The sequence below is a fragment of the Bidens hawaiensis genome, unplaced genomic scaffold (assembly GCF_021521415.1).
Source record: "Bidens hawaiensis isolate Kalapana, Puna unplaced genomic scaffold, B.hawaiensis_p1.1 tig00042480_1, whole genome shotgun sequence".
Taxonomy (NCBI): domain Eukaryota; kingdom Viridiplantae; phylum Streptophyta; class Magnoliopsida; order Asterales; family Asteraceae; genus Bidens; species Bidens hawaiensis.
Genome location: NW_027497534.1, coordinates 10,717 through 66,690, shown reverse-complemented (window position 1 = coordinate 66,690; position 55,974 = coordinate 10,717). Strand labels below are relative to the sequence as shown.

Below are 55,974 nucleotides of genomic sequence, written 5' to 3'. Positions count from 1 at the left end.
ATTTTACACTTTTACCCACTCCATCATTATTCTGCCTTTTTTATTGTCCTATTTTTTATTTTTTTGAACGAGCATTTTGTTGTCCTATTACAAATTATTTAACAATTAAGGTTTTTAATTTGAATATATAAAAATTAAATATTTTTTTATAAATTAACAGTTTTTTTTTCTAAAACTTATTGAATGACAACACATTTTATGTTAAAGAGAATATATTTATAGTGTAAACCTGGTTTTTACAAGTTTTGTTCGATTTTTACTAGTTTGTTAAAGTTTGCTCAACATATGGACTCATTTATATTTGTTTCATTTCACAATCTAAATACAAAGAATGTTATATAAAACTTTGAAACTGGCTGAACCATTCAAACTGAGCTAGTTTGGCCGGTTTGGTCGGGTTATGAACATTACGATTCGTTTAACATTTTGAAGAATTGGGTTTACGGTTTGAATCCGACTAGCTACGTAACAATTCGACAATAACTTAGTGAAAAAAACCTTTTTCTAGATTATATGGTTCTAATAAAAAATAAAATAGAAAGAATGTTTTTTTTTTTCAAGTATATAAAATTAACACGTATAAGTTATTAGCATTAGTTATGTGTGCTCTTAAGTTTTTCTTTCGTCTTTTTCGCATACATACATAGACACATATATAAAAGGTCAAATGTGTGATCTGTTTTTTTTGTAAGTTACAATTCCACTGACCTTTTAAAGTTATTAAAAACATTAGCAATAATACAATTTTGTAAAAGAAAAATAAGAAAAGGCCCAAACTGGATTTTTTTTATATATCATTTATCGCCTAGAAGAGATATTTGAGTTTGCTTATTGAAGTAATTATTTTTGTTTATTAAAAGTTATTATTTATTTATTGTGCTATTCTTAAACGAAACTATTATATTTATATATATAAGAGTGTTTGAGGGGGTTTTTTAATCGTTTCAAATAATCAACTTACAGTAATTTAATTTTTAAAAAGTAAAATAAAAGTTTTAGTAAACAATGATCAAACGGGTGGCGTATCCAAGTGTTAGCTACTATACTCCTCTTAAATGGAGTATATGAAAGAAAACTATTCATTGATCTGTCTTATATTGGTTACTTGTAGTATTATATTTAGTTACTATCACATAAAACATTTTTGAAACAAATCCTATAAAGAATCTATCTCATCTAAAAGAGTCAAGAAGGTGTATTTGAGTTTGCTGCTATTTTTTTTTTACTTTTCAGGATTCGAACTTAGAATTTTTGGGTGTTATACATTGTCTCTGTCACTGGACCATAAACTCTAGAACGTATTTGAGTTGCCTACTAAACGTAATTATTTGTAGTGTGTTTTTTCTTAATAATTAAATATTAGTTAGATGTTTTTAGTAGGATTAGGTTTGCTATCCAAAAGGGGGGTTGCGGCGCAGCTTGTTGCCCGTTACCTGCCACTTCATTGTAAATCCTTTGGTTGTTTTTTTAAATATAATTTAAAAAAAACTCAAAAAAAATATATATATATATAGTGGTAGGTTCAAAATGGAACTATAAAAAAGTATAGAACTGGGGAACCTTGTCTTTTACACATGTAAAAAAAATAATTAAAAAAATTCATTTTTACATGTATAAAACACATTTTTACATAATCTTTTTAAAGTTTTTACATATAAACACATGTAAAAGCTGTTTTCATATATTTTTTTAAACGACTAAAAAAAGGTAAATTTTTTTTTACAAAATTAATTTTTTATTGGAATGTCTTCCACATGTACTTATAAGTAAAAGCTTCAAAAAAGTTTATGCTAAAACTAATTTTTACATGTGAAATCGAGTTTTATATTATTTTTTTACATGTAAAAGACATGATTTCTTGATTCTCCACTTTTTTGAAGTTCCTATTGAACCCTCCCCTATATATATATATATACACACTAGATTTTATTCCCCGTAATACGGGGGTTGTTTTACATTATTTGTTTTTAATATTTATATATGTATATTTGGATTTTAATTTTATTTATTGTAAGAAAGTTAATAATTATACTTGAGGTTTGATGATGAAATGGTTTCACAAATAAATGATATGTTATAATCCGGTTTAAAAGCTATCTGGGTTTGGTGATATCCATTACCCATTTATTTTCTTTATTATAAATTTATTTCTTATTCGTTTTTAATATTTATATATGTATATTTGGATTTTAGTTATATTTATTGTAAGAAAGTTAATAATTAATATACTTGATGTTTGATGATGAAATGGTTTCACAAATAAATGAATTTGATGGCTTGAGAGAATGGTTGTTTTACATTTTTCGTTTTTTAATATTTATATTTTGGATTTTAATTTTCTTTATTGTAAGAAAGTTAATAATATACTTAAGGTTTGATGATGAAAGGGTTTCATAAATAAATGATATGTTATAACCCGTTTAAAAGCTATCTGGATTTAGTGACCCATGACCCGCTTATGTTTTTTATTATAAAATTGTTTATTAATTATAAATAATATATTTTTCTTTTTAAATTGGATATTAAAGTTTAGCATATCCCTATTTTATAGGATTTTCATATCAAATAATTGGTAAGATTAATTTTTAATTTAATGAGATGTTATAACCCGTTTAAGAGCTATCTGGTTTTGGTAAGACCCATACCAATGTATTTGGGTTAAATCAATGAGAGGCCTCAATTTAAAAATCAAGCAAACCTGGTGGCTTCCATAAAAGGAAGAAGCGATCACATCGCGACACGTAGGATTTTAGGGTCTTCGTTTATATATATTATAGATATGGTTATGTTTATTATATTTAGGCATTATGTCGTTACATAATTACTATATGCAATAATAGGCTGGTTTCGTTCGCTAGTCTATTGTAGCTTGACGAATAAAGCTTGGACCGAGCTAGCTTGTAATAACTCGATCTAAATAACTTCAACTAGGAGTGTAAACGAGTCAAGTGAAGCTCTAACTCTACTTCTAAAGCTCGTGCACGCTTTATAAATAGTTCTTCAAACTTGAAATCGGTTCATTTGAAATTCGTTAGTTATTTTATTTATATATTTATTGTTATAACTTTTATGTATAGCATAATATACTTTATTTATTTAGTTTTACCAAAATTATAGATAACTAGAGTGTTCCCGACGCGCTTTGCGCGGGGAGCTCGACAACGGACCCGCATATTAAAACGCGAATATGCAAACACATCGTAACGAATATCAATTCGGCACAACAAAATAAAAGTTTATCTAACTATCAAAAGGATTTGGTTGGTATTGGTTCGACTCATTGCGACATTGATGTGATCCCGACACTCGATATGTGGTTACAATACAAAAAATATATTTTGTTGCGAAAAAAACTCCATTTTCATCAGAACTTACATAACTTGTTGCGAATACAACTTCGTTTTAACGGCATGACATATAAAAATAGGAGCATGCCGTAACGGCATACTAAAGTTTTTAAAATATCGTATGCTAAAGATTACCAAAGAATCAATAACTTAAATGTATAAGTAATAACAAACAACTATATGGGAAGGAAAATACATGCTAAGGTACATACTAAAACCATGAAAACTTTGGGATGCTAAAGTGAGAAGTAAAAAAAGTTTAGCAAAAAGAAATACCATGAATCAAAACTAAAACAATTTAAAACATGGGAGACTAAATTGAAACAATCTAAAATTCAAGAATTAAGATGCAATATTACACTATATTTTAAAGAAAACACTGTAGCAGTGTTTCTTCTTTCACATATAGTATACTGTTAGTAATTATGTGAATAGATATTTAATACATCAAGTGAAAGTTATAAAAATAATGATATTTTTAAGCTCACGAGTCAAGTTAAGCTCGATATTTGTAGCATGAGCTCGAACTTTGTTATATGAAGAAAACTCAAATATAAGTTCAAACTAGTGTTTCGGCTCGTTAACGCTCATAGTTTCAATTCAGACTTGAGCTCATTTACGCTTAGCTTGATTTAACTTTTTAGCAAGCTGGTCTCGAGTAAATCACGAACAACTCCTGTCATTGACAACCTATTAATTTAGAGGTGATTAAGATTTTTCATAAACTAGTTATGTGATTCTTTGTAAATGGTTTTTAATAATCTAACTTAAAGTTATTTATTTAATAAAAACGAACAGAAAGTAAGTAAAGAAAACCAACCAGAAACACTAGTAGCTAGCTAGGTAGCTTGTAAAGTTGAAGACTTGAGACACAAATTTAGGGGTATAAAAGAAAAGAGAAAAGATAAAGATATGCAACAAGTGAGAAGATCAAGATAGAGATGGGAAAAGGAAGGTTAGAGTTGAAGAGAATTGAGAACAAGATAAACAGGCAGGTGACCTTTGCAAAGAGAAGAAATGGTCTTCTCAAGAAAGCTTATGAACTTTCTGTACTTTGTGATGCTGAGGTTGCTCTCATCATCTTCTCAACTCGTGGCAAACTCTATGAGTTCTCTAGCACATCTAGGTATGTATCATCAAATCCTACTTTCTTTGTTTCCTGCAAATGTTTCTATCTTTTCATCCAATTTCCCACATGGGTATTACAAAAAAAAAGTTTATATATTGTTGGACACAATTTCATTTTTTTCATAAAAGATTATGTTTTTTTGTTTGTGTATAAAACAAGATATATCTTGGTTTTTAATTAGTTCAAAGTTCTCTTTGATGCATTTTCATGTTTTTGATTTGGAAAATTGAAAGCATGTTGCAAACACTTGAGATGTATCATCAAACCCTAGCTTCATTCTTGCAAATCTTTCTTTTTGCATAAATAATTCATCTTTAAATCCAACTACCCACATGGGTATTGCAAAAAGTTTATGTTTTTGGTAGAATGTCAACTATTTTTGTAAATGATTATGCTTTTTTTTATAAAACAAGATGTATCCTGGTTCTTAAGTTCAAGATTGTTGCATTTTCATTTTTTTTTATTTGGAAATTGAAAGCATGTTGAGAATACTTGAGATGTATCATCAACCTCTAGTTTCTTTCTTGCAATTTTGCATAAATTATTCATCTTTACATCCAATTTCTCACTTGGGTATTACAAAAAGGTTTTTTTTTTCTGAATTTTTTCATAAAAGATTATGATTTTATAAGAAATGATAAACAATATCCTTGCAAAGATATTTTCTTGAAGAAAGTCATGTGTTTGATGCATAGCTTGTTGCCCGCTTGTCTTCTGTTTCGATGTAATCCAATACATTTTTGTACCTTTATTTCACATAATTAACTTCTCTCTTGAAAATATTTCTTTTTGCACAAATAGTTCATCTTTAAACCCAATTTACCACATGGGTACTGCAAAAACTTCATTATATTTTGATATTATTTCAAAATTTTTATATCAAAGATTATGTTTGTATAAACAAGGTGAGCATTATGCTTCAATAGAAACAAAAAGAAACTGTTTTCTTAAAAAATTCCAAAAAAGTTCAAGATTCTAATGCATTTTCATGTTTTTTTTTTTTGGAAATTGAAAGCATGCTGAAGACACTTGAGAGGTATGAGAAGTGTAGTTTTGGGCCACCAGAACAAAGAAAGCCAGCCAAGGAGGATCTTCAGGTACTAAAACATCCTAAAGAAATCATTAAAATTTCAAATTTTTAATGATTGGTTCAATTTTTTTATTCATTAGTCTAATTTATGTCAATAGTTTTCATGAAATGATGGTTTGATAAGATTGTGTTTTGATATAAAACTGAAATGAAGCATGAGACTAGGAAAAGAGTGATGAACTTGCTTAACTTTTAATGTACAAAAGTCAAAATTGTTATTCTGGTTGACCTACAAAAAGTTTACAAATTGATGTTTTTCACTTGATTAGGAACAAAGCAGTTATCAGGAATACATGAGGCTTAAGGAACGCTATGATGCTTTGAAACAACTTGAAAGGCAAGAAAATATTATCTGCAAATTAAAAATCTATTTTAATAATATATTTGGAACTCGGTTTTGACCGCTGTAAATTGCAGGAATTACTATGGTGAGGAAATCGACTCGTTGACGACCACCGAGCTTGAGTCGCTTGAAAGGCAGCTTCATTGCTCATTGAAACAGATTAGGACAATAAGGGTACATTTTCAGGCTTGTAACTAGTTCTCCAACGATACAAATTTGACTCTTGATAGTCATCATGCTTGACTTTTCATGAAATCGACAAAATTAGTGTATTTGTATGGCATTCATCGATAAGACCGAGGCTTATTCAAAATACCATAAAATTATAAAAATGTTACCTTTTTGGATTGTTTGTAGTTGGCTGCGATCTTGTGGAGACAAAGTCAACAACTATGAACAATCTGACTCTTGAAAGTCAACACCTTTGACTTTTTATACAGTCAGCAGAAACCATGTCTGGATCACATTCTTGGATACAACATGTTTCTTTATCTAACAAGTAGCATAAAGATGCAACCTTTTTTGTGTTGTTTGTAACCGGCTATTATCTTGTTCACGCAGACTCAATCGCTAATCGACAAGCTTTATGAACAACAAAAGATGGTATGAACTCTATTTTGGAATTTGAATTTTGAACTTTTGATTTAATTTTATTTGTATTTGAAATGATTTTGATTTTTATCTCTAGGAACACCAACTTTACGAGTCCAACAAGACACTTCGACTCCGGGTATGCATCCTTTTTATCTTTAAAGCATTTAAAGCATTTGGGATGGGTTTGACCGATCGCATAAACTATTCTCGCGTTTATTATGAGTTTTATAAAACAATTTACATTTTAGCCATATGACATTTAATAATTATGATTTAACACTGCATAAGTAAATATGCAACTTTTTTCTGATGACTTTGGACTCATTTGGCCTATCTTATCCACTTAAACTTAGCTTGTTTGACCCGTGATAGATAAAAACATAACTGAAGTCAAAGTCAAAGTCAAATTTTTCGCACTGGTATCCGAATAATTATAATGTTGAAATATGTTGTGCTCACAGTTAGATGAAGAAAGCCAAGCGGAGGCACTCCAGTGGGACGCGCACGCACATGCACATGCACATGCACACGCGGGTGGTATGGTTTATGGGCATCATCATCACCAAGTGGCTCAAACTGCACATGGAGCATTTTATCATCCGAGTGACTGTGAAACTGCATTGCAAATCGGGTAAGAAAACACCACTTATAGATTGATCTTGCAAAGATGATAAATTGATAACTTCATTATTCTTAAATTATGAATCGTCTAAAAAGATTCAACAATTATAATTTTAGGTACCAGACTGATCATATCTCGGCCGTGACCTCAACGAGCATGAACCATCATCAAATGCAAGGTTGGCCAGCATGAAACAAGATTCTATCTTTACTTGTTAAATTGAACTTAATATTGTGCTCTTGAGGAACATTGGTCTAGCTAATTATATTGTGTTTATGTTTGTTGTGACTTTAATTAATCTCCACTTGACCGATATAATCCAAGATATTCGGTAAGCGTAACCATTTTGGTTTTGGTTAAAACTATATTCGATGATATGGACCTAAACAATTAAATTTGAGTTAGTCTAGGTCTCTAGAAAACAAAGTATAATGGGCGAAAGTGTCTACTTTAGTTTTCTAAAACTATATTTTGTTAACAAAGGGTGTAAATGAGGCTAGTTGAACATTGGTTTGTCTAAACTAGAGTTCCGTTTCGACTCGTTTTGAGCTGTATGCTTAAAGCTCAAACTCGACTCTGAAGTAGTTTCAAGCTTGAGCTTGGCTCATTACTTTTTTTTTTATCATAATTGTGTATATAATAATACCGGATATGTTATTTTCTATTAATCATAGGCATATTAAACTCGGGATACATCTCGAACGAACTCTTATTTAGTTATTAGAATCGAATTCAGGTTCAAACTCGTTTAAGCTCAAATAGATTCAAGCCTTAAACGAGTTGTAGCTCGCTGGCTGCTCGACTCGTTCATGGAGTAATTGAAAGAAAATTCAAATAAGATAACCACATTTAATAATAATTCCTAGGACACGTCCAGACACATATTAAGTTGAAATGCAAATAGTAAATAGTAAATACAATAACGGACTGACATGAGTTTTAATAATTACTAGCCAACGTACACATGAACGTTGACGGCGATGAGAAAAAGCGTAAGGATGCCGAAAAAGATCACGGCGTGAGCGATCACGGCGGGGCAGCTGGTTCGCATGCTGCCGAACTCCACCACCTTGTTATGTCCCGGCAACTGGAAGAGTAGTCCGGGTGTAAACAGCACAAACAACACTACCGCCACCAGAACCGGTCCCCAATCTGCCATCTCGACCGGTGATCTTGAGTTTAACGATGATGAAAGAAGAGAACCGTTTTGGTTTAGTAGGATCTTCAGGTGCTGTAAATATTGTAGAGTATTATTATGTGTGGGTGACAGCTTAAAGATGGTGTTTCACGAGGAAATTAACGTTGGGAGTTGGGTGGTGCGAATTTTGTGATGCTTTCACGTGACCACGGTGGTGGTGTGTGACACTTGACCCAAAAACAAGGATGGTGAACCCGAACCCAATACGAAAACTTCAAACATGTGATGTTTTGGACAGTGGCGGATCCAGGAATTTTTTTCGGGTGGTGCACTACTTACTTATAGACGCTTCAATTTCAAAGAGTCTGACATAAAAAATTCCGGGTCGGTTTGAGGTTCGGGTCGGTTCGATGGTTCGGGCAAAGTTCATTACACAATAAAAATACAATAAATAACAATTAACAAGAACAAGTAATTAGCATTTAACAAATGAATGTGAACATCCCTTCAAAGTGGGAAGATTCGAGATTTCGAGCTTTGTAGAAGGCTGAAGGCAGAGCCGCAGAGCTCTCTGGAGTGTGGATGGCCGGAAAAAGAGAGCGCCGGCGGGCAGCAACGGTGGGCGGTGGTCGGACTGTCGGAGAACAGGTCAGCGGCTGTGTGTGCGCGCGTGACTCTTGAGAGGGCGGCTGTGGATATGTGGTAACTGGTAAAAAGTTAAAACCCTAATATGATATAACATATAAGGTAATAACGCTTAGTTAAAAAAAAATAAAAAAACCAACAGTTCCAAAAAAACGCAGCAAGTCCGGATCGAACTCGCGACCTCACCTGTACAAAAACAAATCTTTACCAGCCGACCAGCGAGCATACTTGAGGTTAGAGTGGTTCCTTCCTAATTTATAAGATGGTTCCTATAATATTTTCTATATAAAAGCACACTATTATTTCGAAACTCTGGTGGTTCCGGGGAACCACCCCCTTTCTATATAAATCCGCCCCTGGTTTTGGACCGGTAGTGAAACGTGTATTTGGCAAGGACGGACCTAGATCATTATTAGGGGTAGCGTTTCGTCGATAGTTTAAAAGAATTTATTTTTGGGTCGATTTTCGTATTTCGTTACCCCTATTTATCTAAAGTCCAACCAATTTAAAAGTTCAACTCAATTAAAGCCCAACCAAACTTTAAAACCTAACAACCCTTTTCAAAAGTTATACTCATTGTTTGGAAATTGGAGTGGCAGGAAATCAAACAACATCGCACCAGACATTATCACTCAACATCATTTTGAGTCTGAAGTTTTTAATACGGTTCTGGATATGCAAATTCAAGAACTTGAAAATATATTCAATAAGGTCTCAACTAGTTTGTTGGAAAAGATGGCTGGTTTAAATTCTTGTGATTCATTTTTTAGGTTTGGCATATCTAAGATAGTGACAATTTATGAGATGTATCTAAATGATAATGAAGAAAGGTTGGTGTATTTCGAGTGATCTTACGGCCATTTATCACACTTTAAAGGAAGATGATATATTTGCAAAATTGGGTGGAATGTGTGGCCTTGCTCGTGTAATGGTGAAAACCGAAAAGCACACTACTTTTTCTTTGGTTTATCAAATATTGAAGCTAGGCTGGTTTTACCGGTTGCAACCGCAATCGTTGAAAGATATTTTTCTAAATGGAAGCTTATCAAAACGGATTTGCGCAATCGAATAGGTGATGAGTATTTGAACAATGGTTTAATTTGTGTGGTCAAAAAGAAACGATTGATAAAGTAAAAGAAGAGGATGTACTAATTCGATTTCAAGCTTTAAAAAACCAAACAGGGGAAATCTGCACCCATGTGTTTAAATTTATTTATTATCGTGTTTCTATTTTTGTTCCGTTTACATTGTATGAATTGCGATAAAAAAAATTTTAAACGTTACCCCTGAGATTAATGTCTAGATCCGTCACTGGACTATTTTGGAACTGGTTTTTCACGTGTATAATATTAGGTGACGTTTGATAAAAAAACCTTCGATATAATTTCATCTCAAAAACAACCAAAACCTTATATATAATGTAACTAGTTTTTGGCCCCTGTGTTACGGGGTTTATTTAGGTTTTTGTTTTTAATCATTTTGCTATTTTATTTTTTGTAATGACTTGTTTTATTTCGTTTTGATTTAGTACAATTAGTTTGTAATGTTCACTATATTTTAATGTTTGAACTATTTCAATTGTGATGCATAGTTTTTTTAGATTTTTAACAAACTAACATAAACGAACACGAACACATCCATTTTTAAATGAACAAATATGAACACAAATATTTGTCTTATGAAATGTATGTATCATTTTTGTCTTTAAGCACATGTTTTATCATTCGTTTATTAGCATAAACGATTTTGGTGTCACTTCATGAGTTGGAAGAGGTGGCGATCATTCCTGAGGTCTTCCCCAAGGTTAAAACGTGGAATAAGCCCCCTTCATGCATTGCACGATAGCTCCTTGACCATCAACCCCTTAAAACTTGGAATAAGCTTGTGACCATCAATCCATTTTACAACCTTTTTCAAAATAAAAAAATTATAAGATAAAAAACTAAATATCAATGCACATGTGCGCATGCTTTTTGGCAATAGATTTGATATGTGTTTTTACACATTATCTCTGCGATAACTCGAATGCAAGTGCTAAACCTCAATTTGTTAAACGGCAGGCAGTAAATCGGTATTAGAAAATCATTAGAGATGTTTGAAGATTATTGAAATAATATACTATTTAATCACAATTGACATACCTGTTCCATGCTGGTAGTGTGAGCATTGTGCAAGCCAATTTGATCTTATTTACAAGCCCGCCAAGTGATTTAAAACAACTATTTTCCTAACCTCTAGTGATTCCACTGGTGTTGTCAAGCCACTCAAACTGCATCAATTGACCTAAACTTTAGTAACATTTTAATTACGCACTAATTCAAAAAAAGTCTATAACGTTTGAAATTTTAACATACTTCGATTGTTTCATTAAGACCTAAAGAGCAGTGGTGTTAGTTGGAAAATCATATATTTAGAGCACCATTTCCCATGGGCGTTTCATCTTTGATCCTTGATGCATCACTTCATAATTCCCCATTATTTATTAAGGCTTAAATCAACAATTAATGAGCAATTAACAAAAAGCATTAATTCATTTTGTTCGGTTAATGTTTAACTAATGCATATCTATTGATGTCCTTCACAACTTTGCTTATGCCAGACTACGTCTTGACGAGAACCGGGAAAAGAATAATGCCACCTGCACAATTACTCAAAACTCAATTTTAAATTTTAACTAAAAACCGACTCGAAATAACAAACATCTTTTTAAGTTATATAATTGACATAATGCTAAATATATATAAATCCCTTGTATATTTAATATAATAGTTTATTAGTTTTCGTTCGGTTTTTATTAGAATTTGTATACTACTAAAATATTTGAATAATGTAGGTTCCGGGACTTGTTCATGGTTAAAAAGGGCGAAAAAAGAGCTAAAACAAGCCAAACCGATGAACCGGAGCATCAGAATTGAACCGGACCGTATCAGAATTGAATCGGACCGCATCAGGAAACGAACTGGACCGGTCAGCCCCCCTCATCCGGAGCGCCTCGCGACCGGGAGGCCAAATCCCGTCGCGCGGCGCACCGGGCATCCCGTTTCGCGTATTTTCTTCTTTTTTTTTTATCAGTTTTGGGCCTAGGAAACCTATTTAAACACCCATAAACTTAATCCTGAGCATACCCTGCGAACCAGAGCCGAATTTGGAGTTTCCTGGAGCTTAGGATTGCAATATTTGGTGGGTTTGAAGTCTAGGAATCAGCCGGCGAAGTGCTTATCATCCAAGAACGAAGACTCCGGGTTTTATCGCCTTTAATCTTTCGTTCTTATTTATTTTCGCCATTATTTCCTTTATTATCGTTTTGTTTGCTTCTATGATGTTAGGCTAAACTTTATAGACTGCCTAGGCTTATGATGAACCTTTGTTGATGTTTGATTTTGACTTGGGATTTATTTATCGTTATGGTGTTTATGAACTAGTTAAAAGGTTTAATTATATTTAATTGATGCATATGTGTGCTTGAGGTTGTTTAATTAAGTTTTATTATTCCATAGTTGTCTTGATTATTGTTTGTCATTATGATAGGTTTCTATTAGGTCATCTACTTTGTGTTTTTGACTATTTTATGATTGATTTCGCGATAAGATCATAGGAATAATATTAGTTAATCAAATAAACCTAAGTGTGCTGCTAACCTAAATAGCTGTGAGGTGCTAGGTTATTGATAGGTCTTTGTTGATCAGGATTGCTAGATTTAGTTCTTCGTAAGGAGTCCGTCTAGGTTTGATTGATTAACTTTGTCTATCGAGTCAACTAAATATATTAGACTGCCTTTGATTTCCGCGCTGTAAGGTAGGATTTCGTATAAAGGAACTAGTTTGTAATTAATTCGGTGACCGTAAGGAAACTTGATTCTTAATACTGGTGTGCGTTAAAACTTATTAGAAATCCATAGGTGTCTCTTGAGAAGGGTCAGGGGTCCTGTTCGGGTTTTCTCTTAGGTGTCTATTTTACGATCCCAGTTCCATAACTAAATATTTTCCCGGTTAATTGATAACTGAAACTTAGTGGATTCTAGCCTAGGTGGTTACTTGTCATCATTTGAATTAAGTCTAGGGTTAAGTCTTTAGTTTTATTAATTAGTTTAATTTTAGTTTTTAGTAAACCCCCCTTTTAAATAAATAATAAGTAAATAGTCGTGTCTGTAGTTGAGTCTAATTTAGCTAGTTTAAGTAATTAAAAGAGTCTCGTGGGTTCGATATCCGGACTTACGTTGCTGCATTAGAGTCGACCGGTTCACTTGCCGGTTAGTAATTTAGTTAAGTTTAAAAGTCTATAATTTATTACTTAGTGTCTAGATTAGCATGTTTTTATATAACTACTTTTAGCATATTAATAATATATTAACACTACTATATGAAATACAATTAATCTAACACAATGTTGTCTAATAACCAGCTTAACTCATTTAACCTAATTAGTTAATTATTCAGGTTGAAAAGAAGTGAAATTTGGTGAAAACTTAATCCATATACCCTTGCTTAATATCAAACTCATTTTGACCTGTTAACTTAATCCGTCTTGCGTGTTCCAACTATGTTAAGCATGAACCATACACTCATTAACCACGGATCGTGCCAGAAATCAGTTTTCTAATTTCAAACTTCCACATTCACTTCAAAATTCAAGATTTATAATTTGTTGTTTATTTAACAATGTATTAAATAATTTCAGATTTAGATCAAGTGTGTGTTCAGTTGTCATGTAAATTGTGATTTGTCAAGTTTTAAACCGTATTTTACTTTTAGTGTGAAAAATAATAGTATCTAGTACCATCATCCCTAAATCATAACCATTTGTCCACTACTCAACAGCGAAATTTTGTGTCATAAGGCTGAGGGGTGTGGGGGGCTTTAATGGGGACTTTAATGGGGGCTCCAACCAATAATATTATGACGTGTGGCAGAGAGAGAAACTGGATAAGGGGGGTGTTGGAGCCCCCGTTGGAGTCTTTGGCCTTGGTGTGGAGGGGCTCCAGCAGGGGCTCCAGCGATTTTTTTTTTATTTTTTTATAAATATATTGTAAGGCTCCGAACCCGGTGACCCTACTTTAGCGTCGGATTTACTCATAAACACAGTTCTTCAAATCAGAGTTTATTAAAACTTTTCGCGGAATATAAAACATCAATCATTTGTTACAAAACATTAAATCTTTTCTTTGATACCATAACACAAAACTTTATATTTAAAACATCTTTAGTTCTTTCTTCAGATGCCAGCCGTTCAATCCATGCCGTATGTCATCCTCATGCTAACTCTATAACCAGCTCACCTGCGTGCATACTAAAAGTCAGCTACGCTGAGTGAGTTCTAGTTAATCGAACGCCATACAATACATACACATACATACATATCCGTAGATACATATCCATACTTCACTAGTTCCCTTTTGTTCTACATACATACTTGCTACCATACATACATACATATCTACAATCACTAACCTCAGTCTACCGAGAGTACGTTCATAGTTCACCGTCTATACCTGTACTCAAGGTCGTGAACACGTACAAGGTTCGCAGTCCTTACCTATGTTCACCATTTATGGTACGTACAAGGATCGCGGTCCTTCCCTATACCATAGTACATCCACAACACGTACAAGGTTCGCAGTCCTTCCCTATGTTGCAACCTAATTCATAGCACGTACGAGGTTCGCAGTCCTCCCCTATGCTACAAAATCAGCACGTATAAGGTTCACAGTCCTTTCCTATGCTGAAATACATCCACAACACGTACAAGGTTCGCAGTCCTTCCCTATGTTGCAACCTAATTCATAGCACGTACGAGGTTCGCAGTCCTCCCCTATGCTACAAATACAGCACGTATAAGGTTCACAGTCCTTTCCTATGCTGACGCCTATCTACATTACGTATAAGGTTCGCAGTCCTTATCTACGTTTACATATATCATCTACTTCACGTATAAGGCTCGCAGTCCTTAACTACGCCATCACCAGCCGAGTCTATGTCCGACAGAAGCTAGAGGGATTTGCCATCCTAACTTACTATGTCGAACGTAGAACTCACATGCCATTCGTGTACCTATATACACATACTTACATTATAACATAAGAACACTCTAGGCATTCTTTACCTCATTCATTTAACAACCATACCCCTTGTCGTTACGTGCAACATCCGAAGATCGTTCACGCCCCGACAAGTATTCATTTGAAATATTCATACCTCTTCGATATATAATATTCGTACCTTTATTTTTAACCTGACAGTACGCGCAATATCCGAAGATCGTTCGCGTACCGACAAACAATCATTCATATCTATCACACATATCACATATGACATACACTTATCACTTAGGATAAATGTATTAACAACACATCGAGTATGCACACAGCCCCGAAAACATAACAAGGAATGGGGCTAGAAACTCACCTGAACACGGTTACGTTCACCGTTAATCGTAATCCCTTTCTTCAGCTGTGCACGGCTGACTGTATAACAAGTACACGTATCAAACAACTATCACTACTCATATCATCTTTCCAGTCTTAACTACTACCCACAACGAACGGGGGTCCGGGGGCAGCGCCCCTGGCAGCGGGGTCTAGGGGCGGCAGCCCCTAGCAGGGTCCAAGGGGCAGAGCCCCTGGCTGGGGTCGAGCTGCCAGGTCAGCTTGGAAAAATTTTATTTACATTAACTGTCTTAACATATTTTCCATTAGGTTTTTAATTTATTTTCTAAACGAACTTGGCTTTAGGCGAAGTTAAACCTCAGGCGAACTTGGCTTTAGGCGAAGTTAAACCTCAGGCGAACTTGGCTTTAGGCGAAGTTAAACCTCAGGCGAACTTGGCTTTAGGCGAAGTTAAACCTCAGGCGAACTTGGCTTTAGGCGAAGTTAAACCTCAGGCGAACTTCGCTTTAGGCGAAGTTAAACCTCAGGCGAACTTATCATCAGGCGAACTTAGCTTGCAGGCGAAGTTCATCAGGCGAACTTAGCTTGCAGGCGAAGTTCATCGCTTGAAGGCGAAGTTGCCCAGATGAAGGCGAAGTTGTCGTCTGCAGGTTCTGTTCGCTCTTAGATCCTTCGTTTCTTAACCAAATAACTCGATTTAGGTACCCATGGAATCGTCTGACCAGCGCCTACAAACCCCAACTATCAAATCGACCTAACATCGATGTTTAGAGGGTGCGATTTAGGCACAAAGGTACGGGTTCTTTTTCATCAATCGATTAACCCATCAAATCATAACCATTTTCAGTAAGATTAGCTTTGTTGAATTCGTTTTTACCATACAAACTCAGATCTATCATTTCTCAAATCAAATCGAACCTATACGAACGATTTCTAACTATAAACGTACCTTGAACGAGTCGAACTACGAACCCGGTTAAGCCTTGATGTTGTTTTGGTCCGTCACGGCGTTCCAGCACCAACAAGCTCGGGTTTTCGCCTTCGGATCTTGGTTCGGGTCGTGTGTGTTTTGGGCGTGTGTATGGAATATGTGAGAAATGGTGGTTAAGGGTATTTATATTAGGGATCATGGGCTTAAGCCCATGGACTCTCCTTCCTTTCGTTCATAACCCAAGTCCATAACCCATATCCATTACCCAACACTAGCCCGACCCATACCAACTCCTACTCTATTTATATCCCGATAACCCGAGTAAACTTTCCCTCTATTATTAAGTAATATAATTAATATTATCTTGAAATTTCGGGATGTTACATATATTCAAAGAACGTATTATTAAAAAAACTCATAAATTATTAAAAAAAACACACATTAATAAAAAAACACATTAATATCTAAAAATAAAATAAAAATTAAAGTACTAAAAAAAACATTCTTCTTATTCTTCGGCTTGGTCTTCTTCGATCAACCTCTTTCGGATACGTTCCTTTTGCTTTTCCATTAGCATTTGATCGACCGAATTTAGGTTACTGAAGTCTCTAGTAAGAAAGTCCAAATCTCTCATTCGACTTTTTTCCTTTTTGTCATAAGAGACCACCTCCATGGTTTTGTTGAATTTATTGAGGGATTCAACAAGATTGGCGATGTTTACGGCTTCCCCCTCAGCCGGTTTTTTCCCCTTGGCGTCCCTTCCCAATGGCCACCTCCTCGGCGGTGAAGACGTTTCCTCCTCCGCAATGTTTAGGTCGAATCCAACGCGGCAATCCGACCCGGTTGAAGTGCTATACGCTCCAGACGAACTAGTTTTAGTCCGTTTCGGCCTTACTTCCGCATCAAAGTCCGGCGCCACCAGCTCAACCCACTTGGAACACCTTTTCAACCTCTCCCACAACTTTAAATCATCCCACGTCTTCACCATCCCATACCTCCGCAAACACTCCTGCTTCCACTCTTCGACCGTGAAATTGTAAACCGCCAAATCATCACTGCCACTTGGTCTCATACGACCGCTGTTCCTGTTGAAAAGATTAGTAAACAAGCTGACAAATTTTCTGATTTTGGACCACCGACCCGAAATCATATCGACGTTCTGCTCTATACTCCCAACGAGCATGTAGAACGTCTCCCTAACCTTTGTCCAAAAAATCTTGCTCTTTTGGTAGTCGGCTGCAAAATGACTAAATAAATTAGATTTCCATTTAACTTTTTTATTAAAAATCATTTTTAAAAACGTTAAAACAATTACCGCAACGCCGATCCTCAGAAATGACTATCCAAGCCCGACACAAGGCTTCCTTCTCATCCGATGACCACGGAGTGACTTTCCGTTTCGTCCTCGGAGTCGAAGCCGGTCCCGACCCGTCCGTTGCAACTTGTTTTTTTCCGGTGGACGCGTCTTTTTGGTCCCGTAGCTTCACCGTGTGATTCTTGTGTCTCCGGAACAACAAAGTTAGGAGACGGTTGTGTGTTGGATGGTTGAAAGCCGGATGATTCTTGCGGCTCCGAATAAAACATCGGTTGGTGCGGTGACGACCATAAATCATCGTCAAGATAATCTGAATCAAGGTTTGGGAACCAATTTCCAGCCATTTTTTTTAAAAAAAGTTGAGAAGATGAATTGATTTTGGGTGAAGGTTTGAAGTTTTGGTATAAAAATGGGTGAAATGGGGTATAATTATATAGGAAAAATATTTTTTTTGTGTTGTTCGGCTCCCAACGGTCAAAAAACCATCAAAAGTTGTGCAGCCCTCTCTATTCTCCCGCTAACCGGCTCACGCCTGCATTGTTTTTCGCGTTAGCGCCCCCTCTAGCGCCCTGGTGGTGTGGTGTTAGTGCCTGGGGGCGCGAGCAGAGGGGCTCTAGCGCCCCCGTTGAAGCCCCACACCCCTCAGTCTAACCTAACTTTTTTTGAATGCATAATCAAATACAAAAATAGGTAACAATCACAAAATTTCACTGACCAAAACTCCATACATCAACTTTTCACCAACATTAACATCTCTATATATCGTGTTCACCCCGAACACAATCAAGTTATGTTAACAAAATCAAATCATAAAATAGAACTCGTATAAACTAAAGTGAAACAAAATCAAATTCTGAAATAATAGATCCCATAAATCAAATGTTACAAACAAATTCAAAATCAAGCAACCAACACCATGCAGCAATTTCATTAATTTCATGTTCTAATTCATAATAAAAAACCAATAGAAAAATATCTGAAATAATATATCCCATAAATCAAATGTTACAAAACAAATTCAAAATCAAGCAACCAACACCATGCAACAATTTCATGTTCTAATTCATAATAAAAAAACAATAGAAAAATATGAGTGAAAAAAGCCCCAAATCATACTTGTAATTTAGCATTCCCACCGCCGGCTATTAAGTACGGCCTCACGTTTTAGAACATAAACACTAATCGAGTATTGACAAATCAAAACCTAGGGTCCGCAAATCGCAAATCACGAATCAAAACCTTAATATAGCCGTCGTTAGGGTTTCAAGGGGTTCAAACATTTACCAGGGTTAGACTGGATTTCTTGAGAACCTTTGCAGAGAAGATGGAAATCTTGATGAAAGAACGATGATGAAGAAGGAGAAGAGTAAAGAAGAGGCATAAGTAGAGAGGATGGAGATTTAGGGTTTTGAAAGTGTGACGAACATGGAGATGTGAAAAAAGAAAAAACAAAAATCTTTTTATTTGACATGATTCAAACCCCATCGGTAGACCCATGACCAACGAATTTTGATTAAATTAATAAGAGGCCTTCATTTTTAATTGGAGCAATCTGGTGGCACGAGGGGGGGGGGGGACGACGTGAGGGCTTTAAATATGGACAAATATATATATATATATATATATATATATATATATATATATATATATATATATATACTATATATAATATACCATTAATGGGCAAATTAAGACGCTTGTTTTAAGTAATTTACAATCTTCAATTCATGAGGTACAACATTCAATAGGGGCAGCAATGTCATTGTACCATTAAAACTAACGTGAATTTTAAATTTCTTTGAAATAATTACAGTTTTCATCCCTTAAAGTTCCAAAATTAGTCGTTGATCTTTTACTTATATATTCTTTAATTTTCACTTTTAACTCAACTACCCCTACGATTTTTAAACGCTCATAACTTTTTCATACGTTAATATTTTTTAAAATAAATGGCATAATAAAAACAAACATTTTATTATCTTTAATTTGAGTATGATATTGCTATAGTTTACGAAGTAAAAAAAAACATTCTATGCAGAACTGTTTGTGGTTCGATTTTGATGGTTTTAAATTAAACCATGTGCCAACTTTACGCATTTTTTTGTTGCCGAAAATCGAAACTGAACTGTTTAAAATTAAAACCCAACTAAGTTGAACTACTACCAATTATTAGGTTTCGATATAGTTTGTACTTCGATAATAAATTGAATTTAAAATAAGAATTATTAATCTATCTATACCTTCACTTCAAACTAAGCACCAACTAATACGTTACTTAAGAGAATCATAATATGAAAAAAGATAACTTTGGCCACATAAATGATAAACCTTATTAGAATAAATAGAAGGCTAAATCATAACAAAAACATATATTACAAAAAAATAATACTGAAAATTGGACTAAATTAAAGTTGTAATAGACGACTTTACTCGTATTAAATAAAACTTTGTTTAACTATATCTAATATATATTATAAAACATATCTAATTACTAAATAAGTAAATAATTAACATTTCTATATGTACGGTCAGCTCTGGTTTCAACCGTGAAACCAAACTAATGAATGGTCTCACAGTTTCAAACGGAATAATGAACACTCATAAATTTGTTATATTTAAGAATTACTTACAACTTTAATCCTTTATGATTACCCATTTTTTACTAACTTTATGCTTCTTGGTTTTCTTCATATATGTTTACAAAAATATGGTTAACAAAAATCCAAACATACTTATTTAAACGAGCTTATTTTTGTCGACGTTTCAATATGATTTTTTTTCAAAGCAAATCGACGGTTTAAAATGTATAAGTCATTATTGCATGAATGTACAAGTTTCTTAAAGCACAAAGGTTTACAATCTCATGTTTTCATATAATTACATACCTAACTATTTATCTTTTTAACTTGTTATAACTCAAAGTTTAAGTAATACTTACAACTTTGACCCCTCAAGTTTATGCAAATAGTACTCAACTTTAAATTTTAATTTCTTCTTATGTGTTTTATAAAAATATGATTAAAAGTATTCAAGTTATATAAATATTTAAAATGATTAAATGAACATGAGTTAGGCTCGGTATGAAGTTTGAGTCGAGCTAGAGCTAGCCTTGGCTTGGTGTGCTAACAACCTTTAAGTATTGTTTCCCGCTACATTATGCGGGCACCTGACTAGTATATATTAAAGGCATATTCATAAACCCATAGAACGATACGTGATTATTCATAACATAGTCACACCAATCACACTTTACATATGTATCTCATTCATATTCATCAGGGCCGACGCGTTGGTCAGCAAAATCAAATAAGGGCTTTATGCCCACACTAAATTAAGGTCTCTAAATCAAAAGAAAAAAAAATTATATATAGTTATATTTTAATAGAGAGAGTAAAACAAAAATATGTTTTGGTATGGTGGTAAACATGTGTTTTGTTAAATTGCAGGTCACGAACTTGAGCTCATTTGCAAGTGTATGTTTTTTCCTTTCGTTTTTATTCATAATTGTCATTAAAGAGTCACAAAATCTCATTTTAATTTAGGCCTTCAAAATTATTGAGCCATTCCTAACATTCACAGCGTACATCCTTTTATATCGCGCGTGTGTGTGTATGTCTATATATATATGTGTGTGTGTGTGTGTGTGTGTGTAGGGGAAGGTTCAAGTGCATTTTAGTCTTAACATGAGAACGTAGAAAATAATACCAATTTATATGTAAGAAACAATACCAACTACAATACCAATCTACATAAACAATTATTTATAATAACAAAGAAAAAAACCTAAAAATTACAACAAAAGAATTAAAATCAAGAACAAAAAAATAACAACAAATACTTATATCAGCAAAACAAAAATTCTAATAATTACAACAAAATATAAATAAGCAAATACTTATAACGTCTCATAATCGAAAATTAGCAAATACGAACAAAAAATAACAGCAAACACTTATAAAAATAAACCTAATAATAACAGCAAATTGGTTCTCACTGTTTTCATGTTAAGAATAAAATGTATTTGATCCTGTTTCTATATATATATATATAGGATGAGTATCATTACAGAACTCTTGAATTATTTAAGAACTTGAAGGAAATCTTAATAACTAACATTTTTTATAATTATTTTTGTATGTTAATGTTATTTGATTGCACTCTTATCATTTTTTTAAATCTATATTTACGATTACAATTAAGAAAATTAGTTTTTACACATATCTATTTTTTTACATATATGTAAGTTTGTTGTTACATAAATTTTGCACATAGGTAAACTTGTGATTTATATATGCAATAAAAAATTTATATATAATATATGACAAAACTAGTCTTAAACAATGTTAATATACGAAAAAAAAATCAAAAAAATGCTTGGTTGTTATGAGTTCCAAGAAGTTAACTTTTTTAGAGTTCTGAAATGATACTAACTATACACACACACATATAAGTAAAAGGCAAATTAAGACGTTTGTTTTAAGGGATTTACAATTTTTAATGCATAAGGTACATGTGTATAGAGGGACAAAGTGGTCTTTTAAAAACAATTCACCCACGTTATTTGATTTCAACAAATATAATTCAATTATGGTAACTCAACTTTACTCAAATTTTGTTAATTTAATAAGGAATATTGGTTTTAAATAATTTCAACTATGCCCTATTGGTAAATATCACTCCCAACTATACATTTGGCTGCTGACAGTTCCAACTATCGGTGTATTTGTTTTCAGCAGGCCGCGACTAACGGATGACTAACTCCGTTATTCTAATGCTTACGTGTCACGCTTTGTTGTCAAAGACTTGATTACGTGGCAACCAAGCATAATAATAATAATAATAATTACCCAACCTTTTCTTCTCCCCCCAGCCCCCACAACCAACCGCCGTCTCCAACATTCCAGCCACCACCATCTTCCTCCATTCAACCATCCTCCACCATGTTACCAAAACCACCACGGTCACTGCCACCTGCGATTGATGGCGAGCCAAGCATATCTGGAGCGTTGTACCATGCGTCGGCACTACAGTTTCACCGAGTAGATCTGAAGGGGTTTACCATCTGATGGTGAGCTGATGGATAACAGGTTTGTAGCAGATCGGACTATGTTGTTTGTTAATTTCGTACTTTGAAGCTTAGCCGGAATCAATTTGTGTCTCCGGTGATGGTGGTGGCAGAGATCTGAATATGCATTTTAGCATTGTAAGGGTTTGATATAAATTAGGGCTTTTTGGTAAGGGATTGAATTAAGCTTTTTGATATAAATTAGGGCTTTTTGATCTTATAATTGATTCTGATTTATGCGAACGTGGTTGTGGTGCTAGGGTTTGGTGACGGCAGGAATCATACACCCACCCAGTTAATAGCCGGGAAAATAATTTGTTGCAACTGGAGACATAGGTACAACAACGGGGCACATTTCAGGATCATCGACGGGAAAGAACTGGTGGTTTGTTGATCTTTATCGGCGGTTGGTTGTGGTGGTCGTATGCTCCAATGATGGTTGCAAGGGTGGTGCGCTGGTGGTGGGTTGCAAAGAGTAGATGTGATGAAGATGATGATAAATTTGTGTCTAGTGATGGGTCAAAGTGTCCAACAAGGCAGCCTACTAGACATCAAATGCCACGTAATGTTGCCACGTAGATTTTTTTGAAAACTAGGCGCGCCACGTAAGCATTAGACTAACGGAGTTAGTCATTCGTTAGTCGCGGCCCGTTAAAAACAAATATATCAATAGTTGGGACTGATATTTACAAATAGGGCATAGTTGGGATTATTTAAAACCAATATCCCATTTAATAAATAGTTACAACTTTGACCCTTCATTTTATCCACTTTTAACTCAACTTTTATCCGTTTTGATTTTAATCTTATATGCTTTACAAAAATATGATTAAAAAAATCCGAGCATACCCACTTAAATAGGCTTATTTTATCAACGTTTCGATATAAATATTTTTCAAATCAGATGGACGGTTTGAAATGTACAAGTTATTACTGCATGAATGTACAAGTTTTTTAAATGATAAATGTTTACAATTTGGGGTTGAGTTATTCTACAAAGGCCAACAAAAATGAGAAGTGTGAGAAGCCATAGTTGATTGACATGTGCCAAGTAGGGACCAAAGGTAAAAGGGTATAAAAGTAATAGTACATATTTTTCTCTCTCCACATGCAAGTCACATGTCAATTCCCCCATCATTTTAAAACGTCAATAACTTTTTCATGCAACATTATTTTTTTAAAAAAAATTCACCATAATAACAAGTGTTTTTTATCTTTAATATGAGTATCATATTGTAATATAAAAATAAAAAAAGTACGTCATTGTGTCTTTTCGTCATTGTGCCTTTCTGTTGGTCATTGTGTTTTTTTGTCATTGTGCCTTTCAAATCATCATTGTGTTTTTTTAAATGCTTATAATGCGGTTGTGTAATAATAATACGTAAATATAATGATAATATAACAACAAATTATCAAATACATAAAACATAATTATGAATACATATTACCCAATTACATGAAACGTAAAACACAATAATGAATACATATAACACAATGACCTGAAACGTAAAACACAATAGAAACTACATATTACGCAATGACATGAACGTAATACACAATGATAAGTAGAAAGACAAATGATGAGCACAAAGACACAATGACAAACAAAAAGACACAATGACTACTCTTTGTTTTAATTGTTATCTTTAATATGAGTATCAATTGATAACACAATGACCAAAATCTATAACACAATGCATAAAAAAATCTAACTAAAATCATAATGAACAACTAATAACACAATTAAAAACCCACTAATTTTTTTTAATTTTTATATAACAATATGATACTCATATTAAAGATTAAAAAACACTTGTTATTATGATGAAATTTTTAAAAAAAATTAATGTCGCATGAAAAAGTTATAGACGTTTTAAAATGATGGGGGGGATTGACATGCGCCTTGCATGTGAAAAGAGAAAGTCAACAAAAGTGGGTTATTCCCTTTATGTCCTTCTCATCAATTTATTTTCTTAAATTAATCTTCACTTTTCAAATTTAAGATCAATAGATTAGATTCCTTCTCACCATTTTCATTTTTGTTATCCTTTGTATTTTAACTTTACCCTACAATTTGATGTTCCCATTAGTTACATACCTAACCCCTTATCTATTTGATAAAAAAACATAAATAAACTTGTTACAATTAAAAAAGTTTCCACGATGTCATATAATTACATACTTATCAATATATTATATTATTTAATGTAAAACTTTGAGCCCTTGTGTATATCCAAATATTACTCTAACTTTATTCGTTTTTTTTTTCATTTTATATGTTTTACAAAATATGATTAATAGTATTCAAATAATATAAATATCTCGAGCCGGGGGTCTCACCGGAAGCAGCCTCTCTATTTCTACGGGGTAGAGGTAAGGCTGTCTACATCTTACCCTCCTCATACCCTACCATAGCTTTACTATTGGTGGGATATATTGAGTACGATGATGATGATGAAATAATATAAATATCAAAATAATCAAGACGAAGCTTTAATTTGGAGCTGAGCTGAGTCGGCTTGGTGTAAAGTTCGAGTCGAGCTAGCCTTGGCTCGCTAACAACCTTAAAATGTTATCCCCGCTATATCGTGGGAGCACTCGACTAGTGTGTGTATATATATATATATATTCACAAAAGTTCTACGTGATCATTCTAAGTTTGTGTCCCGTCATTACACATTCATTACTTCTTACACAAACCACCCAGGCTACTGCTTCCTACCATTAAATCACCACACAAACCATGATCGATTTTATTGTGACTGTCAACCACCTTTACATATTTCAAACCTCAACATTTATATATATCCTTGTGACTCCTTGATTTATTTAATCAAGTACATTCATCAACATACACTATAAAAAAATTGGCCTAAGTCAACATTTATTTTACAAAAAAACTGCATTAGATGAAGTTGCATTATTAGACCTAATGCAACCTTTTTATAAGATAATGTAACTGTTTCTTTCAAATGCAACATTTTTAAAATGTTGCATTTGACAAAACAGTTGCATTATCAATTAAAATGGTTGCATTAGGTCTAATACAACCTCACATAATGCAGCTTTTTTGGTAAAATAAAGATTATTTTTAGGCTAACTTTTTAGTAGTGACATAATTAACTTTCTTTTAAACCCTATAACATCTGTTAAAAACGGGTGTTACAAAGAATACCACATCACTTAATAATAATAATAATAATAATAATAATAATAATAATAATTTGTGTTTTTAAATGAGTGTTTCCATGCACGTTAAAACAAAAAGATCATTAATTCTCAGGAAAACGACTCTGGCTTCGTTTTGAGTCTCTAAAATTATGAATATATTTTGTAGATAATAATAATAATAATAATAATAATAATAATAATAATAATAATAATAATAATAAACAGACGCCTGGCTCATTTCATCCTCTGAAAATCGGAAGAATGCTGAGCACAGAATCCATGGCCAATTCTTCTGGACGTTGAAATTCATCATCATCAGCTCCTTCCAATCAACCGCTCAATATCAGGTTCGTCTTCTCGTTTTTATTATTATTATTATGATTTTCACGTTCATTATTGTATCCATATTATTTCACAATTGAATGCAGGTTAGGTTAGATTAGGTTAATTTAGGGTGAAGAAGATGCCGACGAGTCATGCAGGTTCTTCTTATTCACGAAGAAGCAGAAGCATGGCCTTAACATCTTCCTCTTCTTCCAACAGAAACAATAAGCCTCCTCAAAATGGACTGCCTGATCATCGCAGATCCCTTAGTTCTGCTCGCTTCATGTATGTACCTAATTCTGTTAGTAATTGGTTAGAAGAAGGCTCAATTTGATGTGCTACTTGTTATTTAATCGATGCATAACTACTGTATGTTAGATTAACACGTATTATGTTTAAAAACACTACTCTGGCCAGGTTAAACTCTATCAATAGTCAAATGAGTGATTTCTGAAATTAACTGATTATCTGAGTAATTCGGCTAATTTCAAAGTCAAAATAAATGAGTTTTTTGATAATGTGGATGTCGATTATGCTTATGAATGTCAATAAAATCCAACAACTTACATATTACCTCTTCTTTTAACTTAATTTGAGAGACTTAATTTTACTCCTTTTTTTACAAGATGAATCTCATTTGCTAACAAAAATATCCTTATTGGTCATTTTGTTTACAAGTGATTGCTTTCTGAAACTGATTATCTGAGTAATTTAACTTCGAAGTAAAAAAAAAAACTTGTTTTTAATATCTGGAATTCTGGATGAACAGCTTATGCATATGATTGGTCAGTGGTCAGAAGGTTACATAATAAGTCTTCTGCTAAAACTAATTTGAGAGACTTTTACCCCTATTTTACAAGACATGTCTCATTGTTTTCACAAAAAATATCCTCAATGGTCATTTTGTTTATTAATTTCATCAATAACATTTTGTCAAATATTTACACGATGATCATCAGTTTACTACAATCTCAAACGGTAATATGGCTCATTTTATTGCATCTTATTAGCATACTAGCTTTAGAGCCCGTGTCACACACGGGATGATCCAAATTATAAAATTACAAGTAAAACAAATAATTACATAATATATATGAAAAAAATGTATTACATCTATGCTAGTATCTATACCATGTGTACATAAATTGAATTTATTTATATCACAAAATGATTTTTTTAAATGAACTTAATAAAAAAATACACGTACAAAACGTACCCAAGAACGCTCTTTCTATTGAAAATTTCATTCTCAGTGTCATATATGTATAACTAAATGAATTTTGGTTATGAACCAATTTTGAAAATAAGACTTCTCATATGATAGTAGTTCTAACCACTAAGCCTAATACAAAAAGCATATATTTATAATTTATAAATATATGCTCCACGTGGTTCATAACCAAAATTAAATTATATGACAATTTACAATATAATAATAATAATAGATAAATGGATTGATTTAAAAAAAATGGATTGACTTTTAAGCATATATTTATAATTTAATGATTAAAAAATTACTTTGTAAAATGAAAGCTTATTTGAGTTTTGTTTTTGTTTACAATCTTATACAATATACATAGTATAATATGTTAATGATAACATTTGAAATTATATTCTTTTCAATTTTTAACAAACGTGGTTTGTTGTTGATTTTTGGATTTCACTAATTATTTTGGAATATATAGTAAAATAATGTGTTAATATTTATTTTTATAAAAATGTAGAGATATAATATAAATAGAGTGTAAAAGGAAAGTGAATAATTATTGATCTATTACATATATTAGGGTAGATATTAATTTTGGAGGGAAAAAATTGTGAGAATTAACCAAAAAATGACAAGTGTCCACAATTATTTTACTTTATTAGAATAGGTAGATATATATGGTTATATTATTATTATAGAATAGATTGTATTTGATATAGAATATGATTCATCCCTAAATTAGAGGAGGGATTTCTGTATATATTAGGGATTATTAGGTAATGAGAATCATCAAACTTTATCAGTTATCACAGCCATCCCTGAAACCCTAGCTGTAAACCTTCCCTCCTCTGATCACCTTTCTCCCTCTCAGATCAATTCCTTTTAATTTTTTTTCTGTTCTTCTAAATGGATAAACTACATCCAACGGTTACTGTTACTAACATCAAGAACTTCATCCCCCTTGTTCTTGAAATCGAAAGCTCCCAATACAACTCATGGGCGGAGTTGTTCAGAATTCATTGCAGAGCGTTCGAGGTTTCTGACCACATCGATCCTAAGGCCCCCAAACCTGCTTCCTCATCAACAGATAAAGATGACTCGACTTATGTTAGCCCAGCCCTATGGAATCGATTAGATACGATCGTGCTTCAGTGGATTTATGCCACCATCTCACATGATCTGTTACATACTATCCTAAAACCCCAGTCCACTGCTCTTCAAGCATGGACAACTTTGGAGAATATCCTCAAAGATAACCAAGCCACACGAGCACTCTACCTTGGCAGAAAATTCGCCTCCACTCGTTTGGATGATTTTCCAAACATGTCAGCATATTGTCAAGCCCTAAAGATGTTGTCCGATCAGCTCGCTAATGTGAACGCACCGGTGGAAGAGGACAGGTTGGTGATTCAACTCATAACAGGTTTGAATGAAAATTATGAAAGCACAGCTCAAATTCTTGAAGGCACTACTCCCCTAACAAGTTTTTACGAAGCCCGATCTAAGCTCATTAACGACGAAATAAGGAAACAACATCAGACCGCTATTAGCTCCCTTCATTCTGGTGGTACAGCCCTTCATGCTTCCAATAACCGCACCAACGACACACACCACCACCAGTCCGATTCCCATGCTGGTTCTAGGGGACGAGGACGTGGTCGTGGTGGTCGAGGTAGGGGACGGTCTTCAAGCAGCTGTGGCAGGGGGTATTCGGGTAGCAAAGGTCTGGTCAGCACGGGTATGGCTCGGGTCAGCAGGTTTATGGGTCTGGACATCATCACCTGGGCTACGGTCAAACATCTTAACAGTAGAATTCTGCTGGTCAGCAATATTACCGACCCAACAGCTTTTCTTGGCACACTCAGCAGGTTCCATGGGGCTAACAAACTTGGGCTTACCCACCTTGCCCGTACCCTACACAGCAGCCTCCAACAATGGGCCCAAGACAGCCCTTAAACCCAGCTTATGGTCCTGCAACAAGTCATAGACCAGGAATTCTTGGCCCACGACCCCAGTAGGCTTGCACGGCGTCGGAAGCAAGCTATACACCGACTGATATGAACAGGCCTTCAATACTATGACTCTTCACCCTCCGGATCATACCTGGTATGCGGATTCGGGAGCAACCGCACACATGACACACTCCTCAGGTAACTTCTTGTCTTATTATAATAAAGGTCCTTTTCGGAACATTATTGTCGGTAATGGGTCCCATATTCCAATACATGGTACGAGACATCAATACCTACCCCACCCGTTTCCACCTTTAAACCTGTCTAATGTACTTCACGTACCTGATATAATTAAAAACTTTTTGTCAGTACGTCGTTTTACAACTGATAATAACCTTTCTATGGAATTTGACCCGTTTGGTTTTGATGTGAAGGACTTCCCAACGCGAACACCCATCCTTAGATGCAACAGCACCGGGGACCTCTATCTATTTACTCTCCAGTCCCCGTCTAAGCTTACAAGTCCAGCAGCCTTTGCATCAACAACCAAAGAGCTATGGCATCATCGTCTCGGTCACCTGGTATCATTTATCTTATTATATTTGAAAAACAATTTGTCTTTTGATTCATGTAATAAACAATCTCCTTCTGTTTGTTCTTCTTGTGTGTTTGGGAAATATATTAAATTACATTTTACCAAGTCTACTACTTTTACTTATCTACCTTTTGATATTGTACATAGCGATTTATGGACATCGCCTGTTTTATCATCCGGTGGTCATTGTTACTACATATTATTTTTAGATCATAAAACAATTTTTTTTATGGACCTACCCCCTCACTAATAAATCATAAGTCTTCACAATTTTTAAACAATTTAATACACTCATTAAAACCCAATTCAACAAGCAAATCAAAACCATACAATGTGATAACGGTCGTGAATACAATAACTCTTTGTTTCAATCCTTTTGTACCTCAAACGGACTACAATTTCGTTTTTCCTGCCCATACACATCTCCACAAAACGGGAAAGCCGCGCAAAAAATCCGTTCCATCAATAACATCATTCGTACCATCCTCGCCCACCCGTCAGTCCCTACAACCTTTTGGCACCATGCCCTTCAACACGCTACCTATTTACTCAATATCCTACCAGCCGCCACCCTCAACAATCTCTCTCCTACCCAACTCCTTTACAACCGGCATCCCAGTTATACACACCTTCGTACCTTCGGGTGCCTGTGCTACCCCCTCACACCTTCCGTTAACATCAACAAACTAGTTAAACGCTCCGTTCCTTGCGTCTTTCTAGGTTATCCATCCAACCACAGAGGATACAAATGCTATAATACCCAAACTCAACAAATTACCATATCCTGTCATGTCGTATTTGACGAGACAGTCTTTCCCTTCGCTAATCGCGCTCCGGCTGATCCCGTCATGTACAAATTCTTTACTGATCAGTCCTCTGTAAATCCTCTATTTTGGTCTGTTTCTCAATCTTCCGTTCCACCTTCTATAAATAATCTCCCAACCCCCCGGTAGTTAATACTTACTCCCGTCGTCCCAAACCGGCACCAGTGGTTCCCACCGCTCAACCTACCTCAACACAACAGTCAGTGAACACACACTACCAATCTCCTACTCCCACCCTCCCGGCTACAGCTTCCATGGCCCAACCAAACCCACCCTCTCGCACGGTTCATACTCGTAGTATGTCTGGTATATCCAAACTTCAGCAACCATTTGTCAATCTTAATGTTTCCACAATCTCTCCTCTTCCACAAAACCCGAACGTTGCTCTCCGTAACAAAGATTGGAACATGGCCATGAACGATGAGTTCCGGGCCCTTATTGATAATAATACGTTGGAGTTAGTCCTGAGACCTAATCATGCGAATGTCGTTCGCAGTATGTGGATTTTTAAACATAAGACTAAATCTGACGGTTCTTTAGAGCGTTACAAAGCTCGTTTAGTTTGTGATGGCAGGTCTCAGCTGGTTGGAATTGATTGTGGGGAAACATTTAGCCCGGTGGTAAAACCAGCCACCTTCCGCACCGTTCTATCGCTAGCGGTATCCCACTCTTGGCCCATACACCAGCTCGATGTCAAAAACGCTTTTTTGCATGGTAACTTACAGGAAACGGTGATATGTATCAACCACCAGGCTTTCGGGACACTCGGTACCCGAACCATGTTTGTTTACTAAAGAAGTCACTTTACAGCCTCAAACAGGCTCCACGCGCTTGGTACCAACGGTTTGCCGATTACGCAGCAAAACTTGGATTTCACCACAGTAAATGTGATCATTCACTTTTTATTTATAAATAGGGCCGAGACATAGCATACATCCTACTTTATGTTGATGACATAATTTTGGTCACATCATCCGACCAGTTACGGGACAAATTCATGTTGCATTTGTCCACTGAGTTCGCCTTGAAGGACTTGGGTCCCCTGAGTTATTTTTTGGGCATTTCGGTTACCGGGATGCGAGACTCTCTTTTCTTGTCACAACAGAAATATGCATATGAATTGTTGGAACGAGCCGGCATGAGCTCGTGTAAACCGATTGCTACTCCAGTCGACACAAAATCCAAGCTCAGTACCACGGCCGGGCTGCCGCTTGACGACGGGGGTATAAAATACCGTCAACTGGATGGGGCCCTTCAATACTTAACTTTTACACGCCCTGACATCAGCTATGCAGTTCAACAAGTTTTTATGCATATGCATGCGCCGCGAACGGTTCACATGAATGCCTTAAATTGCATCTTAAGGTACATACATGGCACTATTACTCAGGGTTTGCACATATTTGAATCATCAGTTGGCAAATTACTCTCATACACTGACGCCACACGTCGCTCCACTTCTGGTTACTGCGTGTATTTGGGTGATAATCTTCTCTCGTGGTCGTCCAAACGTCAGGCCGTCATTTCCCGATCCAGCGCCGAAGTGGAGTACCGAGGTGTCGCCAACGTCGTGTCAGAAACTTGTTGGCTGCGGAATTTATTACTCGAACTTCATTGTGCACCATCTCATGCAACTCTAGTATATTGTGACAATATAAGTGCCGTGTACCTATCCTGCAACCCGGTTCAACATCAGCGAACAAAGCACATTGAATTGGACATTCATTTTGTTCATGACAAAGTTGCAAGAGGCGAAGTCCGGGTTCTTCACGTTCCATCTCGTCATCAAATTGCAGATATCTTCACCAAAGGCTTGCCGTCATTTCTGTTTGATGACTTCAAATCCAGTCTCAACATTCGTGAACCTCCAGTTTAGACTGCGGGGGTGTATTAGCTGATGTATATGGTTATATTATTATTATTATTATTATTATTATAGAATAGATTGTATTTGATATAGAATACGATTCATCCCTAAATTAGAGGAGGGATTTCTGTATATATTAGGGATTATTGGTTAACTTTATCCATTATCACATCTAACTAGCCATTGATTGTACTTTCCAAGAAAATATGCTCACTTTCAAAAATCACATCCAAAACAAATAACATAATGCAAAATATACATTTAATTACATGTTGGCATGTGTATAATATACAGGGGATTAACGGGAGAGCGTACAGTGAAGCGCTTACGTCTCTCAAAGGCATTAACTGCACCTGAAACCACAAGCATATATGATGCATGCAAACGAATGGCTGCTAGAAAAGTTGATGCTCTTTTGGTTACTGATTCAAGATCTTTACTATGTGGGTTATTGACAGACAAGGTTAATTGGTCTTAAATTTAACATGAAATATATCCCTTCAGTGTGATGACTAATAATATTTACTAAGTATCAATTGTGATGAATACAGGATATTGCAACAAAAGTTATCGCTCGTGAGCTTGATTTCGAGACCACACCCGTGTCAAAAGTAATGTCAAGAAACCCGGTTTTTGTACTTGCCGATACTCTTGCTGTTGAAGCACTGTAAAAGATGGTCCAAGGTTATTACCAATTGATCAATCAGTTATAAAAACAGATTAATATATGCTAAACAACTTTCTAAATATAATTTAACAAATTGAAATGTTTAAAATATGCAGGAAAATTCAGGCATTTGCCTGTTGTAGAGCATGGCCAAGTTATTGCTTTACTTGACATAGAAAAATGTTTGTATGATGCGATTGCGCGTATGGAACGCGCTGCTGAAAAAGGGAAAGCCATTGCAGCTGCTGTTGAGGGTGTTGAGAGGCATTGGGGATCTTCTGTTTCAGGTTAACTGAAATTTAATAATTTAATCATTTATTACCCTATTTAACTTCTACACTTCAATAGTGAATAAGTTTATTTGTTTTTTCTAAAGTCACTCTACTTTCAGTAGTTGTTCCAATCCTATACAAGCGGCCCAAAAACAGCCTGCACGTAAATTCTTTGGATTAACAATAAAGGGTATTTCTAGTGTTTTACAAAAGCTTAACAAAATTTAACGTCCATTCACTCTAAGAACAATTTGTGTTACATTGGAGTGAACAATAGTGACCACATATGTAATTTTTGATACCTGACGACCAAAGTTGCAATATGAATAAACCACATGGACCATCCGTGTAATTAACTCCAAAGTACTGTTTAGTGATTTTTATTTCAGTTTGACCAAAGTTTAATAATTACTAAAGTTGGTTATTACTTTTTGAATTTTTTTTCTTCACTATTAACTCCTACTTCAAGTTAATTGGAAAAGAATTATCACTTATTTGTAGCTACAATTCATATATGTTTGATTTGCCTCACTTAATTGTAAAATATTTAACATTTATTAAAAAAGTTACATAGGATTGGAACACCTAATGAAAGTTTGATGACTTTAGAGGAACAAGACAACCTGGCTTTACATTTTTTAAATATATGAATATATAATCATACAGGTTCCAACACGTTTGTGGAATCACTTCGCGAGCGAATGTTTAGGCCATCTTTATCGACCATAATCTCCGAGAATGCAAAGTAGGTAATACCTTTATTTATTTATTTTATTCTTTTGTGAAATTGTTCATATGGAAATATATCTATGATTCTCGGTTTCTCACATATTACATTTACCAGGGTTGTCACAGTTTCACCATCTGATACAGTGGTAACTGCAACAAAAAAGATGCTCGAGGGTCGCACGAACTCAGCTGTTGTGACCGTTGATAATAAGCCAGTTGGGATTTTAACGTGAGTTTTGATTATAAATGATGCATTTTAAAAGATTAGTGTTAATAACAAATACAATAACATAACATGCTATTTAACATTTCTTATTATATTAGATCAAATGATATATTAATGAGAGTGATAGCACAAGATCTTCGCCCTGAAATGATCTTAGTTGATAAGGTAGTTAATTACCTAATTGTTAGTTGTCACTTACATGTATGCATGCTTACAAATTTGTCATATTGATGTTATTATGCAGGTGATGACTCAAAATCCTGAATGTGCTACACTTGATACACCTATTCTTAATGCCCTGCATAATATGCATGATGGAAAGTATTTACACCTTCCTGTTGTTGATAAAGGTGACTATTTAACATATTTGTAAATAATATAAATATATATTGTATGATAAATACACTTCATATACATCTGAAACTAGCAGACCATTTGATGTAGAGGGAGCTGTTGTTGCCATTGTTGATGTTCTTCACATAACTCATGCTGCAGTAACCACAGTAAGTAAACTATTAAATTTAACCGAACAAATGATCAACGATCGTAAACGAACAATTAAACAAACATGGATTTCTTATTCATGTTTGTTTGTTAAGAAAATGAATGCGTTCGTTTTCATTTATGTTCGTTTGTTTACAGTATATATGAGCGGTTCATGAGCGTAAATGAACTAACGTTGCTGAAAATAGATGAATGAACATACTGAGATAAAACCAATTAAAAGTACATGTGAACAAAATTGTGTTGGGCCTAAAAAGTTATTAAGTAGACTAAATTTCAACAGCCCTAAAAGTTTATATATTGATGAATGTACATGAATGGACTTAAATAAACGTCAACGAACAAACATAAGTGCACGTAAACGAACAAACATAAACGAACTTAAATGAGCGAATTCAAAAAAATGCTCACGAACATAAACAAACGAACAAGACTCTTGTTCATGTTTGCTTAACTAAAACGAAGAAATTTTTTTGTTTATGTTCTTGTTTGTGTTTGATCAATAAGATAATGGCATGTTCGTCTTTGTTTATGTTCGTTCGTTAACAATGTAAATGAACGGTTCATGAACATAAATGCACGAATATAGCTGAAAATAGATCAATGAACATAACGGAGATAGAACTAATTAAAAGTAAATGTGAACAAAAATCTGTGGGGCCTAAAAAGTTATTAAAATTAGACAAAAATTCAACGGCCTAAAAGCATAATGAATATATTAATGAGCGTAAACGAACGAACAAACATAAAGGAATAAAACGAGCGTTCGTGAACATAAATGAACAACCAACACACGTGTTCATGTTCGTTCGTTTAACTAAACGAACAGAGAATATGTTTGTTTTCGTTCGTTCATTAAACAAACGAACATAAAATAAATAAAATAAGAAATAAAAAAACCTTTCTACCGAACAGTTCACTGAAGGTTTGATTCATTTACAGACTTATACAGGGTTATCTAATAGACCTCTTCATATACTGATAATGGGACTATCGTAATCATTCTTTTTTCAATTTCTTTTGTTCATTTTTTCCTGATATTGTATGAATGAATTAGGTGGGAAACACAGCTGGCATAGATAATGAAGCTGCAAGCTCAATGATGCAGAAATTTTGGGATTCTGCAATGGCAACAAGTCCTGTGGATGAAGATGATGAATTGAGGAGGTTATTACTAATTAACTGTGCTATTATTATTACATTGTTTTGATATATTTTAATTTTCTGTTAACTTATATAAAATTTATGATAATGCAGTGAGAGTTCTTTCAGATTTATTAATGATTCAGAATCAGTAAAATCTCTTCCTTATCCTTCACCAACACTACCTAATACGTTCCCGTTCAAAATCCAAGATAAACAGGGCCTGATGCATAGATTTATTTGTGGTATGCTTTTTTATTTTGTTTTTAATAAATAAAATTAACAAATTATGTTCTTTTATTTATGGGGTTGCTGTTTTTGAGTTTAGATACTCGAAGTTTGGCAGATCTTATAACTGCAATACTACAAAGAGTAGGAGGTGACATTGACCGAAGAAACCTCCCACAAATTCTGGTATAATTTTGATGCTTTATTTGAGATAATAGTATTCATTTTTATGTTTTTTAATTTTGAAACTATCCTCGTCTTGTAGTATGAAGATGAGGACCATGACAACGTCGTACTTGCAACAGATAGTGACCTTGCTACAGCTGTCGAATACGCAAGATTATCTGGGTGGAAGGTGTGTTTTGACTTATAATCAAATATATAACTAGAGGTGGTAAAATGAGCGGGTTGGGTAACATGTCAAAACGGATTGGGTTGACCTATAAACATTCTGTTGTCGTTTCTTTTGCAAGTAAAAAATGTGTTAATTATGATTATTAGTAAGTTTAAATCTTTGAAAAAAAAAAGAATTATGAGGCTTTATGCACTAGATCTATATTGTGCATGTCTTTCTAGTTTCAACCAGTTAGATCCGACTCGCTCCCCTTTTAGTTAAATTTTCTGGTTTGACCTGTTGGTATAAAACGGAACTCAATTCGACTAGTATATAAGTAAATGTGTCAAATATATAGGTTCGTTACTTCTTACATACAAATATCTATGTTATGGAAAACATTAAAACAAATTTGTTCGTCTTTTTTTTTTCACTTTTTAAACGTTTATCTACTACATAAAATATAGCTTACACATGATTTGCACACGTGTAGGTTCTATGATAAGCAAATTTTGTTTATATTTTTCTCAAGATGCAAAAACTGCATTTGAACAATATTTTTTATTAAATTGAAAACGTAAAATAGGTTATTTTATTTCTCATGTTATCGCAAACAAAACGAGTGTGTTTTACCTAGAACCTATGTATATCAGTATATGTATATAGGGGCGTGTACTGGGTTGGCATTGACCGCGTAAACACCTTACTGGGTCGGGCTGGTCAAGCTGCATATACGTGTTAGTCATGTGTATTTCGGGTAGCATGTTACACTGGGCCTGGGGTTGTGCTTGGTAGGTAGTACATTGGTTAGCAGATATAGAGCCCGGCCCGTTAAAAAAATACTAACCCAAATTACTTAATGGCCCGTATATACATCTCGATACAATATCAAGTTAATATATATTGGACATATACATACAGGGCCTAAAACTACATCTAGATTACTCTGGAGTACCTAAACGCCGAAAAGGGTCTTCAACCGATTCAGGTGGTCTGGACTACGGTCAAAGAGACGCATGGACCGCTGCATACAGCACGGTTGCAGCCGGGGCTGCCTTAGTAGCTGGTTTAGGCATGGTTGCTTTCTTGAGAAGGGGTGGTAATTAAAAATAGTATTTTAACATTTGAATGTAAAATATATAGTTTTGTCAATGTAAAATTGCACATAGCCTCAATTTTTGTGCTCAAATATGTTATAAACGTGTAGTTTTTTTATTCAAAGTTATTTACTTTTTAGTCACGGCTTTATAAATAAGTTACACCTTTTAACATTTATGTAAAAAAAATAGTTTTGTCGACATTGCCTCATTTTTGTGCCCAGATATATCACAAAGTTGTATTTTTATTATTTTTATTTATAAGCGTTAATTATTTCTTTTAGTGATGGTTATATAAATAAAAGTTGCACAAAGAGTTGTTAGGTGAAAAAGTAAAACGTCGACAGCAGGGTTCGAACCTGCGCGGGCGAAGCCCAACAGATTTCAAGTCTGTCTCCTTAACTACTCGGACATATCGACTCTTGTTTCAGTTGGACACTTCACATTTAAATATACATAATATTAGGTGAATATAAAATTATAAACACACAAAATTAGTTATAACATGTCACGTTCTGAATATGTACTTTGGATTTGCTATAGTAGGGAATAAAATTGTTTGGATATTATTTTATTGTGATTATAAAATTTTTTATTTACATATTATATGAGTTCGACTTTTGGACATTTAAAATCGACTTAGGAAACCGAATCGGTTTAAAAATGCTGACCTGTCATTCCCAATTAAACGATCGATCTGGGCAAACTATACAGACATTGGGAGAATTACATTGCAACTGTATATTGAATCTTGGAAGAAATTAAGACCAGCATTCTCACTGGTCTAACTCTCGTAAACTAATAGTTACCATAATATTATACGAGCGACACTGTAACTGGTACAACACGAGCAAGAATATAAATCGTTACCTTAATAGGCTATAAGTTAGCAACGCTCAAATGTAAAATCCAATTCGATTTTAGAAATCATAGATAAACCTTGTAGAATTCAAACAAACTGAAAATTCGCATAAGACTAATAAAAGAACTATACCGAGGTACGTACTGAATTGTTGACCTTTGAAAAGTGCTATTCGACTTGAGGAAACTAATAAGTTGACAGCGAAATACATAGAACTATACGAAGTTACCTCGAGAATTAAACCCGTAACATATTGAATAAACTATCTCTAGAATTGAGTTCATTCCCAATTTTAATTCTACTAGCAAATTTCTTATATACAGAAACAAACAAGTGCCTTATTGATGAGGCAGAGATAATACCACTTGAAAACTTTCGCATAACTGAATTTGTGAATAACATGTATAAATAATGGATGGGAAAATCAAACAGTTACGGCTCAATAAAAGTTTCAAGGATTAAAGTTCGGTAAAATCCACAACGGGGAAACAAATATATTTGAAAACGAAAACAAATACCCCTGTTTGTCCCTAAGGAACGTATAATTGGCAGATTGAATTTCGGGGACGAAATTTCTTAACGGGGGGAGAATGTGACATTCGTGACAAAACCGGATATACCTCAGTACGTATTTATCGATTAAGCAAATAAACGCTTTTTGCGTAACAAATGAACGATTAACCGAACGGGTCGGGTTATGACCCAGATATCCCGGGGGGCCATCTATAAGTGTTATACATTTAATATAAGCTAAAATATTAGTAATATGGCCTTAGTTCGATAGCAAACAAGTTAAACGAAAACATGCTCGTTTAACTACCCGCTATAGATTTAAACGCGAGAGATAGTTACAAACCAAGCATTGTATCATCCGTTAAGCCGAAAAAGACTTACCAAACACTTAATTGAAATGTTTTAAGCGATCCGTGAAAATATTTTTGATTTTTACAAACGTATAGTATGTTGTTATAATTTTACACAAAACTAGCCGAAAAACACTTGTTTTCGCACTGTTTGCCGCACCCGATAAGTTTTTCGCGCCAAAAACCGAACCCGAAATAAATTTGGGGTTGGGATTTCACGTAAGGGCATGATAAACGAGACAAATGAGCATGAGGGGGGCCCATGGACCCCTCCTTTGGGGCGGCCGCAATAGGGGAACCCCCCCCCCCCCCAAGTTTCCTTTAATTATAAATTAAGTTCTAGATATTTTTAAAGACATTTTCTTGTAGAAAAATCTGTAGAATAGCCTAGTTCTTTCAAAACCCAGCAAGAACAAGGTAAAAAGCTTCAATTTTGGCTAACTTTTAACTCGTTAAAGCTCGCTTAATCACTTGTAAACATAGTTTGATTACTAAATATCATTCCTAACCATGTAAAAACCCTAAAAATGGTCCATAAACATGTTTTGATCATACACACGGTAAGGAACCTGGTTTGATAGTTTTTTTTGCCATAAACACGGATTAAAGGGTTGAAATGGCATTTTTACGGTTCAAAAGTTCGATTTTGTGCACTAGCCGAAACCTTAAGTTAAAGGGCTGTTCTATTGATGAAACTTGCTTGGTTTGTGATATAGGACTTGTATCTAGCCTACATAGGAGCACAAGATCTTGAAAAGTTGATTAGAAAGGCGGAAACGAACCAAAACCGCTAAGGTATTGCCGAAACACTCGCTTACGGGCTGTTTAGGTTAAGGTTGTGATGTGCATATTATTAGGCCTTGAAATTTTGCAGGGACATCAGGGACCATGTCATTGAGTCCCTGTTTAATGCGAGGTTTTCCCCTATTGGTCACGGATTTTCCCTGCAAAATCTGCATTGAACAGATTTTCCCTATTGGTCACCGATCTTAGAAATTACTTCATACGGTCCAATGTATCGCGGAGCTAGTTTACCGGTTTTACCGAATCGAATGACGCCTTTCCACGGGGATACCTTGAGGAATACTTTATCGCCTATTTCAAAGGATAACGGTTTCCTACGAACATCAGCATAGCTTTTCTGTCGATTTCGGGCGATGTTTAATTTGTTTGTGATTTTACGGATTTTGTCAGTGGTTTCTTGAATCAAGTCAGATCGTGTAATTTGGGTATCTCCCACCTCAGTCCAGCACAAGGGTGATCTACATTTCCGCCCGTACAACGCTTCATATGGTGCCGCTTGAATGCTACTGTGATAGCTATCTTCTAAGGTTTGAATGGTTCGTTCAGATTGACAGTCGGTTTGGGGATGGTAGGCGGTACTTAGGTCAATTCGGGTTCCCAAAGCTTCTTGTACGGCTTGCCAGAAACGAGAGGTGAAATGGCTATCCCGATCAGAAATAATTGAAACGGGTACGCCGTGTCGGGATACGATTTCATTTATGTAAATGTGAGCAAGTTTTTCGGTTGTGTAAGTGGTTCGGATTGGGAGGAAGTGTGCGGATTTGGTTAGTCGGTCAACTATCACCCATATTGCATCATTTCGTCAGAAAGTTTTAGGGAGGTGTGTTACAAAATCCATGGTAATTTGTTCCCATTTTCATTGTGGTATTTCCGGTTGGTGCAACATTCCCGAAGGCTTTTGATATTCGGCTTTAACCCTCGCACAAGTTAAACATTTACCGACATACGTGGTTATATCATTCTTCATACCGGGCCACCAATAATACTCCTTCAAGTCCTTATACATCTTATCTGTTCCAGGGTGAATGGAGTATTTGGACTTATGGGCTTCGTCCATGATCAAGTCACGCATATTATTGAAAGTGGGAATCCAAACTCGGTTTTTGTAATATAAAATTTCATCGGTTCTTTCTTCAAAATTTTGTTCAGTCCCATGTAAGTTTTCATCTTCCAAGTGATCTCTTTTCAGAGCTTCATTTTGAGCAATACGAATTTGTTCGGTGAGACTGGTTTGGACAATCATTCCAAGTGCTCGGACCCGTAGTGGTTTGATCCTGTCTTTTCTGCTCAAAGCATCTGCTACTATATTAGCCTTGCCCGGATGGTATCGAATCTCACAGTCATAATCGTTCAACAGCTCTACCCATCTCCTCTGCTCATGTTTAGTTCTTTCTGGTCGAAAATATGCTGTAGACTCTTGTGGTCGGTGTATACTGTACATTTGGTGCACATATTATATGAGTTCGACTTTTTGACATTTAAATCGTGAAACAATGCTGGGACCGTCATATACTGGGTTTCAGCTCGGGTGAAACAATGCTGGGCCGAAATCCGCTAATATAGTTTTAGGTTTAGGAGTTGCTTGTACGACCTCACTTGACCTTTCGTCCATCTAAATTCCACCTAAGTGCATTTTCTTCTTACCATTAAAGGGTTTTTAGCTTACGATGATAGGTTGAACCAGTCTGCTTCAACCCGGTTTTTAATTGTCTTGATTATGCTTGAGATAGGGGTAAGCAGATCTGTAACTCTTTAGGTGTACCCCATAGGTTTATTGATATAACTTGAACTTAATCGTTAGATATGGTAGGGGCTTGATAGGTTGGTGGTGGGGTTTAAGTGGACAACAATATTGGCAATCACGGTTTTTGCGTTTATCTATTATTAATTAAAGTAACCTAAATGTTTTGAAAATCAGATTTCTGATTATGATTCCATTGCAAATAGCTTTTTCAGGGACGAAAAAGATTTATGTGTGGGGATATTTGATGTGGTCTAAAATATACATATTATTAAATAAAGATTTCCTACTTTTAAATACTTTTAAGCCAACTTTTTATTGAATATTATTAATATTTGGTTCATATGTAAGTTTAATGGTTTCATAAGACAGAGCGAAAATGGAGTACTTGAATTATATTGAGACCAACGAATGAATAAGTCGTGTTATGGTGCATTAAAGATACATAATAGAAGCTTTATGTTGTAGCACCCCAAATTCCCCTAAATGTTGTTGTTCAGTGTGCGTATTAAAGTGGTCGTACGAAACTATTAATGGAAATTAATTTGAGTACCAAATAAATATGAAAGGAAACATGAAGGGGCTACTGTGAAAATTGAAATTAATTCATTTTTTGGAGAATCTTGTTCATGTGATTGAGGCCGATATTTAATTATTAACCGACACAATGCGTTATAAATGGATGATTATTTTTGAAAATTCCTACAATATATTATCATTTTCTTTCGTGGAGCAGAGATAGAAACCTAGAAGAGGAGCCAATCAATTATACTATATATAAAGCCAAACATATTGGTGCAGGAAACTAAGACCATGGCAATTTCAATCCTTTCAGTTTAAAACTGTTTCAAGTTAACCTTTCAAAGTTTTAAGCTATTTTAGCATGATTCCTAATATTTTTGTTTCTTAAACTTTGGTTACTTTGCAATTTACCCCATCAAAAGTATTCATGATTTTAAATTGTCTCATAACATGTGTTTTCCTTTTTGTTATTATTTATAGATTTTAGTTTTTGATTCATTTTTTAATGGTTAACATACAAAGTTATGACATGTTTATTTTAATCTATGTCATGTTGTTAAAACAAAGATGTAGTCGCAACAAAGTATATAAGTTTGGTTAAAAACGGTGTTGTATTCATAATACTATAATATAGTGTCTTTTTGTATGATCATAAGCTATATCCAATGCCAGTTCCACATCGATACCATAATGATCCGAACAGATACCGACCAATTCTTTTGATATTTAGATAAACATTTTTTTTTGCGTCAGAGTGATAGTCGTCATGATGTATTTATATATCTTTGTTTAATAACACGGGCTCCCCCGCAACACGCGTAAAGAACACGCCAGTTTGTATTTATTAGAGTCTTGGGAAAATGAGCCGTCAAAAAAATTTTTTGTGGAGGTATTTTAACATAGTGGAGACGCCATCTTCGAAGGAGTATTTGGACCACACCTCGGAGCCGTAAGTCAGTAATTTTTTAGAGAGGGCCCCGTTGTCACATCTATTCATTTAAACACAGTTTCTTTGGTTTAACTTTATTATTTTTATTATGAACTGCATTATTACAATTATATATATATATATATATATATATATATATTATGTTTTTGAATATGGTTGTTGGCTAAAACTTTTTTTCAGTTGCCTAGGTTTGAATGAATATTTGTTGAGCTTGGGTTGCTTGTCGGTATTGGATTACTTGTGTTGGACTAATATTATTGTAACCAACTTATTGGTATTTGAAAAGTGAATATGCGTACTTATTTTTAATTTACTTTTATTCAATAGTTCAATATGTGTCTTTGTGAATGTCTTTCATTGTGTAGACGCATATTAGGTTATCTACTGTGTGTTCGTAACTAGTTTATGGTTTATAGTCGACATAATCCAGAGGAACTATTGTTTGAGGGTTTAGAGATTTTAAGTGTTCTACCTATCTTGACACTGAGAGGTAATAGATAGTTGGGGTTGTCTTATTCATTAGGTGGTTTGGGTATAGATTACACGAGAGTGGATTTCCCCTTATTTTCTTTTGATTTTTGCTATCCTAAGTCTTTTTGAGCATCTTAGGTTACTCATTACGTCCCTTACACTCCCGGATGTATTGTGATTAGTGATACTGAGAGGTGATCTAGTCATTAGAGTACTTTAACATTGTTGGATAGACTGAGAGGTAATCCAACCAACCGATTTGCGTCATACGTCCCTTAGGCAATTCTTTTATGTCACACCCAGAGAATGATCAGGGATCCACTAGGATGTCTAGGGCGTCGTATCTTTAGATCCCGGTTCCATCACAGTTTCCATAGCCGATAAGCATCCAAGATTCACAAATAGGATTTCAAGCCTAGGTAACGCCTTTTCTCATTATTGTTTTCGTCTAAATCTTAAGAATTTTAAATTTAATTTAATAGTTTAAAATTAGTTTAATTAATTATTAGTTTTAAATAAAATAAATAAAAATAAAAATAAGAATCTTTTTCTTAGTTATTAGTTTATTTAGCTTTTAGAATCTTGTTTCGTTAATTTAAATAAGTGTCTCTAGGGTTCGATATTCCCGGACTTCCTATAGCTATACTACACCCAATAGGTTCGCTTGCCTGTTGCTAGTGGTTTGGTTTAGGGTATTCTAGGTTTTTATTACTCGTTGTGCTAGGTTGATTAATTACAATAGTTTTATATACCACTTTTAGCGCATCAAGTTTTTGGTGCCGTTGCCGGGGACACTTGGTAATTGGCGAATTAGATTCTATTTGCTTTTCTTTGTTTTTAGTTTTAGTTTAATTAATTAGGTTTATTTTATTTTATTATTTAATTGCTCTTAATCGCTATCTGTGTCTTGTGTGCTTTAGGGATAAGTTTGGGTCCTCACTATTTTATCTGTTTTTCAGTGTATGCGAAGTACTCGTTCGCTAGTACCACCAGAGTTCATTGTTTCTGACGAACCCGAGAGAGATTTCGTGAGCGCCCCAGGGAGCTTCGGGAGATTACACGTGCTCTACGCGAAAGCAAGGTACATGTTCCTGATTCCACTTTAGATATGGCTGACGCTATTCCCCCTAAGCATACGGTTTACTCGAGAGCGAATGAGAGAGTTACGGGAAGACGGTCTGCTATCACACGTCCAGAGATGCCCGATGCTAATAATTGGTAAATTCCGACCAATGTCATGAATTCTATTACTAATTCCTCCCCATTTCACGGACTTGAAGATGAGGACGCGCCGGGCCATCTAAACAATTTCACTCGTATCTGCGACACTTTTCATATCGCCAACACCACTCGTGCTTCTATTTACCTTCATATTTTTCCATTTTTCTTGAGGGTCTAGCTTCGTCATGGTTGGAAAACCTTCCCCCTGGGCGCATCACTACCTGGGACGAACTTTAAGATAAATTCCTAAAGAAGTATTTTCCGCCATCTAAAGCCTCACGACTTCGTGATCAGATCTATTCTTTCCGCATGGACCCTGACGAGTCATACCCTTTGGCTTGGGAAAGGTTCCATAATCTGCTTAGTAGATGCCCCCCCCCGGCATGGTTTGTCCGAATGGGTCGTAGTCGAGAAATTCTATAACGGGCTAACCTTTGAGATGCAGCATTGATTCATTACGTCGGCCGGAGGAAACATGTTAGAGAAGCTGGATATAGATGTGTGTAAGTCGATGTTTGAGAGTTTCGCCCCAGCCGAGTAGCAGGGACCGTCCGCCCGAGGTACTTCTAAAACCACCACTTCTTCCGCTCGAGGCGTCTATCAAGTTTCGAATGATACTAGCATCATGGCTGCCTTAGAGGCAATGCAGAGAGAAATTAAAGACTTGAAGAAGATCGTTCAGAGGTGCGAGATTTTCCGAGGAGGGCACGACATAGTTGATTGTCCGGTCGATCAGCAGGAGCAGGTGGACTACTTGGGAAATCATAATAGAGGACCGAATGCCTACAAGAACCCTGAATGAAGGAATAGCTCCAACTATGGTTGGAGGTCGGAAGGTAATGCTCAGGGCTTTCAGCCGAGGCAGGAGCAGAGTCAGGCTAGAGATACAGACGTGGTAGGGAGTTTGAGTGCGGGTAAGAGCAGCGGTATGGATCCGGATCTTAAGGAGTTTCTAACTAAGCAATCTACCATGCTTTCCCACCTTATTGACAAAGATAATAACGCATAATAGAGACTGGCTGAGCACGACACCATATTGAAGAACCAACATTTGTCATTTTTGGAGATGTCTTGGAAGGTGGATGATATGATGAAGCATATGCTACCTAATAAGCAGGTCGGCGCGTTTCAGGGAAGCACCGAGCTTAACCTGAAGGCACAGTTGAAGGCGGTGACCACCCGCAGTGGCAGAGGAGGCGATAGAGAGCAGCTGCCGGCAAATGATGAATAGCCAGTGGACGAGGAGATAGAGATGGAGGCTCTTGAGAGGATGCACGAGAGGAGAGCCCCAGGAAGTACCGCATCAAACGGTGAGTCTCCCTCGAAGAAGGTTGTTGAGAAGAAGATTGAAGAGAAGAATAGTCCCGAAGTCGATCTTACTCGAGTTCCGTATCCTGCTCGTCTTCTGCGGCAGAAGTATGTGGAGGAATATGGACATTCCTTGGACATGTTTAAACAATTAAAAATCAATCTTCCGCTTGTTGAAGCACTCAAGCATATGCCGAAATATGCTAAATTCTTAAAAGATCTTCTTTCGAATAAGAAGAAGTTGGAGGGGCTTTCGACGGTATGTCTAAATGAAGGATGCTCTGCAGTAGTCCAGAACAAGCTGCTGGAGAAATTAGCAGACCCGGGACACTTCACGATCCCGTGTTTGTTTGGCAGCTCGACTGAGAGCTACGCGTTGGCCGATTTAGGTGCTAGCATAAATCTTATGCCATATTCTCTCTATAAAAAGCAGACCTAGGTGAGCTGGTCCCAATGCGCATGGGTTTATCCTTGGCCGGCCGTTCGGTCAAATATCCGCGGGGAATTGAGGAAAACGTACTCGTTAAAAAGTCGATAAATTCGTTTTCCTTGTGGATTTTGTTATTCTTGACATGGAGGCTGACAATCAGGTCCCGCTCATTTTGGGACGACCCATCCTGCGTACTACTAAAGCGCTTATTGACGTCTTTGACGGCAAAATTACACTTCGTTTAGGGGAGGAGAATGTCACCTTCGATGTCGTCAAATCGATGAGGAACTTCAGTAGTCACGACGATTCCGTTTATTTTCTTGACATGTTCATATCTCAGTTCAAGCGCTGTCTTGACTACATATCTGGAGCAGATTTGCTTAATCAGGAGGATGGGGTTGATGTTCCCCTGGAGCATGACCTGGGCATTTTTTCTAGCTCACATCCTGAATACCCCGAGGTGTTCACGGTTGCCAATAGCACCGAGGGAACGAAGGAGAGACCATCGATTAAGGCGCCGTCGTCCCTTGAGATTAAAGAGCTACCTCCACATTTGGAGTATGCTTTCTTGGACAGTGAGGCCGTTTTGCCCGTCATCATTTCTTTTAAGTTGACGGATGATGAGAAGTCGAGGTTGGTTGATGTGCTCAAGGCACACAAACAGGCTATTGCGTCAAAACTCATGGACATTCAGGGCATCAGCCTGAACTTCTGCACGCACAGGATACTCATGGAGGATGAATACAAGCCTGCAATCCAATCTCAAAGGAGGCTCAACCCTAACATGTCGGAGGTGGTCAAGAAGGAGGTTATTCAAACTCCTCGACGCTGGCCAGATCTATCCCATCTTTGATTCTTCATGTGTGAGTCCTGTTCAGGTCGTCCCTAAGAAGGGAGGGATGACAGTTGTCACTAACGAACGTAACGAGCTTATTCCGACTAGGACAGTCACATGTTGGCGGGTTTGCATTGACTATAATAGGCTTAACGACGCTACTAGGAACGACCATTTTTCTCTTTCGTTCATTGATCAGATGTTGGAGCACCTATCGGGACGACAGTTTTACTGTTTTCTTGATGGATTTTTAGGTTATTTCCAGATCCCTTTCGTGCATGAGGATCAGGAAAAGACCACATTTACATGCCCATATGGTACCTTCGCGTATAAACATATGCCTTTCGGGTTATGTAATCCTCCGACTAGTTTACATCGTTGCATGGTAGCGATATTCCAGGACATGATCGAGAGTTCCATGGAGGTCTTCATGGATGATTTTTCGGTATACGGGGACTCTTTTGATCAATCTCTTTCTAATCTTGAGAGGATGATGAAGCGGTGCATAGAGACAAAGTTGATACTCAACTGGGAGAAGGGATACTTCATAGTGACTGAAGGCATTGTGCTTCGGCACAAGATTTCGCGAGACGATATTGAGGTAGACAGAGCTAAAATCGACACTATTAGTAGACTTCCTCCACCGAATAGTGTGAAATCCGTTCGTAGTTTTCTCAGGAATGCGGGTTTTTATTGTAGGTTCATTAGAGATTATTCCAAGATCACCCGGCCCATGACTCGCCTTCTAGAGAAGGACATCACATTTGACTTTGATGCTGATTGTCTGAAGGCGTTTGAGTTTCTCAAGGGGTAGTTGGTTAATGCCCCTATCTTAGTATCACCCGACTGGAGCTTACCCTTAGAGCACATGTGCAACACTAGTGATTTTGCAGTCGAGGTTGTTCTAGGGTAGCTGAAGGACAAGCACTTCCATCCAATCTATTACGCGAGTAAGACACTCAATGATGCTCAGGAGAATTACACGACTATTGAGAAGGAGCTTCTAGCAGTGGTCTTCGCGTTCGAAAAATTCCGTTCTTATCTCGTGCTATCTAAAACCATCGTTTATACTGACCATATGGCATTGCGATACCTGTTCACCAAGAAAGATGGCAAACCTCGTCTAATACGATGGATTCTCTTGCTCTCCGAGTTCGATATTCAGATCAGGGATAAAGGGAGCAGAGAATGTTGCTGCGGATCACTTATCACGTTTGGAGGATCCGAAGAGAGAGGATATTAGAGAGGACGCCATCGGGTATAGGTTTCCCCTCGAGTCGTTGATGATGGTGAGAGTGAGATTTGAGAGAGAGCCAGTCTTTTATGTTAGTGCTGAAGAGGAGGGTTGTAACACCCCGACCAAAGGCGGATTATACATCGGGGCGCCACATATTGTTTCATTACTCGTGACACTATTGGGTGTCAATATTTAATAAATACATTCATTCGCGCACGCACAAGGTATACATAAGATAACATAATCATCATAAATCAATATATTATAAATCATAATATTCGAACAGCAATAACTTGTCTTGATACATTTTAATCTAGGTCCAAAATAAAGAAAACTTCCTAGGTTATCTCGAGCTCCAAAACAGCTACTGCAAACCTGAACATGTGTTAAAATAAAACGTCAAACACTTGCGTGTTGGTGAGAAATCAAGTTTAGTAGCTAATACATAGATAACAATAAATCTGCGCGCAACATGTGTATGTTTGGTTTTCAACAGGGGTGTAATCTGATCGGGACCAACTCTAAGATTCATAGACTGCCAGTGCTCACAATTGAGCTCACAAACAAGACAAACTGTGCATGTGTAAACAAAAGAGAAAATCATAAACGATAGTTCTCCCGTGTTCATCTAATGGTACCATGAGAACTGCGGAATAGACCGACAAGACGGTTAATGATCCACACATACAAATAAACAGCCAAGTCTACGTCCTCAACACATGGGATACTGCGCGACTAAAGTTCATAAACAGTTTAAGACTCTAAGTTTGTATGAACACATGAACATCCCAAAACATTAAAAATAAAAGGGATTAGGTACGAGATTACTCACTTGATAATCGGTGTGAAGATAGGTAAAGCAAGAACCAAACAAGCAAAGTTAACCTATAATTAAAGATTATTGTTTTAACGATTTGTTTTAATGTCTTGATTAGAAGTTAGCATAATTAATAAGTAAATTATTATATAATATATATTACCGGAAAAGCAGGGTAGAACAGGGAGGAAGACGGAGGCAAAGAGAGGAGACGGCAGAGGACAAGGACGAGAGCAAGGAGAAGATTTAAATTAAGTGTTTGTGTGTGTTGTGTTAGGAAAAATAATATTATTATTTATAGGGAAACCCTAGGGAACACAATCCCTAGAAAAGGGGAAAAGATCTCCAAAAAGTAAAAGATTCCAAAAGCAAAAGATATCAAAAGATATGGCAGCTGCAGGGGGCAAAGGAAAAGCTGACAGGTAACAGTAAACAGGCATGGGAGGGTCAGATAAAGGTACTGGTCAAGCATGGAAAAAGCAGATCTCAAAAGATAATGTCAGTCACTTTTTCTGTCAACCAATGGGGTTGGTGCGCATGCTGCGCCGAAAGTAACTTTTCAGACATCAGACAGGTTAGGTCAACAGCACAGAAGATAAGACATCACAAAAACAAACGGCTAGATTAAACAGGAGAAAAGATTCAAGGGTTAAACGCGAGAAGGCATCGAGCGCGAAGGCAAAAGTGCGCGAGCGCGAAGGCAGGCAGAACCAACCTTAACGCGTCGCGGGAAGAATTATATTTCTAAGCGCGCCGCGGGAAGAACTTCAATTCTAAGCGCGTCGCGAGAAGAACTATATTCCTTAGCGCGTCGCGGGAAGAACAGTATCCATAGCGCGCCGCGGGAAGAACTAAAATCCTTAGCGCGCTGCGGGGACAGTTCGTCTCGCGTATCGCAGTAACAGGTGGTCTTCACGCAGGCTTCCTTGTAAAGAGTCTGGCGCGTGGAGCTGCGCAGACAACCTTAGGCGGGAAGAAACAAAGGACAGAGGTTCAAGGCTTAAGGGCGGGACGGCGACAAGAGGGAAAAGAAGGCGGAAAGAGAGAAGAGGGACGGGACGGCGGGAAGGAAAATATATATTATTATTAAAAGTAAAATATAAGTAAAAATAAATATTAAATCATAAAAGAAAGAGATCGGGCCAGAGAAACGGGTACCTGGGTCGGGTCGGATCGGGGCAGATGTCACAGTCTCCCCTACTTTAAGAAATTTCGTCCCGAAATTTATCTCGAAGTAGGTTGCGCAGAGAACAGGTGCGGGTACTTGATCTTCATTTGATCTTCCCTTTCCCATGTAAACTCGGCTCCGCGCTTGGACTCCCATCGAACTTTAACAATAGGGATACGACTGCGCTTGGTTTGCTTTACCTCGCGATCCAAAATCTCAACAGGCTTCTCAACGAAATGCATGGATTCATCAACTTGAACTTCATCAAGTGGTATGTGAAGGTTCTCGTCAGCTAAACATTTCTTGAGATTGGATACATGGAACGTTGGATGCACATTACTGAGCGCGGGCGGTAGGTCAAGTCTGTAGGCAACTTTTCCTACACGCGCGAGAATCTTGAATGGACCAACATAACGAGGAGCAAGCTTACCCTTCTTCCCAAAGCGGACAACACCTTTCCAAGGCGACACTTTGAGGAGAACAAGATCACCAACTTGAAATTCGAGAGGCTTTCGCCTGCGATCTGCGTAACTCTTCTGTCGGCTTCTGGCAGTCAGCAGATGATCACGGATCTTGGCGATTTTATCGGTTGTCTCTTGAACAAGTTCGGGTCCTGTGATTTGAGTTTCTCCCACTTCGCTCCAACAAATCGGGGAGCGGCACTTACGACCGTAAAGTGCTTCAAATGGGGCCATACCAATACTGGAATGATAGCTGTTATTATAAGAGAACTCGATCAAAGGCAGGTGCGAATCCCAATTACCTCCAAAATCAAGAACACAAGATCGAAGCATATCCTCAAGAGTTTGAATAGTTCGCTCAGACTGTCCGTCAGTCTGAGGATGATATGCAGTACTCATGTCCAAGCGAGTTCCTAACGCAGATTGGAGAGATTTCCAAAAGCGGGATATAAAACGGCCATCGCGATCGGATATGATGCTCAAAGGAGTGCCATGGCGGCAGACAATTTCCTTGACATAAAGCTGCGCGAGTTGCTCAACACGGTAGTTTTCACGAATGGGCAGAAAGTGAGCAGACTTAGTCAAACGATCCACTATTACCCAAATGCTATCATGTTTGCTTGCTGTCAAAGGTAACATGGTAATAAAGTCCATCGCTATACATTCCCATTTCCATGTAGGAATTTCTGGTTGTTCGAGCAAACCAGATGGGCGTTGGTGTTCAGCTTTTACTTTAGAACAAGTCAGGCATTTAGCTACGAACACAGCAATATCCTTCTTCATACCGGGCCACCAATAAGTAATGCGCAAATCCTTGTACATCTTATCAGCGCCGGGATGAATAGAATACCGAGATTTATGCGCTTCACTCAGGATATCAGCGCGAAGATTCTCATCAAAGGGAATCCAGATGCGATTGAGATAACAAAGAATTCCACTCAGATTAGGGACAAAGTGCGCTTCCGCGCCACACGCTAACTCGGCGCGAAGGTTACCATTACTGATGGATGCGCGCTGCGCGTCACGAATGCGCGATTCAAGGTTGCTTAGGATCGGCGCGAAGTGAAGCTGCGTGCGCGGCAAGATACAGTTAAGCTGGCTGGGTTTTCGGCTGAGCGCATCGGCTACCACATTAGCCTTACCAGGATGATACCGGATCTCACAATCATAATCGCTGATGAGTTCGTTCCATCGGCGTTGCCTCATGTTGAGTTCCTTTTGATCAAAGATATGCTGAAGGCTTTTATGGTCAGTGTAGAGGATACACTTAGTACCATAAAGGTAGTGTCTCCAGATCTTCAAGGCAAATACAACTGCACCAAGTTCGAGGTCGTGAGTTGTATAATTCTTTTCATGAATCTTGAGTTGCCTTGATGCGTAAGCGATAACCTTGCCTCGTTGCATAAGAACACAACCGAGACCTTGGTTGGATGCATCGCAATACACGACAAAATCATCATTACCCTCAGGTAGCGCAAGAACAGGAGCTTCACACAACAGACGCTTGAGCGTCAGAAAGGCTTCTTCTTGCTTCGAGCCCCAAATATACGGTTTACCTTTGTGCGTTAGAGCTGTTAAAGGCAAAGCGATCTTCGAGAAGTTCGAAATGAAGCGCCGGTAATAACCAGCTAAGCCTAAAAAGGAACGGATCTCGGTAGGAGAAGATGGCGTCAACCAGTTCTTGATTGCTTCAATCTTGGATGGGTCGACATGAATACCCATCTTGTTTACAACATGACCAAGAAACTGTACTTCATCAGACCAAAATTCACACTTGGAAAGCTTAGCATAGAGTTGCTCAGCTCTAAGCTTCTGCAACACCAACCGAAGATGTTGCTCATGCTCGGCCTTGGTCTTAGAATACACCAGAACATCATCGATAAACACGATCACAAAACGGTCCAAGAAAGGTCTACACACCCGATTCATTAGATCCATGAAATGGCGGGTGTGTTGGTTAAACCGAAGGACATGACCAAGAATTCAAAATGGCCATAACGAGTTCGAAAAGCAGTCTTCGGAACATCTTCATCGCGGATGCGCAACTGGTGATAGCCAGAGCGGAGATCAATCTTGGAGAAACAAGAGGCACCTTGGAGCTGATCAAAGAGGTCGTCAATACGCGGCAAGGGATACCGGTTCTTAATGGTGAGTTTGTTCAACTCGCGGTAATCAATACACATGCGAAACGATCCATCTTTCTTTTAACGAACAACACCGGAGCACCCCAGGGCGAAGAGCTAGGGCGGATGAATCCTTTAGCAGTCAACTCTTGAAGTTGGCTGGCCAATTCTTGCATCTCAGCGGGTGCAAGACGATAAGGAGATTTAGCTACGGGGGAAGCACCAGGGACAAGATCAACACGAAACTCGACTTCACGAGCGGGAGGGATACCAGGAAGATCATCAGGAAAAACTTCAGGGAAATCACGCACAACAGGGATATCGCGAAGCTTCTTCTCTTCAGCAGGTTTGACCACATGGGCTAAGAATGCAACACACTTCTTCCGCATAAGCCTTTGGGCTTCGGCGCAAGACATAAGCTTAAGACCGCGGGAGGGTTTCTCGCCGTAGATATGAAGATCACCATTTTCTCGAGGTATGCGAATCATCTTCTTGGCGCAAATAACTTCGGCGCGATTCTTCGAAAGCCAGTCCATACTAATGATAATATCAAAACTTCCAAGAGGCATGGGGATGAGATCAATTAGAAAATCGTTTTCATTAAGGTTAAGCGTACAATCCTTGATCACAGAGTTTATTAAAATAGTTTCACCATTAGCCAATTCAACTGAAAAATCTTCTTTTAAGTTATCGCGCGGTCGCGCAAGCTTCTGCTCAAAGGCGCGAGAGATAAAACTTCGATCGGCGCCAGTATCAAAAAGTATAGAAGCATAATTTCCGTTAAGTAAAAATGTACCATTAACTACGTCATTATTCGCTTGCGCTTGGTGCGCGGTTATATTAAAAGCTCGTCCACGCGTCACTTGGTTTGAAATCTGGTTCACCGGATTCGCTTGTGTGATTTGCACTTGTAGCCTCGGGCACGCGTTCCGGAAATGACTGGGATCACCGCAGTTAAAGCACGATCTGGGTCGTGGGTTTTGGTAGGTTGGTTGTGGGTTCTGCGGGTAGACTGGTGGTGTTGGCGCAATTGGATTGGCGGGAAGGACTCTACAGTTTTCTGCAAGGTGGCCAGCGCGGCCACATCGGTTACATTGTCGACATGGGACTTGAGGTGGGTGGTGGAGTCTACAGGTTGGGCAAAAGGGGTGGTTTCCTGTGTAAGGTTTCTTAGTTGGCGGGGCAGGGAGTGCTGTATTGGTTAAGGCATAGTTGTGGACTACAGGAGGTGTTGGGTAGGCGGACAGTGGTTGAGGGGCGTATACTAGAGGTTGGTAGGCAGGTTGCTGGACTATGGGTGGGTTGGTAAGCGCGTAAGCTTGTCTGCGCTTACGTTTCTGGTTATGGTTTGAGGGTTCTGGTTTGGTTTCTGTTGGTTCAGGGGCAGTTTTGGTGGGTTTGGTCTTCTCAGCTCCCCGCAGGAACAAGGTTCCTGCTCTGACATGGTTGTCGCTGAGCACAGCGGCCAACTCAATAGCGTCAGGGAGGGTTGCTGGGTTTCTGGCCCATACAGAATCTTGAATTTCCATGGGGAGACCCCCAAGGAATTTCTCGATGGCTCGGCGGGAAGGGGTAACAAGGTGAGGGACCAATAAGCTTAGCTCGTGGAAGCGCGTCTCGTACTCGCGCGCTTCTCCACTGTATTGCTTCAGGTTCCAAAATTCTTCCTCCAGGCGCTTTACTTCGTTGGGAGGGCAGAATTCTCGCGTCAAGAGATCCTTAAATTCCTCCCAGAGTATGCTGGAAGCAGCTTCTGCGCCACACGCATGGGCTACTCCATTCCACCATGTAAGCGCTCTGGATTCCAGGACACTGGAGGCATATAGGGTTCGTCTGTCATGAGGGCATTGGGTATGGAGGAAAGTGTTTTCAATCTTCTCGAGCCATTGGAGCATCACGGTGGCTCCTTCAAGACCTGTGAACTTTGAAGGGTTACCCGCGTTAAAGGACTTAATGTTGTAACCAGAGGTGTTGGTATTGTTTTGGCTCAAAGCTTGGGCTATTGCGGTGGCCATTTCCTGGGAACGTTGCAGCGATCGTCTGCGCGCGGCTTCTTTCTTCCTAAGATGGCGAGCTGATAGTGGAGGCATTCTATAAAAGTTTTAATTTTAGTTAATATCTTAGTTTTATCGCAAAGTATAACTTTATAGAGCTTGGTTTCGCAGAGTTAGATACTATCAAAAGTTAAAGTAAAAGAAATGACTTTAAATGCAGACTTAATAAAGGTAACAAATCCGAATCGAGAATCGACAATTCATGTATCACCATGACCTTCCAAATTCTCAATTTAAAATGACGAGTAAACTAGTATTGGAGATTGACGATTCATGTATCACCATGACTTTTCAATCCTCAATATAAAATATACAAGAAAATGAGTATTGGAGGTTGACAATTCATGTATCACCATGACTTTTCAAG

At 36.7% G+C, this 55,974-nt stretch overlaps 2 protein-coding genes, 1 non-coding gene and 1 pseudogene across 4 annotated transcripts; 2 read left to right on the top strand and 2 right to left on the bottom strand.

The window, feature by feature from the left end:
* The first annotated feature begins 4,237 nt into the window (after window positions 1-4,237).
* On the top strand, window positions 4,238-7,437 carry LOC143593673 (agamous-like MADS-box protein MADS4). The gene is made up of 8 exons (XM_077073231.1): window positions 4,238-4,473; window positions 5,492-5,573; window positions 5,836-5,903; window positions 5,984-6,083; window positions 6,471-6,512; window positions 6,598-6,639; window positions 6,965-7,134; window positions 7,242-7,437. The coding sequence occupies exons 1-8, from the start codon at window positions 4,289-4,291 to the stop codon at window positions 7,315-7,317; spliced, it is 765 nt and encodes a 254-aa protein (XP_076929346.1). The 5' UTR covers window positions 4,238-4,288; the 3' UTR covers window positions 7,318-7,437.
* A 637-nt stretch (window positions 7,438-8,074) lies between these two features.
* Window positions 8,075-8,518, bottom strand: LOC143593672 (uncharacterized). The gene has a single exon (XM_077073230.1). It carries the CDS (start codon window positions 8,282-8,284, stop codon window positions 8,075-8,077), a length of 210 nt encoding a protein of 69 aa, XP_076929345.1. The 5' UTR covers window positions 8,285-8,518.
* Window positions 8,519-26,235: 17,717 nt separating this feature from the next.
* Window positions 26,236-37,835, top strand: LOC143593671 (CBS domain-containing protein CBSCBSPB1-like; annotated as a pseudogene). The gene is made up of 14 exons (XR_013146153.1): window positions 26,236-26,381; window positions 32,836-33,004; window positions 33,093-33,225; window positions 33,325-33,495; window positions 34,147-34,225; window positions 34,325-34,438; window positions 34,534-34,600; window positions 34,680-34,785; window positions 34,880-34,938; window positions 35,997-36,106; window positions 36,197-36,327; window positions 36,411-36,496; window positions 36,576-36,665; window positions 37,566-37,835. The product of XR_013146153.1 is annotated as a CBS domain-containing protein CBSCBSPB1-like (transcript).
* A 244-nt stretch (window positions 37,836-38,079) lies between these two features.
* TRNAS-UGA (transfer RNA serine (anticodon UGA)) lies at window positions 38,080-38,161 on the bottom strand. The gene has a single exon. It is a non-coding gene; the product is annotated as a tRNA-Ser (tRNA).
* Window positions 38,162-55,974: the final 17,813 nt, after the last annotated feature.

Bases quoted from the DNA above. Each gene is read 5' to 3' on its own strand.
- LOC143593672 (XM_077073230.1), bottom strand. From the start codon at position 8,284: ATGGCAGATTGGGGACCGGTTCTGGTGGCGGTAGTGTTGTTTGTGCTG.
- LOC143593673 (XM_077073231.1), top strand. From the start codon at position 4,289: ATGGGAAAAGGAAGGTTAGAGTTGAAGAGAATTGAGAACAAGATAAAC. The intron at 4,474-5,491 runs GTATGTATCATC...GGAAATTGAAAG, and splicing joins GAGTTCTCTAGCACATCTAG to CATGCTGAAGACACTTGAGA. The intron at 6,513-6,597 runs GTATGAACTCTA...TTTTATCTCTAG, and splicing joins TTTATGAACAACAAAAGATG to GAACACCAACTTTACGAGTC.